At 38.6% G+C, this 60,948-nt stretch overlaps 3 protein-coding genes across 3 annotated transcripts; 2 read left to right on the top strand and 1 right to left on the bottom strand.

The window, feature by feature from the left end:
• The first annotated feature begins 899 nt into the window (after window positions 1-899).
• Window positions 900-24,303, top strand: LOC140748485 (uncharacterized). The gene is made up of 5 exons (XM_073081297.1): window positions 900-999; window positions 2,901-3,001; window positions 17,028-17,087; window positions 17,702-17,995; window positions 23,746-24,303. Exons 1-5 carry the CDS (start codon window positions 900-902, stop codon window positions 23,950-23,952), a joined length of 762 nt encoding a protein of 253 aa, XP_072937398.1. The 3' UTR covers window positions 23,953-24,303.
• A 7,262-nt stretch (window positions 24,304-31,565) lies between these two features.
• Bap55 (Brahma associated protein 55kD) lies at window positions 31,566-43,470 on the top strand. The gene is made up of 8 exons (XM_073081617.1): window positions 31,566-31,857; window positions 33,034-33,185; window positions 34,136-34,362; window positions 35,369-35,486; window positions 35,938-36,069; window positions 37,278-37,428; window positions 39,439-39,639; window positions 43,344-43,470. The coding sequence occupies exons 1-8, from the start codon at window positions 31,656-31,658 to the stop codon at window positions 43,445-43,447; spliced, it is 1,287 nt and encodes a 428-aa protein (XP_072937718.1). The 5' UTR covers window positions 31,566-31,655; the 3' UTR covers window positions 43,448-43,470.
• Window positions 43,471-48,877: 5,407 nt separating this feature from the next.
• LOC140748477 (uncharacterized) lies at window positions 48,878-60,196 on the bottom strand. Its single transcript, XM_073081290.1, has 10 exons — window positions 60,056-60,196; window positions 58,305-58,379; window positions 57,763-57,809; window positions 57,012-57,130; window positions 56,033-56,139; window positions 54,753-54,874; window positions 53,621-53,676; window positions 52,440-52,632; window positions 50,456-50,498; window positions 48,878-49,047 (listed from the first exon to the last, which is right to left on the bottom strand). The coding sequence occupies exons 2-10, from the start codon at window positions 58,372-58,374 to the stop codon at window positions 48,908-48,910; spliced, it is 897 nt and encodes a 298-aa protein (XP_072937391.1). The 5' UTR covers window positions 58,375-58,379; window positions 60,056-60,196; the 3' UTR covers window positions 48,878-48,907.
• Between the last annotated feature and the right edge of the window lie 752 nt (window positions 60,197-60,948).

Genomic DNA, 60,948 nt, shown 5'->3' with positions numbered 1-60,948 from the left:
ACTTTTGTAACAGAGACATTTTATGTAAAAGACGTTTTACTACTTTATGAGAAGATATTATAAGCATTTTTATATATTTTATATATAGAAGTAGCAGACGAGCATGCAAACCACGTGATGGTAAGTGGCTACTGCCGCCCATGAACATCTATAATCAACACCAGATAGGATCAGATATTCCAACCTGAGGTCGGCCACAGATGCGCCGCTATCCCTGAAGACTGAGTTTGAACGCCTCAAAGTATGTCTCTCTTACCACACCCTTCAAACCAGAACACAGCAGCGCTTAACAATGTTGTTATGAGGCAGGAATAGGTGTGACGGTGCTACCGGAGTCGATCCACAAATGGTTCAATCACCTTCAATACCTGAAGCCGATTACAGATGTGTTGCGTTATGAGGTAGAAATAGGTGTGGCGGTGGTGCCGCCGGAGTCGAACCACAAAGGTTTCTACCACCATTCTCTATTCCTATTATATTTATATAATTAAGATATTTTAGGAAAGATACGTTCTGACATTGAGACTATCGTAAAAAAACGGTTTTCGATTGAGTTTTATGGAGATAACTTTTGCGATAAACATTTTACGAAATTTACGTTTCATGACTTTAAGTAAAGAGAAGTTAAGAGAATTAAAACATGTTAGAAAGATATACTTTGCAACTGAGACAGTCGTAAAAAGACGTTTTGCGATAAAGACATTTTACAAAAAAGACGTTCTGCTATTTCGCGACTTTTGTCCTTCTCTTGTATTTTTTGATACATTTATTTTTGAAATGAGAAACTCATAAAAAATACGTTTTGCGATTCAGAAATTTCATGAAAAAGACGTACTGCGATTTCGCGACTTTTCTCACCCTCGTGTATGTTTTTTTAACTTTAGAATTTTTCTACAGATATGGCCCCATCTAAGTTTGGGTTGTTCAAGGCGCGGAGCCGAGAGCATGGGGATCAACCCTCAACTGAAAACCTGCTTCAGGGAACCAGCACTGAAAAAGGTACATGAGAACCTTTATTTATTTCACATACACACGATAAAGACAAAAAAGAACTTTAGAACTTTACATAAAGAAATTGCTGATTTTTACAAGAAATTTTCCTTGAAAATGGTCTAGTATTGAAGTAGCAGACGAGCATACAGTCCTGATGGTAAGTGGCTACTGCCGCCAATGAAAACCTACCTCCTACATGAGGTCGCAGTTTTTGAAAAAATATTTTGAAAATTTCACTTCCGGTTTTGGACGTGTATTTTTATTTATTTTTCAAAATAGATTTTTCTATTAAAAAGTTCAATCAATTTTCTATACAAACCGCTTAATTAAACAACAACAGATAAGATTAGATTCCTACATGAGATCGGTCACTCTACCTCTACTCCGCTACCTCTGAGGACTAAGCTAGAACGCCTTGGACAGGTATGTCTCCTACCACACCCTTCAAACCAGAACACAGCAGCGCTACACTGCTGTTATAACAGAAATAGGTGTAGGCGGTAGTACCTTTAATATTTAACGAAAGTAATCAATATTTCCCTATCAACCTTACGTAATTTAAGATCAATTTCTTAATTATCTTCGAGAAGCTTCCAACGAAACCAATTGACGTAATCGGGGCGGCCATCTTCCCTTATCTACAAGGGTTGAGTTAACCTTTTAATTGAAAGATAAATGTATTAATATACCTTTATTACATTTTTAATTCTACAGAAAAGTAATGAAACATTGTAATAAGTGATAATTAATTTCTAATACGCACATAACTTTGAAAAATTAGAGGCCTGGTATTTGAACCTCGGACCCCTCGATTGAGAGGCCGAGTTTCTTAACCACTAGGCTATCACTGCAAAATACTACAAAATAATAATAATCTTGTAATTGAAATTTTAATTGGCAAAACATTAGATAGATTGATTATTAATAAATCAATCTAATAATCCACAAATCTATCTCTTGTAAAGTGCACACACAAGGTACATTCCGTGAAATTAGTCTAAATAATAAATCTAGCTACGCGTTCTATTACCTTCCAAACTTGGCTGAGATCCAAATGGGCTACCTGTAGAGTCTACATCTGGCTGTTTGACCTCTGTGACCTATCGTAAATAAGATTCGTTCTATCCTAGGTTACCGTCTGAAGACTTACAAATTTTTCATATTCTGAAGGTGGTAGAACCCTGTATGGTTCACTCTGGCGACACCACCGCCACACCTATTTCTACCTAATAACAGCAGTGTAGCGCTGATGTGTTCTGGTTTCAAGGGTGTGGTAAGGGAGACATACTTTTTCGAGGCATTCCAGCTTAGTCCTCAAGGGTAGCGGCGCATCTGCAGCCGACTTCAGATAAGGTCTAATCTTTTCTACTTACCATCAGGTGGACTGTATGCTCGTCTGCTACTCCTATATTATAAAAAAAATATATTACGTTCGAAAGTTGGTTAGGAGCCAAATGGGCTACCTGTGGAGTCTATATCTGGAGCTATTTGTCTGAAGACTAAGTAAGAATTCTTCGTCTTCAACCCATTAGTGTCTCAATGCCGGCACGGCTCTCTCAGAGTGAGAAACGTTAGGCCATAGTCCACCGCGCTGACCAAGTGCGAATTGATAGACTTCACATCTTTAAGATCTTCTTTGCAAGATCTCTCAGGTGAGCAGGTGTCTTCACGATTTTCTTCTCCATAAAACTTTGTAAAAGTATGTCTCACTTACCACACCCTTCAAACCAGAACTCATGACCGCTTAACACTGATGTCACTAGGTAGAAATAAGTGAAGCGGTGGTGCCGCTGGAGTCGAACCACTACAGTTCCGACATACCGGTTATATCACCTTCCTTACCTTTTCTGATAAGAGACCCAGACCATGGGACAATATATATATGTTGATAATGATTTGCCCAACAGTGGACAAGCCGCCGTCTCCGATTCCATCAACCAGCCGAGGGTTCACCGAGTCACCCCCTGACTTCTCCATGCTGGCACTCTTTGACAGCGAGGATGAAGATGTAAGTATACTTTAATTGTTTAAAACGCTCTATACTCAATGCTAGTAGTAATAGCCTTTTTTATTATATTTTTTTACGAAGGGGAATCTTTCGAAAAGTACCCGGTGATACCGCACTAAACCCTTCCCTGTGGCCGTCCTCGACGTTGCGTAAAAGATTTCGGGATCTCCAAAGGAACGCAACCGGAGTCCTCTTAGCGCGTTGCCCCGTCGGGCTGCCCCCAGGTGAGCTGGACGCTCGCCACACCGTCTGGTGCGTACGACGGTATGCGACCACACATACCGTCGTCCTTCCCGGGGCCGCTGGCCGGGCGGTTCGAGCTCCCACTTTTGCCGTCCGCAACCCGGGAAGCCCCTTTTAGTCGCCTCTTACGACAGGCAGGGGATACCGTAGCTCTATTCTGGTCCCTGAACTACAGGGACAGGGACTAAGCAGTGATAGCCTAGTGGTTAAGAAACTCGGCCTCTTGATCGAAGGTTCAATCCCAGGCACGCATCTCTTGTTTTTCTAAGTTGTGTGCGTTTAAGAATTTAATTCCCACTTGCTTTAACGATAAAGGAAAACCTCTTACCTCTTAACCAGAACCCAGCAACGCTTAACTATTTTAAATCAGAAATAGGTGTGTCGGAGGTGCCTCGCGACAAGGACCATTGCATCAACTTTTACGTATCTACCGTGTTGGTCCAGGTTCGATTTTCCGGACCAAAGGACAGAGTAATAATTTTATCAGCGTCGCTAAGCTTTTAAAAGCATAGGTACTGTTCTACCCCCTCGGAAACCACCCTCCGATCGCCCTGAAACTTCATTACTATAAACCTTAAACTATAAAATATGTAGAAGACGTATAGGTATCTTTTTACACTACTTTTTTATAATATAGAAGTAGCAGACGAGCATGCAGTTCACCTGATGGTAAGTGGCTACTGCCGCCCATGGACATCTGCAATCAACCCCAGATAGGATTAGATATTCCTATCTGAGGTCGGTCACAGATGCGCTGCTACCCTTAAAGACTAAGCTGGAACGCCTCGGAAAAGTATGTCTCCCTTACCACACCCTACGAACCAGAACACAGCAGCGCTTAACACTGCTGTTATTAGGTAGAAATAGGTGTGGCGGTGGTGCCGCCGGAGTCGAACCTCAGTTCTACTTGTGGAGGGTAATGTTTTCCGAGCGTATGTATTGTATGTATGTATGTCTCACAAGCCTGAAACTACACAATATGTTAAAGACACAAAGGTCTTTTTACACGACCTTGGAGGGTAATGTTTTTATATTACATGTACATTTACATTACATTATTCATAAAAAACATATTTACAATATATACATTCATACTATATACCTGTAGTCTAGTTATGTTTTTATTAAAAGTTATCTATACTAATATTATAAAGAGGAAAACTTTGTTTGTTTGTTTGATTGTAATGAATAGGCTAAAAAACTACTGGACCGATTTTGAAAATTCTTTCACCATTAGAAAGCTAATTTATCCACGAGTAACATAGGCTATATTTTATATGAAATATATTTGATAAATAGATTTTGAGGCGGTACAAAGTTTGCCGGGTCAGCTAGTACATATATAAAGTAAGTATATAAAAAGAAGCCGAAACATCATTATATTACAGCGAGCCTTCCACAACGCGTTCTAATCAATTTCCTACTCTACATTACCACAACTCCAACCATACCTGTACACACATACACACCGTGTAATTACACTGTCCATCTGTGTTTGTGTATTCGGAGTCTGGGAATGTTGTAGTGCAACGCTGAATATGGGCGTTTTGTGAATCTGTTTTTAAAACTTTCCAAGAATTCATTATTAATTAATTAATTAAATGAGAAGATATATTAGATTTGGTGTATAAGGGACATACTTATCTGATGCATTCCAGCTTAGTCCTCAGGGTTAGTGGGGGTGTGGACGACCTCGGGTAGGAATCTAATCTTATCAGGGGTTGATTGCATATGTCTATGTGCGACAGTAGCCACTTACAATCAGGTGGAAACAAAAAAAAACAACTTTGTATTCCATTTTAAGCGTATATTGCTCGCACGGAATTGTGTGATTTGACATTAGTAAATTTCAGCTATACAAATATTATAAAGAGGAAAACTTTGTTTCTTTGTTTGATTGTAATGAATAGACTCAAAAACTACTAGACCGATTTTAAAAATTCTTTCACCATTCGAAAGCTACATTATCCACGAGTAACATAGGCTATATTTTATATGAAATATATTTGATAAATAGATTTTGAGGCGGTACAAAGTTTGCCAGGTCAGCTAGTATATTATAATCGTCACACCTATTTCTGTTATAACAGCAGTGCTAAGCGCTGCTGTGTTCAGTTTTGAAAAGTGTAAGAGAGACATACTTATCCAACACGTTCCAACTTAGTCCTAAAGAGTAATAACGCTTTTTTGGTCGACCTCAGGTAAGAATCTAATCTTATCTGAGGTTGATTAAAGATGCTCATGCAGCAATAGCCATTTACCATCAAGTAAACTGAATGCTATTTCGCAGTAGCCATTTACCATCAAATAAATTATGTTATAAAAAAATAGATAAAAAAAAGATTTTCAATTTTATGATTTGTGATTTAGTATTAGTCATACTTGGTATATTTTTCTAGATACTTCACAAAAATCCTGGTTTACCACTTTTGTTATAACACCCCACCCCTCGGCAGCGTAGCCATGGCACCGTCAGAGCAGACAGGAACTATACGTATTATACGTATTGATTTATGTATATCGAGTTTCAATACCTTCGTGATAGACATGTTGTGATCAAACCCCAACAAAATTATTTTATACAGCAACACACACAATACATTATATAGTACTTAGAAGTACACTTTAGTAGTATTAATAATAAGGCTCGTATGAGAGCCAATTATAGGCATGAACAACGTTTATATAAAAGTTTATATTTTTAATTTGTAAGGAACAATACGAACCATACGCAACCATTATAATGCTGACTGAGCATGGTAATACTGAAACAACCGCAACTGTTGCCCACTAGTTCCGATCTGTGCCAATTAACTATGATATAAGTGCTACTGATATAAGCAGAGAGACAGTCATCATCATCATCATCAACCCATTACTGTCCCACTGCTGGGCACGGGTCTCCTCTCAGAATGAGAAGGATTAGGCCATAGTCCACCGCACTGGACAAGTGCGTATTGGTAGACTTCACATACCTTAGAGTTTTTTTTTCTTTTTTTAAATCTCGCAGGTATACAGGTTTCCTCATGATGTTTTCCTTCACCGTTTAGCAAGTGATAATTAATTTCTAATACGCACATAACTTTGAAAAAACAGAGGTGCGTGCCTGGGATTTGAACCTCGGACCCTTCGATCGAGAGGCCGAGTTTCTTAACCACTAGGCTATCACTGCTTTAACTTGTGCCCAGCAGTGGGACAATTCTCATTAATGATAACTAGCAAAACAAATTAGTAACAACACAAAACATAAAATTTACAATAAAAAATTCCATGAATATTTTTTTGACAATTTTACATTACTTCATATCAGTGCATAGTATCCTAGACACTTGCCTAATGCCCTGGTTTTCCGCTTGTAATGCCACACCCCACCCCTCGCGACAACGTAGCCGTGGTACCGTGGACCAGACATGATCTATATTATACATATAATATATTGATTTACCTATCTCGATGTCAATACCTTCGATACAGATATGTTGTTATTAAATAGGTACTTAATAGATCATATATAATTAAAGCAGTGATAGCCTAGTAAAAGCAGTGATAGCCTAGTGGTTAAGAAACGCGGCCTTCGATCGAGGGGTCCGAGGTTCAAATCCAGGGCTCAAATACCTCTGATTTTCAAATTTATATGCGTATTAGAATTTAATAATCACTTGCTTAAACGGTGAAGGAAAACATCGTGAGGAAACCTGCATATCTGAGAGATTTATAAAAAAAAAATCTTAAAGGTCTATTTATTGAAGTCTACCAATACGCACTTGGCCAGCGCGGTGGACTATGGCCTAATCCTTCTCATTCTGAGAGGAGACCCGTGCCCAGCAGTGGGACAGTAATGGGTTGATGATGATATAATTAAAAATCATTCGTGGTTCAACTGCAATACGCGTGGTTCTACTCATAATATAATAAGGGTAGTATTTAAACGAGTGACTGCAAATAAAAGTTTTGAATGACAAAAATAATGAATTTTGGTTATAGTATTACTAAGTGAGCGACTGGCTGCGAGTGACGAGAAATCAACAGAACAGCAACTTACAAACATTAATGTGAGTTACTTAAAATACGAAATGAGAAGCTTCATTATATTTGAGCGACCTAATATTTGTCTAAGTGTAGACATTACGTCTGCGTTTTATTCAATATTTAGCAAATGTTTTTTTTTAATACTGAGCAGCATTTTATTTTAAATGAAGTGTTTGGAATACAAAAACCACTTTGAAAAATACTATAATAAGTAGAATATTGTGTGCTCGTGTCATTGATCATGAATAATGGTAAGGTCGGAATTCATATAGATTGGGCCCACCAGCTCGCAGGGCGCTACCGCGCCCTGCTCACTTATTTTTATATTGTCTTATATGTTCCAACCTAACCTAACCAATTCAATATGAAAAAACCTAATCTATCTTAATACTAAAGTTGTCTCTCTATATTTCCAGTCGCTCACTTAGTAATGTAGTCGCACAAGTTATTAAAACAGTATGTCATTATCAGTCGCTAAGTTTTTTTTTATTCAATCGTTTTATAATTTCCCATATAATAATATACTTAGTACATTTTTTTAGCCCAAATACACATTTGCTAAGAACACTCTTAGCCTCTTACGGTCTTATTCATAAAAAATGCTTATAGAAGGTTTTAAGCACTTATTAGTTAAAGTGTTCAATAAGCTTATAAAACGTTCTATAAAATTGCTTATTCATAAACGTTCCATAAACCTTCTATAACTAATGTGTCGCTAAAGTCAACTATAAATGAAAATGTTGCCATTATAGTGAAGTTCGGCGAACAAATTGACGAATACCCATAGATAAACATCATTAAATGACATTATTTCGTACTAAAAAATATTCTGTCTTGACATTCTTGTCAATGGGTTGTCGATAAAACCAAATCACATGTCAGTGTCATTGCATTTTTAAATACCGCGAATTTAAAAATATTTTATTTGTTAAAATGGGATGTGAAGCAAAAGTTGTTAAAAGATAAAGGAGTGAAAATTGGTTGGATATTAATGTTTTATGTAATATTGATATAATTAAATAAAGTTAAATTCAATTAAGTTTCGTTTTGTAAACATTCGCAATATCTTATGGCAGTAGACCCTGTATTTCAGAAGGTGTACCAGGACCTCTGCGATCTAATTTACGATCATTACGTACGAGATCAATTATAAAATTTACTGTCGATTTATTAAAGCGATAACGCTTCCTATAGTCTAATGAAAACAGATCACTCTTTGGTGCAATGTTCTTCGAAGTGGACGGTTTTCTAGATTTTTAATAATCCAAGCTTTGTAAAATTTGCATTGTAATTTAAAATAGTGATATAATAATGTTATATATCGGATATTAAAATAAATTATTTCAAGTTTGTATACAAAATGGACATTGACATAATTGATTAAAAACGTATTGTCAAATTAGGTTAGTAATCACGAATCAGCTGTTGAGTGTCGGCCATCTTTGCCTTATAGCACTGTTATAGTAGGGTTCTGGCCTCTATAAGTTATAGAAGGTTTATAGAACGGTTTAGTGCCTAAAATGCGTTTATGAATAACAATTTTTGACAATCGTACTATAGCAACGTTATAAGTGTGCTATAACTTTTTATGAATAAGACCGTTAGGATTTAGCAAAAAACGGTAAAATAGGTTTTTCATGATTTCTAACCAGAAAGCCAAAAAGTGAGATAGAGCTTGCTTCAAAATTGGCGGACACTCAAACGAATTTTTTACCCCGATAAGAGCCCCTTAAAGGTCGAATATCAAAAATCCTTCCTTAGTGCTTACCGCACAAACCGGTCCATCACGCCTCTACTTTAGGAGTTTAGGCTTGGCCATGACGAATCAGCAGCTTCAAACCGGAACACAGCAGGGCCTAACACTGCTGTTATACAGAAATAGGTGTGGCGGTGGTGCCGCCAGAGTCTAACCACAAACGGTTCAACCGCCTTTAAAAGTTAGTCACAAGTCTGTAGACATTACTATATTTCAGTGTATACAAACTAGACATTCAAGTTACCTGGCTGCCTATGAATGCTATGCTAATATCGCAAAGCTGTGATAGCCTAGTGGTTAAGAAACTCGGCCTCTCGATCGAGGGGTCCGAGGTTCAAATCCCAGGCACGCACCTCTGATTTGTCAAAGTTATGTGCATATTAGAAATTAATGATCACTCGCTTAAACGGTGAAGGAAAACATCATGAGGAAACCTGCACACCTAAGAGATTTATAGAAAAAATCTCAAAGGTATGTCAAGTCTACCAATACGCACTTGGCCAGCATGGACTACGGCTTAATCCTTCTCATTCTGAGAGGAGACCCGTGCCCAGCAGTAGGACAGTAACGGGTTGATGATGATTATCGACAAACATTTACTTGCATATCGTATTTGCCGTAAACCGTAGTATTAAATAGGCACTACACAAAATACCTCGTTTTTCACTTATGACGTAACACCCCACCCTTCCCAGTGTAGCCATGGCACCGTGGATCAGACATGATCTATACTTACCTATCTCGATGTCAATACCTTTATTATAAGGCTGAGTCTATTAATACGGTTACCGTACGAATAATTTATAATTATTAATACGGGTACTGGACAAACAATTTATTATTATCCGATTCGAACCGGTAGATTTTGAGAAATCTCAAAAAAAACTAAAAAAAAAATTTTTTTGAAATGTTTTTTTTTAATAACTTTTAAACGGCTCTACCGATCGATTTTAGAAACTAAGCTCTTAACATCAAAAAATGACGTCGATCGCCATCAGCCCGTTCGAAATCAATTAAAAAAAAAATACTAACCTAACCTAACCAATTGAATAAATGTACGAATAAATATATTTAAAAAAAAAATTGAATTTGTCACATTGTTTAAAGAAAAAAAAATTAAATAAATGTACGAATAAATATATTTAAAAAAAAAATTGAATAAATGTACGAATAAATATAATTTATTAGTCCAGTACCTGTACAAATAGTCACATTGTTATTATAAATGGTCTGACTGAGAAGCTGTTACTTATTAACGGTTTATTAGATGATATTTACCAAAAAACTGTTTTAACACTATTAGGGTTCCGTATTTTTATTAGCCTTATAAACCGCTATGTACTTTTTTTTTATAATGTAAGAGTAGCAGACGAGCATGAAGTCCACCTGATGGTAAGTGGCTACTGGCGCCCATGGACATCTGTAATCAACCCCAGATAGGATTAGATATTCCTACTTGAGGTCGGCCACAGATGCGCCGCTACCCCTGAGGACTAAGCTGGAACGCCTCGGAAAAGTCTGTCTCCCTTACCACACCTTTCAAACCGGAACACAGCAGCGGCTAACACTGCTGTTACTAGGTAGAAATAGGTGTGGCGGTGGTGCCGCCGGAGTCGAACCACAAAGTGTTCTACCACCTTCAAATTCTCAAGGATAGCGGCACATCTGTGGCTGACCTCGGGTATGAATCTAATCTTCTCTGAAGTTGATTACAGATGTCCATGGGCGGCAGCTACTAGATACTTTACAAATTCCCTGACTTTCCGCCTGTGACGTAACACCCCACCCTTCCTAGCGTAGCCATGGCACCGTGGACGAGACATGATCTATACGTATATTGATTTCTCGCGATGTCTATACCTTTGATACAGTCATTGGGATTAAATAGGTACCTATTAGGGGATGGTTAATTAAATGAGTCTATCGCTATTAAAATATATTTTTATTTCCATTTTATTGATACATTTTTAATTACTAACATACATTAAATGTTAAATATAAACTAAAAATGGACTTATTTACAAAATATATACAAAAAAATTATAAATAAAATAAGCCATCTAAAATTGCCGTGCGAGGCATGGTTCCCAAAACGCTGGCGGCGTTTCCTTGCTGCACGGCAAGACTTAATCTATCGCTTATTTATATTCAATTTCTCCAATGTTTCGCATCAGATTGACTACATGCTACATTGAAGGTGGTAGAACGTTTTGTGGTTCGACTCTCGCGGCATCACCTCACTCTTTCTGCTAATTAACAGCACTGTTGAACGCTGCTGTGTTCTGGTTAGAAGGGTGTGGTAAAGAAATGAAATGAAAATTATTTATTGCCAGAATGTAGTTATGGTAAATGATGACAAATTTTTCATATATTCTTACATTCTACTATGAAAATAGTGTGCAATATAAAGTTCATAATACAAGTAATATACAATATTATTATATACAAGTAATACAAGTAAAATTAATAAAAAAAGGGTAGAAGATTTTTTTCATTTTTTTTCTCCCGTTTACAACACTTGGCACGATGTATACTGCACAGCCTTCCGAGCAACGTTCACATACGGTCCGGGCTGAAAATCAGTTGCCGAGATCCAATCTCGTTTTTTTTCTGAGCTCCGGAACCTTTTTCACAGACTTTAGCTGCAACACTCGATTATGTATTTTGTTTGTTTTTATTTTTTAATTTACTTTATTATTTTCAGTTTTTTTTTATATTTTGTGTAATTTTATTTCTTAAGAAAATTTAGTCAATAAGTTCATAATTAAGTTTGTGTTTCCATATGTGTATTTTTGGATTTCATTGTTTATTATGTGTTATAATTTGTTGTTGTTGCTTAAGTTCTTGAAATAAATAATCTATCTATCTAATAATTTTTAGTTATTTTAGTCAATTATGTATATTAATGTCAAATATGTTTAATTTAATTAAATTTATTTCAATAACATGAAAAAAATATGTATGTCAATATAGCAGCTGATTATTTTCCTTATATGCAAAGTATTCGCCCATACCAGTAGCACAGTATAATATATCCTTATACTGTGCCAGTAGTTATGTATCGCATATCTCACCCTTCATTCACACACAGATAAGTATATCTGAGGGGTTCTAACTTAGTCCTCAGGGGTAGCAACGGATCTGTGGTCGACTTCAAGTGGGATTTTTATCTTATCTGGAGTTGTAAAGCCTTGTAAAAAACTCTACCTAAATATGTTTCACAATAAAAATAATAATGACTTGATAGCAGATGCCCATGGGCGGCAGTAGCCACTTACCACCAGGTGGAGCATCATTTGCTACTTCTACACTAATATTATAAAGAGGAAAACTTTGTTTGTTTGGTTGTAATGAATAGGCTCAAAACTACTGGACCGATTTCAAAAATTCTTTCACCATTCGAATGCTACATTATCTACTAGTAACATAGGCTATATTTTATATGAAATATATTTGATAAATAGATTTTGAGGCGGTACAAAGTTTGCCGGGTCAGCTAGTCATACATAAAAACGAAAAGAACGAAACCTTTTTAACATTAACATTTAACAATAAATGTTAGAGAAGTTCCTCATATTACGTAGACAAGTTTCATTTAGTTCTGTCACTATATTAGAAGTCTAATCGCTTCGCAGTCAACGGTTCCATTTCCGTAACTTTGAAGGCTTTACGGGAGCCCTCCTGTGCCCGCCCACCGTTCATAATACCATTCAGGCTGCCTTATCGATCGGTACTGCACTTTGAGATTACTAACGTTTACAATTTCAATGATTTGTCTATTAGGCTTGGTATAGATTATCAACCTTTTACTATCCCACTGCTGGGCACGGGTCTCATGATAATTAGTAATTAATGCTAAAAAAACAGGTACCTACATAAAATGATGGTGTTTACAATGGTAGTGGATTCTCTGTGTATACCCTAAGGGCGTGCAATTTTTAATAAATTTTAGTATCATTCTAAAGTTATTTAAGTTAATCATATACTTAAGGAGGATTTTATGAGGTAAGGGAGAAATAGGTACGTTTCTGAGGCATTCCAGCTTAGACGTGAGACGGTCTTAGGTACGATTTTTATCGCACTAAAAACATGCAATCCTGATGATAAATGGCTACTGCCGCCCATGGACATCTATAATCAACCCCAGATAGGATTAGCATTCCTACCTGAGTTCGGCCACAGATACGCTGCTACCCTTTAGGACTAAGCAGGGACGGCTCGGAAAAATAAGTCTTCCTTACCACTCCCTTCAAACCAGAATACAACAGCGCTTGACACTGCTGTTATAACAGAAATAGGTGTAGGGGGTACCACCGGAGTCGAACCACAAAACGTTCTAGCACCTTCATTACAGGATAAATATATTTTACCTAGCCTGGCTCGATCGATGCTCTCCCCGACACAAAAAACAAAAATCAAGCAGTCCGTCTATCTCGGAGTGAAGCAAATAATAAAAAAATCCTGCATTTTCCAAAGGGAAATGAAATTTTCCGGAATTTTTGTGCTGTGTTTACTGTGCTGCATCGATTTACACTGAACTTGTTATTTTATATTTATTTCGTAGCAAAGGTTCTCTTTGTTGATAGAATTTATATGGCTCTTCAATAAATGTATTTTTCTTTCTGTTGAAATAAAGTAGGTATGATTAAATTTTATGTTTTTGCAGTGATAGCCTAGTGGTTAAGAAACTCGGTCTCTTGATCGAGGGGTTCGAGGTTCAAATCGCAGGCACACACCTCTGATTTTTCAAAGTTATGTGCGTATTAGAAATTAATTATCACTTACTTAAACGGTAAAGGAAAACATCGTAAGGAAATCTGCATGCGTGTGCCTGGGATTTGAACCTCGGACCCCTCGATCGAGAGACCGAGTTTCTTAACCACTAGGCTATCCCTGTATGCTATGTAAGTATATTATAAAATTACTAGTATTTTTATATCTATGACTTTACGGATAATGTAATGTGTAATGTGTATCTATTTATAATATGTATCTTTACCTGTATGTACACATATTTTAAATTTCAGTTCTTTATAAATTGTAATGCTTTTGTCTAAAAAGAAACCATACCGCTAGTTTTCTTCGTTTCATAACAATTTTTCGCTTCTGTCAAGGTTAGCTAGTAAAATGCCATTAGCCATTAAGGGTGTACAATAAGGGATGAAAGTTTGAATGAAAAGTCGCTTTTTGGGTCAGGGTTGATTTAAAAATCAACTGAGAAACATCTGAATTTATAGTGGGTACAATTATTATATTAAGTCGTCGTCAATTCATTACTGTCCCACTGCTGGGCACGGGTCTCTCAGAATCAGAAGGATTAGGCCATAGTCCACCGCGCTGGCCAAGTGCGTATTGGTAGACTTTACTTACCTTTTGAGAACTTTTTTTATGAACAAAGTACCTACATAATAAACACTAATAGGAAAGTTATATTTTTAGTAACGCAAAAACAGAATGCTTTGTGTTTCGACTCTGGAGACACTACTACCACGCCTATTTGTGCCTTATAACAGCAGTGTTAGGCGCTGCTGTGTTCCGGTTTGAAGGGTGTGGTAAGGGAGACAGACTTTTCTGAGGCGTTCCAGCTTAGTCCTCAGGGGTAGCGGCGCATCTGTGGCCGACCTCAGGTAGGAATATCTAATCCTATCTGGGGTTGATTACAGATGTCCATGGGCGGCAGTAGCCACTTACCATCAGGTGGACTGCATGCTCGTCTGCTACTCTTATATTATAAAAAAAAAAAAAAAGTTATAACAGTAGTGCAGCGCTGCTGGGTTCTGGTTTGAAGGGTGAGGCATGGGAGACATACTTTTCCGAGGCGTTTTAACTTAAGCCCTAAGGGTTGCGACGTATCTGTGACCAACATCAGGTAGGATTTTAATCTTATTTGGGGTTGACACATGTCCATGGGCGACAGTAGCCACTTACCATCAGGTGGACTGCATGCTCGTCTGCTACTCCAATATTAAATGTGACGTCACTAAAAGCCTTTTCAAAACTTTTTTAAATATAGATTTATTTAAATCTATTGCGTTGCTAAAATGAATATAAAATGTCAAAGGTTGTACCCGTGCAAAATAACAAGCGAAATCCTAGATGCCTAGATTACCCCGGAACCACCCTCCACCCCCGGGGGTGGTCCCTGCACCCGCTGCATCGATTAAATGGAGTTATCAACGTCCTTACAAATACGAGATGAAAGTTATGTGCGCTATATTGGTAACGGAACTAAATTTATATTACACGACTCTACAAAAAAATTTTCGTTCTTTGTCCTAAAGTTTATACTATTATTTTCCAGTTAGTTATGCACAAAACGAAAAGAAAATACCTTTTTTCGGTATAAAGTTTGCTTTTGTGATAGTTATAATAATAATACTCATTTTTCAATTTTTTCATAAATTTTAATTGATTTTAATATTTTTAAAAAGACCGCGCGGTGAGAGTGGGCTATTAACGTTTACACTGTGCCGCTAGATGGCACCCGAGTGATAAACAACCATCAGGTGTTATTTACAAGCCCAGAATAACTTAAAATGTCGTCACGAAAGCTTTTGGATACTTAAAAAAAAAATTTCCGAAGTTATCGGAAGCAAAGATTAAAGCTGGGGTTTTTGTTGGTCCGCAAATAAGACAGATTTTCGCCGATGAAAAATTTCCAACGTTGCTGAATCGTACTCAAAAAGCAAGTTGGAACAGTTTTAAAGCAGTAGTTTCTGGATTTTTAGGAAATAATAAAGCTGAAAACTACGAAAAGTTGGTTGAGGATATGCTTACAAATTTTAAGGCCATGGGCTGCAGGATGTCATTAAAAGTACATATGCTGCATGCTCATTTGGATAAATTTAAAAACAATATGGGAGCCTATTTCGAAGAGTAAGGAGAACGTTTCCATCAGGACATCATGAATTTTGAACTACGCTATCAAGGCCAATACAATGAAAACATGATGGGTGACTATATTTGGGGTTTATTGAGAGAAAGTAGCTATGAACATAAAAGAAAAAGTAAAAGTGTGCACTTTTAAGTTATTTTCCACTTTTCTGTAAGCTAATTTGATAGTAAAACTTAATAAAAATAATAAACATTTTTATTTCAATAGTTTTATTTTCAATCAAAAATTAAAATCCGAGATTTTTAAAAATTTCGTTCAATCAGTCTTCTAAGCACAAAAGCAAAGTTTTTCATGCCATATATTTTTTTTCCGTCTTATTACGACCTAAAATACCGAAATTTAATGCTTTGCAATCAAAGTCAAATTTCATGTTGACCCGTGTTATTTATGTTTCTATATAACATTATTGCAATGAATATTGTATTAATATGTTGTTTATTTATTTATTTCGTTTTGTTTACTTGTTTATCTACACTAATATTATAAAGAGGAAAACTTTGTTTGCTTGTTTGGTTGTTTGGTTGTAATGAATAGGCCCAAAAACTACTGGACCAATTTTAAACATTCTTTCACCATTCGAAAGCTACATTATCCACGAGTAACATAGGCTATATTTTGTATGAAATATATTTGATAAATAGATTTTGAGGCGGTAAAAAGTTTGCTTGGTCAGCTAGTTTATTATAAAAGTGGTATAATCGTCTATGGTTCGACTCCAGCGGCACCGCCGGCGTGCCGCTGGAGGTGCCGCTGGACACCTATTTCTGCCTAATAACAGCAGTGTTAAGCGCTGCTGTGTTCTGGTTTGAAGGGTGTGGTTAGAGAGACATACTTCCGAGCAATTTCAACTTAGTTCTCAAGGGCCCCTGCATCTGTGGCCAGCCTCAAGTAGTTATCTAATTTTATCTAGAGTTAATTACAAATATCGACGTACGGAAATAGCCACTTACTATCAGTTAAACTACATACTCGTCTGCTACTCCTATATTATATAAAACTTTAGAAATGCAATCTAATCAGCTTGTAACCGCTATAACTAATTCTGTGATATTTTAATTTATTAAATGTTTGTTATTTTTACTTAAAGTTATGTATTGTTACAGTTCGGTCCTGAGAGGGACACTGTTGAGAGACGCGACAGCACGGGCAGTGGACACTCTCAGGTATTTATCTAGCGTAGCGTAGAGTTATGCCGCCCGGGGCGAAGGATAAAATTGCCGCCCAGAGCGTAAAATAAAAGCCGCCCGGGCCTTGCAATAAAACAGCCAACGAGGCGTATATAGAATCAGCCGCCTTGAGCATAAAATAAATTAGCCGTCCGGGACATTAGTTGAATATGCTGTCCGGGATATAGGATGAGTCTGCCGCCCGGGGCGTAGGATGATTTTGCCGTGCATGACATTAGCTGACTTTTCTGGCCCGTGATTAAAATAAGATTAATACGTTATAACGTGTTGTTAAGTCTTAATACATGAATGTTAATGTTGGTATTAATGCATGCCGTTTGTGCCTATAATTGAGGTGACACTTAGTTTGTAACTTATTTAGTCAAGCCTGTATTGGAGGAGATGGTGTACACTTTGTTAGTGCAACTAATAAAAATTAATAAAATAACATGGGAAAGGAATAAAATGATTTTGCTGTAGATATTAATTTTAAAATGTGTATTTTAAAATATTGCCGCTTCAAAAATTGCCGCCCGCAGAGTAGATACTACATATCTGAATTATTTATTTCTATGTTTCTTCATAGCATTTATGGTAAATATTCTCCACAGCAGCTCGTAGATTACCACCGCCTGAAGAACCAGAGCTCTTTGGTGAACTCGGCGTCAACTCTCCAGGAAGACCTGGATCAGATTCATCACTACGACTCGGAGCCGGACCCCGACGACTACGACGCCTCGACGTCGTACGACGCGAACTCATTGCAATTCGACGAGTCGTCGATCGCGAGTGAGGACTGGTCGGTGTACTGTGCGATGCTGAAGAAGCCCAAGAAGACCAGGTCGAAGGACCAGCAGCTCAGTGATACTGATATGTGGAAGGCCAGCAACCTGGAGGTCATGCAAGTGAGTATCTTTGAGTTGAATAATAATTAGTTTTTTCTGATATTTTAAAATTTATTTCCTAAACATATTTACATTTAGTAAAACTTATATATACAAACTAGCTGATCCGGTAAACGTTGTGTTGTCATATAAATAAAAAAAATTAAGGGTGAACAACCCTTATCACTTAGGGATATGAAAAATAGATAGTAGCTGATTCTCAGACCTACTGAATATGCATATAAAATTTGGTGAAAATCGGTAAAGCCGTTTCGGAGCAGTACGGTTACTAACATCGTGACATGAGAATTTTATATATAAGATAATATACTAGTTTCATTATTTATTTTTGATGTAATTCTTCTTTGGGAAGTCAGGGAAAAAAGATGATAGTGATTATTTACAAAATTGACAGTTACGTGAATAATAATAACTTGTTTCATCATTTTTGATGTTATTTCTTCTTTGGGCGTTTGGGCAAATGATGAGAGTGATACAAAAATGATAGTTATAAAAAAATATATCATGACTTTGGCTAGTAAAAATTGCAAGTTTTGCAGAAAAATATATTTTTGGATACACATATAATATGATACGTTACGTTGCGTTACGTGACGTTGTGTTGCGTTACGTTACGTTCCGTTCCGCTACGGTACGTCACGTTCCGTTACAATACCTATCAATCTATTTGTAAAATATTTTTGTTTTGTAAAAGTTTTATTTATTTTATTTAAAATACGTTTATGCATTTGTTTTTTGTTAAACGCCAAAAAGTATAACTAGGTACACACACTTTTTTTTATTTACATTTACTAGCGCTAGTGCTAGTTCAAATGGTGTAGTAAGGGAGATACGAGGCGTTCCAACTTAGTCACCAGGGGTAGCTGATCTGTGGCCGACTTCAGGTGTGACCTGATGTCGGGTGCAACATAATTCCACTTCATTGTGTATTACTATCAGTTATATAATGTATATAAATATTTTTAAAATTGTAAATATAATTATTATAAGGCCTGAAATAAGTAGTATGTACCTTAACGTTATCTGAGGTTGTTATAGATGTCTATGTGCAGCAGTAGCCACTTACCATCAGGTGGACTGTAGACTAATCTTTTTTTATATTAATTTGTCTTTGATACAATTTTTCCGACAAAATAAAGACATTTTGGAACTCTTGCGACAAATTAATAATTAAATAAATAATTCAGGACAATAGATTTAATTTCATTGCGATTTACACCTTATACAATAATATTATCTTTTTTACAATTTAATATATGTACCTTTACTAACCATTTTATTTAATTTTATAAAGCTTGCGAATAATCTAGTTGCGTAACCAACCTCAAGAAAGACTAAATACGTACTTAAGGCCATAACTTCTTTTTTAGGACTTAGTTTAGTCTTTCTTTAAGGTTGACTACTAAGGGCTAACTTGACACTATACTAACATGCCTTATAAGCCACCCATGCAAAGAAAATAATAGTTATACCCAAATTTTAAGCTTTTTAAATTAGCCAAATTTGTATAATCCCGTTTGTGATACATTATTGCTCCCATACTTTGTATATATTGTATATATTATAGTAAATTGTAGGGATACCATTGGCACTCGTCTCAAAATTGTATTGGTAGTGTTTGCGTCAGTAGTGCTTTTTAGATTAGCACTAGATTTCTCCACTTTTTAGATCTAGATCTAGATATTCTCCAAGTCACCTCCATTATCTTTGAAAGAATAACAAAAAAAAACTTGTCGTACATTTATTGACTTGACTCATTTGATAACACATTTCCGACAAAAGTTCAAATAGTCCGACAAACGGATAGAATTTTTCCGACAAATTATTATTTAATACAAATACAATTTTACGACAAATTTAGAATGCAGTCTATAAAAATGTCGTCAGTGTTTTACCGGCCTTACCCTTATATCGATGCAAGCCCGAGTATTTTTGTAGAAGACCGGGCTCATTCGAATAGAAAGCCCTAACGGTCTTAAGACCCTCGAGAGTCCGATGAAGCGGCCCCAGATTCAGATGCCAACCATCCCTGAGGAGTCTTCGAAGGGCACGAGAGGGCTGAAAGGGCGACGCTGGAAGACCTATGGACACTAAGCTTGTCGTGTGAATAGAAATTTAACCTGTAAGTGATGGATTTTATTCTACAGTTTTCGATTTCTAAAGTAAAGTGTTTACTTTTGAAATCTGTCTATAAATGTTTTGAGTTGGACATCACGTTGAAGGTAGATTGAGTGAAGAATGAAATGTAAATGAGAAATCTGTCATCTCATATCGTAGCAATTCACTTGTCGCTTTCATTGTCCGTCCGTCATTCCATATGTAACTAGAAAATAAAAAAAAATAGACTGCTTTAAAATATAGACTAGTCATTTCCATAATTTAGACGAATCTAACGACACCTAATATGTTAAAATCCATTAAGCTGTGTGGGCTGGAATCAAACAACGAGAAATACATACATGTAATAACAAAAATACGCTTATATGCCAACATAAAAGTAAATTTAATAATTGTGTCTGTACTAAAACGACTTTTTTGAAAATTTTATCTAAACTGTAATTTTAAGACAGAGGAAGTAATCGGGTAGTTTTCGAGTCTCGAATGTTCCTATGGCCGTTTTTACGAGTATGTAACACTACCTATTGTCAATCTTGTTATAAATTTTTTGACTAGTTTTTTGGAGTTCGCTAAAGTCTCCGAAATTTCTTTATCATCAATTATAGTCATCAAATTTGGTTGAAACATTTAATTTGTCGAAATGTTTGAACTAAATTCATCTTGATTTATTCATCTTGAATTCATCTTCAATTTGTCATTACTTAGTAGTTAATGTTAGTTATGTAATTAAACATGAAGGATAAGCTACGGATTTAGCTTATACACGTTTGGATGCCAATGGAGTCAAGAATCATTAGTGAAATTCGCATTAAATACGTAGAATTTACATGAATGGTGTAGCAAGCTTTATGATGTTATATATGTTGAGATTATGGCGGACTACACATTATAATATGATTATGCGTAAATAAATCTTAAAAATCTTTAAGTTATGGAAGGTGGTAGAAACCTTTTGGTTCAACTCGGGGAGCACAAATGTCGCACTTATTTCTGCCTTCTAACAGCAATGTTAAGCGCTGCCGTGTTTCACTTTAAAAGGAAAACAAAATGATAAATAAACAGAATTTTGTTTTCATTTGTCACTTGTTTATGGCCATTGCGTATATGCGGGTAAATAGTCATATTTCTCTAAATATTTTCCAATGAAAGATAATGTGTAGCCAGCCGAAGGTTAGAACAAAACCACACTTCGCTTTTGCAACTGCGTTTTTATGTTTATGGTTTTATATTTGCCACTACTAGTGCAAATAGTGAATACTTAGTGCACGTGTCATTTTACGTTAAGTTTTAGGGTGGGTTGCACCTAAGGCCCATTTAAAGTTTGCGTTAAAGTTAAATATAACAGTAGCTTTGACGGTAGCGATAGAATGTAACAATTCTGTGTTGCACCAATTTATTTGCCATTAACGTAATTTGTGTCTTTGTTACCACAATTTTAGGTGGCGTTAAATATATATGGAAGTTGCCAAAATAATACAATTCTCTGTTCCACCAAGTTATTTGTCATTAAGGTCATTTATGTCGCTGTCACCACAATATTTAGTCGATGTTGAAGTATACCGTAGTTGCAAAAATAACCGAAATCGACCGGTTAACGTTAAATGTTAATTATGACGTCATATTAACCGTAATCTAAGCAGTTATAATAATGGTTAAGAAACTCGGCCTCTTAATCGAGGGGGCATTCCCTCATTCGTCGAAGGTTCAAATCCCAGGCACGCACCTCTGATTTTCCAAAGTTATGTGTTATTTTTTTTTTTTTTAATATAGTTGTACCGCCTTCAATTTTTCTGCACATCCCTAAGGTTGACTGGGAGATAATGGTATTTAGCATTAAGTCCGCCTTTTGTACCACACTGTTTTTAACATGGTCAATAAAGAGTAAATAAATAAATAAATAAATGTGCGCATTATAATTTAATTATCACTTGCTTTAACGATGAAGAAAAACTGTACACCACAAAAATCTATAAAAAAAAAGATTTACAAGGTATGTGATGTCTATCAGTTCGCACTTGGCCAGCGCGGTGAACTATGGCCTTTTCCTTCTCAGCCTGAGAAGAGACCCGTGCCCAGTAGTGGGACAGTAACGGGTTGTTGAAGATAACCCGTAACTAAGTTGGTCTTCTTCTTAAAGTGCCTCTCCAACTAGTGAAGGTTGGTTATCAGCTTCTTACTCTCCTCCTTGCTTTAAGTTCTGCGGAATAGCTCAGCGCCGCTGGCTATTCTGGTCCACTCTCGGATGTTACGTAACTACGACTACTTTCTCTGCCAACCTTTCTTCTTCCAGCCTTTTCCATCATTCCCATCATTAATTAAGTTGGTGCAACACATAAAAGCTTTTGTAAACGTTAAAGTTACATGGTGCAACCCACCCTTCATCATCATCATCATCAACCCATTAACGTCCCACTGCTGGGCACGGGTCTCCTCTCAGAATGAGAAGGATTAGGCCATAGTCCACCGCGCTGGCCAAGTGCGTATTGGTAGACTTCGCATACCTTTGAGATTTTTTATAAATCTCTCAGGTATGCAGGTTTCCTCACGATGTTTTCCTTCACCGTTTAAGCAAGTGATAATTGATTTCTAATACGCACATAATTTTGAAAAATCAGAGGTGCGAGCCTGGGATTTGAACCTCGGACCCCTCGATCGAGAAGCCGCGTTTCTTAACCACTAGGCTATCACTGCTTTAACCCACCCTTATATATATTTATTTTGTCGGATGCATTGGATTTTGCTTGTTGCTTTTCATACAAAAAAAATAAACACAGTCATATTATTATGTATATACCTGTATATGTATCATGTGTGGCTGGCGACTTCATAATGTGTCATATGTGTCATACATAACTTTAGGCCACATTCCATAGATTAGTAAAGATACTTCGCCGCCTTGAAATTGAATGAAGCCACAAACGGCTTATTAGTAAGTTCTTTTTTTGAATTCTTGACAAATAAAAACGTTTTTAGCGAAAATTATAATACTTTAGTTAGTATTATACTAATACTGCGTAATTTACATAATAATTAAATAATTATTTCAAATATTTTAGGGACATTTTAGCACGGAGACGTTGCAAAACTTTTTTACGCAACTATTTCAATTCTCTAAACTGGGTACATTTTCTTGTTAGGAGTGAGTAATCTTTACTAAACTATGGTGTCATACATAACTTTAGTCCACATTCTAATAATATCAAAAGATAACACAGAATTATTTAAAAAAAGCATATATTCATCTTTGTGTTGTGTTTCATTGTTATGTTAGAGAATTAATTAATGAACATTAAAGTGTATTATCGATCATTAATCAATTTAATAATAATTAAAATCAACAACTCACTAGAGTAAGGCCAGTTAATCTTTAAAAAGACTCGTTTAAAAATATTTTATGTTTTTTTTTTGTCTTTTAACGTCCAAACTCATTTAGCAATTGAATTATTTACTACAAAACCACCCGTTATTAATAACCAATCTATCCATTACCAACCAAAGATCAAAAAACCAAAAAAAAACTAATACACAAAAATTGACAAATGTCAGCAAGCGTTCAACTGCAAATTAGCGAAAAGTCAAAAGTCAAACGTTGGATAGATTGATTATTAATACGCAAAAACCAAACTTTCCAGAACCTTCTAGACCGAACCGGAACCTTGGATGAACAGATCAAATGGGAAGCGATCGCCACCGCCCGTGGACTCTGCACCTTAACTGACAGTTGTAACTGCGCTGACTGCGTCTCTGCCATCTATCGTACAGATGTCGCTGACGGCGATGCCGGCCTCGGCGTCACTCCACTGATCAGCGCTATAAACGCTGGCTGTCAAATCCAATAGTCTTTTTCTTAACAAATGTGGAAATACCGATGTACAGTCCGCGTAAAACTAGTCCGCTCTGAATATAGAAATGAATCGCGTCGCCATAGCAAATTGTATGACTACACCTGCTCGCAACAACTTCAGAGCGGACTAGCTTTGGCGATAACTATACTGTTAGTGCTGATCAATCTTTTATCAGTCACTAACGTCGTTTCTCCATCATTGATGTGTTTAAGCCATCACTTATGTATTTTAGCCATTATTAATGGCTAACATGACATGTCAAACATATGTCAAAATACTGAAGTACTATTAATACTGATCAATATTTTATCAGTCACTAACGTCATTTATCCATGATTGACGTATTTTAGCCGTTATTTATGTATTTTAGCCATCTTTGGTATATTTAAGCCATCATTAACGGCTTTTATCCATCATTGATGTATTTTAGCCATCATTAACTACTTTTATCCATTACTGATGTATGTTTGCTATTGTTAAGGACTTTTACTCGTCACTAATGTCTTTTAGCCATCATTAACGGCATTTATCCATCACTAATGTATTTTAGCCATTATTATAAGCGTTTAAACATCACTGATGTATTTTAGCCATCAATAATCATCACTAATGTGATTTAGCCATTGTTAACGGCTTTATTCATTGATATCTTTATATATCATTGATATCTTTATATCATTGATATCATTGATATCTTTTATCAACATCACTGATGGTAAGCGTGATCTTCAAAGGAAGTACAGTTCAGGTGTCAGTAAGAGGCAGTAGAGATAAGGCTTATTTCATATTACTGTAGACCAACAATTGGTTTGATGTTTTAAGAATAAGGTTATTTCGTATTAGCGATTTGCAATGATATTTTAGTAATAAAATCGCTGCGTAATCGCTAGTATGAAATAGCCAATAATAATCATATTTCGTGTCTATTTATCAATACGTATCTTATGTGTAAATATTATATACAAAAGCCTATGTAATCATTATTGTTAATTAAGCTCTTATGCACTGCGGTTTAAATAAATCATTATTTACTTACTACTTACTTACGCGGGCAAACGCCCGCGGCTTCGCCCGCGTTTAAAAGAAAATAATATGACATACTAACATACATAAAAATGAAAATTCGTACCTTCATTGGAATGACAGTGGCGCTATCTGGCGAAAATTGGTCGTACCAACTCTGAAACCTTCATGGGCTCATGGACAACAACTTTGCTAAAGATCATCACTTAATCAAATGAATAGTTTACGATTCTTCCTCATATCGATTGAAATAATCGATTGGTCCAAACGATCGATTCTCCGATTAATCGATCTTAGATCGCCATCCCTAGTTCCCGTGAGATTTCCGGGATAAAAATTGTCCTATGTACTTTATCGGGTCTCAGACTAACATTGTACAAAATTTCATTAAAATCGGTTCAGTGGTTTAGGCGTGAAGACGAGACAAACAGACAGACAGATTTATAATATTACTTTCGGATTTATAATATTAGTAAGGATTTATAATCATACATTCATACTCATAGATGATGAGAAATAGTTTTACTGCACTCTTTTTTTCATGGAAATCTTTAACTCACAATTATTTGAAGAAAAACGCTCCTAAAAACCGCAGTGCGAGGTACTTTTATACAGGAAATCTTAGAATAGAATGGGCGTGGTTTGGTTTCACGAATAAGTATTTGTTATTAATAATGTTTCAATATTATCAGTAATAGATCTTGTGGTAAAAGTATCTCACTTACTACTCCTATTAAGGGTTTGGTAAGGGAGACATACTTTTCCGAGGCCTTCCAGTTTAGTCCTCAGGGGTAGCGGCGCATCTGTGGCCTCAGGTAGGAACCTAATCTTACCTGGGGTTGATTGCAGATGTACATGGGCAGCAGTAGCCACTTACCATCAGGTGGGCTGCATGCTCGTCTGCTACTCCTATATTATAAAAAAAAATGAAGAACGCCATTCTGTTTTATTGTTTCCATCATGGCGTCCAACCGACGCCATTTTAGATTTTAATGAAAATATCAATCGATGTGTATTTATGAAAAATTTGAATGGTATTTAATGTTCAATTACCCTGAGCTTATAACTAAGAAGGATCGATAAATTTTAGTTCCTATTTCTAATTCTTTTAATGATACTTTGCATATGCCTTGAGAATTACAATGACGAAGTGGAAATACCATGCACTCGAGAGAAATGCATTAGCCTTAGCATGAGTTTTTACGTTTAAAAAAAATGACTGTTTTTGTATTTGTTTACGTTTTCCCATACATTTCCAATCAGTTCTGATACAGTCCGCTGGGGGCGCTGATTGGAAATATATGGGCATAAAAGACATTTTTATAGAATATTTAAGTATAAATAACTATTACTACGTAATTTACGTAATAAATAAATAAGTATGTCCAATATTTTAGACACATTTTAGAACGGAGACGTCGCAAAACTTTTACGCAACAATTTCAAGTGTCAAAACTGGTTACACTTTCTTGTTAGGAGTCAATCTATGTATTTTACTGATCTAAGGGTCATTGGATAATTTGACAACTTTTTGAACTAGCGTCATTGTAATTCTAAAAGTAATATATATTTTGTCTCTATCACATTTCATGTTTTAAATAGAGACAGATAATAGAGTGGCATTGCTATACTATTTATTATACCGTCTTCTTCTGTTTATGATGAATACCTCTGCGATGCTTTAAAGGAATCTCATTTTTCAAAGAATTTAATTTTAGTATGTTCCAAACGATTAATTTTAAATTTTATACGTTATTTTCTACTTTTTTTGTGATATTAAATAGTTGGTAAAAGGATGATCTGATCCCTAGTTTTATTTTCAGTTATTAGACTAAGATCGCACTACTGTTTTTAAATGACGCGTTTTGTTTGCATAAAAATGTTTCTTGTATTTCGAACTAAATATCGTTTTCTGTATAGAATATGTAAAGACATCCGTACTACGGTGAACGCCGCTCGATTTTTAATTCAAATTATACATTTCTCTTCGGAAGTATTTTTTTAAAGCTGTCAGAACGCTTATGCATAACAAAACGTTGCGACCTTAGTCCAATTTTGATAATAAACTACTCATTTTTATTTTATTAATAATTAAAACATCTAATATTGTTTACATATTACTAGTATTACATATAGATTATGTAGTGTTCAAATTGTTTCTTGCATAACCTTGGTTTTCGAGATGCAAGAAGCGGTTTCAAGTTCTCATAATGTTTTGTGTAAATGTAGCCGTTTAAATAAGTGTATGTTAGTCATAAGGTTGTCTTTTCTACTTCAAGTTATAGATTTTTATTGCTCAATTAATTTTATTGTAATGGTTAATTTCGCCATGTTGTCATGTAAAATATAAAAGTTTAAATGATTTTAAATCGCCTCAATTTGAAAATTTGTTTTTTATATCATTCTTTAAGTATCCCCTTTTTTAATGAGTTTTAAATCTTCAAATTGATACTTAATGTGATGGCCTCTGTTCCGTAAGACTGATATGGAGATTAACGTTTTCTAATGAATATGAGTAAGTTAATGAGAGAGTGAAAAGTAACTTGTAAGAATATTCCTTACATACGCAACTGTTTACAACGTTGTGCCATGTGCTTTGAATTGGCAATTTGACAATTGGCAATTTGCAAGGTTTTTGAACTTTATGTTGATATTAATAATAACTTAATATTGACTTTTCAATCATGATATTAATCATTACCCTTGGGAAATTCTGAACTCAAAGCATATTTTTAATTTGGGAGGTTTTCTTTTAACATTAAATCAAAATATGATTACTTACTTTCTAATACTTAAGTTACCACTAAAAGTAAAACTGAGATCATAAAAAATATTTTCTATTTCAATTATTATATTTAAATATTTGAATGTTTAATTTCTACGAAATAACTAATTTATTAAAATTGTGTAAAAAGAGCTCGAATTTAATAAGTTCTTTTTTAAAACGATTATAAATGTGTAGTTATCATAGTGTTTTACGTATTGACAGTACACCAGATAGGACTTTCTATGTACCAAAAGGGAATCATAACTAGTTTCGTACTTACAAGTAAGTAGTTGTGTGTGTAAGGATAAATAAGAATAAGGGGTAAGATCAGGGACAGTTCCACAGGATTGATTTCAAAATCAAATTTTACTAAACTTCCCTTAAATTAGAGGGAAACAAAATTGATTGGTTAAGGTTACGCCGTGATGTCATTAAAATACGGATCATAAAACCTTTTTCCCTTGAGTTTTACCTTAATATCCAAAATTGAATGGCGGATATGTTGTGCCAAGTTCATCCTTTAAAGTTGAGTAAGCTTAAAAAGCGTGATTAGAACAGAGAGACTAAAATTCAATTAGAAATTAGACTAAGACTTTGCGGATTTTGGAGTGTAAATAGGGGCTTTAGTGTCAAAAACCTGTTTTGTAAACTTGAAGTTATACTTCTTTTGGCGTTTTAAAATAGATTGGAGTGTAATTTAAGCGACGGAGTTACGCGCATGTAACACATATTTTTACCGTATCCACGTTGCGCGTGATGTAACACATAATTTATTTTCTTTTGTTTTCTTATTTTTGTTTACGGTTTCGTTTTCTGTCTTCTTAGTTTTCTTCTGTTTTCTTAGTGAAAATTTGTTCAGTGCTTAAACATATTTTATTACTGAATTCTATGCTATTCTCAATTTTCTTCCAAACTTTATTACTTTACTCTCGTTTTTAAAACTGTACCTACTCTTATTTGCACCTAACATATTTTTAATTCATTCCAACTTTAAATCCACATTTTAATCCATTCCAACCCTGGAATGAATCACTGTTTAGCGATAAGGCCGATTGTGTTGTAAATTTGTATTTTTCTTTGTTATTTCATTTTATGGGTACAAAATTATTTTTATTAATTATTAATTACGCCAAAGAAGTATAACTTCTCACGTGTGCACATCACACACTTCCTTTTTATCTTAAAAAGACTTAACCTTCCTACGATATCATTTTTACGATATTTTTATTTATTTTAAGTATATTTTATCGCACATATAAACGTATTATTTATGTCTTCTACTCTTTATATACTCTAAATCCTATATTTTAGTTACGTCTTTACCTATACACTTTTGAAATTATATGTAAAATTTTCTTAACCGTATTATTAAATTAGATTAATAAATAATCTTACTAACTTGTATGTACGTAGATGATAGTTAGTGATACAACTGTGTTAATAAATGTTATTACTGAAAAAAGGTTCATATATGTCATATTGAAAGCAATTTTCCTATTACTTGAAGGTAACACCTATTTCTGACTAATAATAGCAGTGTTAAGCCTTGCTGTTTTCTGGTTTGAAGGGTGTGGCAAGAGTCATATTTATTGGAAGCGAACCTATTCCTACAGGGTCTCAACGAATTTTTGACTAACCTCAGATAGCTACTTTCCATCAGTACCCCTACCAGGAGATTTTACGTTTCGACAAATATGACTGTTTTGGTATTTGTTTACGTATTTGCCCATACAAATTCCAATCAGCGCCCCTAGCGGATTGTGTCAGAACTAGGAAATCGTATTGGCCCATACGTAAACAAATACCAAAACAGTCATATTTGTCGAAACGTAAAAACTCCTGGTAAGGGTACAGGTAGCATTTTCATAGTGTGGAATAACCTTACAGGTCTCAGGCTAAAACATTGGTTAGATATAAAATTGCCTAAATGATGTATTTAGATCTCTTTTCTTAGTCTGGGTGTACTAACTAACCTGTATTTTGTGTGTCTACACCCTTGACGAAATCCTAGTGTAAGTTACTGTAAAAAGCATCGCTTCTAAATTACGATATTCTGAGCCATTTTCAGTAATATATTTATTGCCACAGTGCAAATAAACGTGTAGAGAATTATACAAATACCGTAAGAGGTATAATAATTTCATACTGGGTGTTTTACACTAGCGTAAATGTTTTATAAAATGAAACTTGTAATATGTATGCAGCCTTCTTATGGTTCCTATGCTATTTTAACTTGCAACATTTTGGTACTCGCGAAGAATTCGTCGAATAACTTGCCGAACAATGACGAGTGTGTAAACACCGCGCACGAATAGAGACGCATAGACTATTTAATCGCGTTGAAAACTGATACTGCGTACGTACGATTATTTTTAGCGAGTACCAAATACACCCGACTAAGGGATTTACATATTCGTATTACTTTGTGAGTATCTTAATGTTGCATTTACCTTTGAGAAAGATATGACTGTTTTAAAAAAAGATTTTGTGTAATATTTTTTGCAACTAATTTCAATAGCAACTATATGCTAGAAATTGAACTGTTATTTTGCTAAATGCTCAAAAACTACTAATGTAATAACGCACATGTTTCAAATAAGTGTAATAGGTACAAGTTTTTGTGTATTGTGTGTTCTACTATACATTCGCCGATACATTGTTTTTTGTCACTAAATGTACTACAATTTGCATCGCATTGAATTTGTAACAAAATCTAAAATAAATCTAATCTAAATCTAACAGTAGGCGGATGTGTAGACCAATCAGCATATTTTAAATACACGTGTCGATAAATATTAGATATATGTTTTGTGTATATTGGTGTCTGTAGCTATTTTATTGTCAATGACGAAATAAATTGATGTGCTATAATAAAGTATTACATCACATTCATTTGTTTTAATTATAAATCCCATCAAAACAAACAAGATCGTAATAATATCTTTTTAATTTTACAGCCATTGTTCTTATTAGTGATCGAAGCATTTTTAACTTTTTTATTTCTCTGAACACACTCCGGTTCTATTAACATGATTTTGGTTGCTAAGATCAAATAAATATTAAATACATATCATTTGAAAATAATCCTCTCTAATATAGATGCTATTATATTTATTTTTATAAAATAGCGGTTTAGTTAGCGTTTAAAAACACAGTACGGGTTAAACCTAATATCATTCACCTATAATTTTCAACGTTCCTTTATAACTACTTTCATTACCGTCTTACTTGCTATTATTTATCATTAATATTATTAAAATGTAATTACCCATTACTTAATTTATGTGACGGCGCATCCCTAGCGCCATCTATTAAGCTGTGACGAAACAAGATTGTCAGCTGGCAGTCTAGCGGAGCGTCTTGTCGATGGAGCGCCGCCACTATTATTTTAGAGGAGTATAAAAAAGGCGGGAAGAAGGGGGCGCACCACGTCTTAGACGAATCGCTATTGTTTCGCTTAATTTTTCAATTATCTTTGTTTTCTAATACAATTGTTTGTGTGTGTGTTTGTGTATGTGTGTGATGTGTGATATTTTCAATAATTGGGAACTGATCTTGCTAATTTAACGTGCATAACTTTATTGGAATAAATTAACTTTTAGTTTTGTGATCTTGCTTGCAAATAATTTTAATCGCCCAAACACCCACGTAAGCCGCTATGGCCAACCCTGATGTAGGCGGGCAACCGTCTATATATGTATAAACTTTTAAATAAATTATTTATTTTCACGCTACAATTTGGTATAGAATTTGACCGTTATCTGTGCTTACAAGAATCAAAACCACAGACAACAAAGCCAAAGAGAACGAATCAAAGTCAAACTGTCAAACAGAATTGTCATGATGCATTATTGACAAAACATCGAAAACACAATTTATCTTTTATAATTCCTAAATTAACACAAAAATGAGTGGTCCGAACGGCATGTTGTACGGCGGTGATGAGATAGGAGCTCTAGTGTTCGATCCAGGCCACCATTCATTACGAGTTGGTTACGCGCAAGAGGATACCCCGAAAGCCGATATCCCCGCCGTTATTGGTGTTGGACCGGCGACACACATCCCTGACGCGGAGGAGAAGGTTCCTGATGGAAATGTTACGCAGAGTGGTGAGTATTAAGCCTTTACTGCCACATTTAAAGGTGGTAGAACCCTTTGTGGTTCGACTCCGGCAGCACCACCGCCACACCTATTTCTACCTAATAACGGCAGTGTTAGGCGCTGCTGTGTTCCGGTTTGAAGGGTGTGGTAAGGGATACAGACTTTTCCGAAGCGTTCCAGCTTAGTCCTCAGGGGTAGTGGCGCATCTGTGGCCGACCTTAGGTAGGAATATCTAATCCTATCTGGGGTTGATTACAGATGTCCATGGGCGGCAGTAGCCACTTACCATCAGGTGGACTGCATGCTCGTCCGCTACTCCTATATTATAAAAAAAAAAAAAAAACATTACTGGGCACTGGTTTCCTCTCAGAATGGTAAAGATTGGGCCTTACTACCACGCTGGTTAAGTGCGGATTGATAGACTTTACACACCTTGAGATCGTTCTAAAGATCTCCGAGGCGTGTAGGGTTTCTAACGATGTTTTCCTTGACCATCATACAAGTAATATTTATTTTCTAATACGCGCATAACTTCTAGAAATGGGAAAAGTATGTCGGTGATTTAAACGCTAGAATGACAGTGTGAGACGCGGAAAGATTGACTAGTGTGCTAGAACTTTATCACTATGGTGGTATGTGGTCAACTACCTCATCAATGTCTCACTCAGAATGGTTTGTTAGCTAATTCAGAAAGCAGAAACTAAAGCAGAATTGATGGAAATCTGTTATCAACTATACTAAGCAATTATGATCAGTTTGTCTTATAAGATAGAAGTTCTAAATGAGCATGCTGTCCACCTGATGATAAGTGGTCATTCTTGGATGAATGTTGCTCCCCACTGCTGGGCACAGGTCTCCTCTCATAATGAGAAGGATTAGCCCATAGTCCATCATGCTGGCCACACCCTGGCTTTCACATACCTTTGAGATTTTTTTTGATAAATCTCTCGGGTATGCAGTTTCCTCACGATGTTTTCCTTCACTGTTTAAGGAAGTGATAATTAATTTTGTATACGCACATAATTTTGAGATATCAGAGGTGCCTGGGATTTTAACCTTGGACCCCTCGATCGTAAGGCCGAGTTTCTTAACTACTAGGCTATCACAAATGCTGTATGCTTATTTGCTATTTCTATAAAACAAAAAGTCAACAGTAAATTTATAACCACATTAAATCTTTTCAGGTGCGAAAACAGGTGGCGATCTCCGTTACTACATCGACGTTACAGAGATCCACGTGCCCCGACCGCACATGGAAATACAGACGTACATGAAAGATGGGCAAGTGGACAACTGGGATCTGTTTGAGAAGATGCTGGATTACTGCTACTCTAAGGTAACCAATATTGCTAATAGAACAAATATTGTCTCTCTAGTTCTGGGAGCAGAATAGGGTGATGGTATTCCCTGCCTGTCGTAAGAGGCGGCTAAAAGATGGCTTCCGGGGTTGCGGCAAGAGTGGAAGCTTGAATCGTCCAGTAAGCGACCCCTGGTAGGACAGTGGGACGAGTGGCGGCATACTGTCATAAATACTGGACGGTGTGGTAAGCAAGTTTACCTGGGTGGAGCTTGATAGGGCAATGCGCTCAGAGGACTCCAGTTGCGTTTCATTGGAGAGCCCAGAGTCCTCCACACAACGCCGAGGATGGCAGATGGGAAGAATTATGGTTTGATCAGGGAAGTGTATCCCTGCCACAATTGCTTGTAAAATGGAGCAGTTCTGTGTTTTGATATAAGGGGTGTGAATGCCAACTAATTTAAATATATTTTTTTCAGGTGGTTATTTGTGGTTATGGTATTTTGTCGTTGTTTCTACCACTTTTTCAAATGTCAATAAGATCTGATATTTTTAATATTGCAATTGGGAGACATAATTGTAACATAAATCATTTAATTTATGATGCTTTATGACTATTTTCTTCTGTTTTTTATGTATGCAACTGTCATGAAGGCAAAGGCCTTAAGATATCATCATCAACCGATTACTGTCCCACTGCTGGGCTCGGGTCTCCTCCCTGAAAGAAGAATTAGGCCATAGTCCACCGCGCTGGACAAGTGCATATTGGTAGACTTCACATGCCTTTAAAAACTTTTTATGATTTCTCAGGTATACAGGTTTCCTCGCGATATTTTCCTTCACCATTATGCAAGTTTTAATTAATTTCCTCAAGATCATTTATTTATTGTTTAGTGTCAACCAGAATAGTTAGGCAGAACCAATTATAACTGTTTTAATATAATTTTATTCATACATTTTTTCAATTAAAAAAATATTACCATTTTCAGGTAATCCGCTCCCCATCAGAACACCACCCGGCGCTCTTCACAGAGGCAGTATGGACTAGTCGCTCAGCCCGGGAGAAGTTAGCCGAACTCCTCTTCGAGAAGTACCAAGCACCAGCGTTCTTCCTCGTCAAGAATGCGGTGTTAGCTGCCTTTGCGAATGGCAAGTCTACTGCGTTGGTGCTAGATGCTGGGGCTAGCCAGACCTCAGCTGTGCCGGTTATTGATGGGTAAGTTTAGTATAGGGTTTAGAATGCATAGTAGAGTCCGCGCCAAACTTCTAGTCCGCTCTAAAGTTGCACGCAGGTTTAGTCAGCATATACTCAGTAACGTAAGGGCAAACTAAGCTAGGTTTTGGAGAATATATGGTAGAATCCGCGCCAAACTTCTAGTCCGCTCTGAAGTTGTTGAGCGTAGGTTTAGTTAGCATATACTCAGTAACGTAAGGGCAAACTAAGCTAGGATTTGGAGAATATATGGTAGATCCGCGCCAAACTTCTAGTCCGCTCTGAAGTTGTTTCCGTAAAGTAAGGGCAAACTGAGCTATGAACCCGCGGGCGAGAGTATGCAGCGAAGGGTGCAGAGGGGTCCTGCGTTGTCTTAGTCGTGTTAATATCTACAATTTGCTATTGCGACTCGTTTCTATATTCGGAGCGGACTAGCGGCTTAGCGCGGACTATACCACTAAAGTGTATAAAACGTGAAGTAAACTAAAAGTAACTAAAAATAGTTATATCAAATGTATATTTATACACTCGACAAGTAGTAAATGGCATATATATTATTGCCTAATAATAGAAGCGTTAAGCGCTGCAGCGTTCTGTTCTGAAGGGTAAGGTAATCTTTATCATAGGAGGTAGAATCCTTTGCGGTTCGACTCCGGCGGCACCACGGCCACACCTGTTTCTACCTAATAACAGCAGAGTTAGGCGCTGCTGTGTTTTGGTTTGAAGCGTGTGGTAAGGGAGACGTCCTTATCCGATGTGTTTTACGTAGTCTTCAGTGGTAGCGGCGCATCTGTGGCTGATCTCAGATAAGAATATCAAACCTATCTGGAGTTGATTACAGATGTCCATGGCAGTAGCTACTTACCATCAGGTGGACTGCGTGTTCGTCTGCTACTAAAGTTATATATTATAAAGTAAAGTAACATCAGCTGATTGGCCGCTTGTTTGCTATCATAAACACATACATTATCTTTTATCTTTTTAAAGTATCTTTATCTATCTTTTACAGATATGCCCTAGCCAGCGCAGCGGTCAGATCCCCTATCGGTGGCGACCACCTCGCTGCTCAGGCGAAGCATATGCTGAACAGCCTGCATATACAGATGCTACCGGTTTATAGCATACAGGTAATATTTACAGATTTCTTCATTAGTATAAATAAATAAATACATACATAAATACATAAATAAGTACAGTATATAAATAAATTAATACAGCATGCATATACTGATGCTATTGTTGTATACCATACAGGTAATATTCAGATGTCTTTATGGGTTTCCTCACAGGTTTTAGTAATATGGAATAAATTTTAAAAGTGTGTGTGAAAAACCACATCTCATTATAAGAAATAAAGAAAAGTGCTCAAAGGGGTTATGGGGTAAATTTTGATGGAAACTAAATCTGCATAATTCGATATTTAATATAAATTACATACTTATTAACATAATTTCAGAGTCAAATAAGTTTTCAAAGGTTTGTGAAGTCGAGAGGAGGTCCCATGCCCAGCAGTGGGACAGTGATGGGTTGATGATGATGATACTGTGATTAATTATATTTCTATTAACTATCTTTCAGAGTAAAGAGGTGATAAGAGAACGCGAGCGCGCCCGTTACACGTTGAAGACTCTACCCGCCGGTCTCACACATTCGTGGCAGCAATACATGCTCAAAAGACAGTACGAGGACTTCGTACACTGCGTCGCACAGGTTTGTATTATTTGTATGTATGAGTGTATGAGTGTGTATTGTGTGTATGAGAATATGTAAATACATTGAAAGAAAGAAAGAAAGAAAATATTTTATTTAGGAACACACAGTAAATGGTTAATATTGTATGAAAATATGTAAATACATTGAAAGAAAGAAACAAAGAAAATATTTTATGTAGGAAAATTGCAACACAAAGTAAACGGTACTTGGTTGGATGTTAATATTGTATGGAAATATGTAAATAAATTGAAAGAAAGAAAATATTTTATTTAGGAAAATTGCAACACACAGTAAATGATACTTGGTTGGCTGTTAATATTGTATGGAAATATGTAAATACATTGACAGAAAGAAAATATTTTATTTAGGAAAATTGCAACACACAGTAAACGGTACTTGGTTGGATGTTAATATTGTAAGAAAATATGTAAATACATTGAAAGAAAGAAAAGAATATACTTTATTCAATAAAATTGCAACAGCAGTCGCTAGTAGGTAAAATAAATAATTTAATTTCTTTCAATCCTTTACCTTCCTTAGCGTGTTTCTTTTTCTTTTATTAGTTTCCTTCCTTCTATTTGTCTTTTTTTTCTTTCTCTCTTTTTTCTTTTGTTTTAACATTTTTCTCTCTCTCCATTTTTATTATTGTTTTCTCCCTTTATCATCTTAACTTTCTTTCTTAATTTCTTCCTCTCAGTAATTTTGTTTTATTTTAATTTTTTCTTTCTTTTCAATTTCTTTTTTTATAATTTTTCCTTTTTTTAACATCTTTAATCTGTCATTTTTGCTGTCTGTCTGTTGTTTTTTCATCTGACTATTATTTCGTTCTTTGTTAATTCCTTACTCCCCATGTTCTCTTTTCTTTCTTATTTTCATCTTACTTCTTTTGCCTTTCTTTTCCTTTCTTCATTTCTTTATTTTATCTTTTTAAAATGTATTTATTCCTTTTTTTCTCACTTTCTTTTTACTTTCTTCATTTATTTACTTGTACTTTTTAAAATTTCTTTGTTCCTTTTCTCCTTTCTTAATTTCTATCTCTACTTTACGTTCCTTAATTTCTTTCTTTTTTTTCTATTTTTATATCTATATCTCTATCGTATCTTTCCGCAGATATCCGAGTTCCCTCTTAATTTCTATCTGTCCTTTACTTTTCTTATTTTCTTTTTTCTCTATCTCTCTCTATATCTGTCTTATATCTCCCCCAGATATCCGAGTCCCCGTACGACGAGCGCACCGTGGCGGCCGTTCCCGGCGTGCACTACGAGTTCCCGGGGGGCTACCACCAGGACTTCGGCCCCGAGAGGTTCAAGCTCACCGAGTGTCTGTTCGAACAGACGCTGGGGGCTCCGCATCTTGGTTAGTGTTTAGATCTATAGATTTTTCAGTAGGAAAGTATGTAGAACAACTTTTTATGGGCTCGAACACAAAACTGCGATGCGACGCGATGCGAATTCGCAACGCAGAAAATTGCGATGCGAATTGCTGCGATGCGATATTGTGCGGCGTAGCGTCTCTCAGGGTGACCAACAAAAACAACCACTGTGCGATGCGAATCAATTCGCAAGTTCTTGCGATGCGTCGAGGGAGCTCGCAGATTTTTGCGATGCGACGTCGCATCGCAGTTTTGTGTACGAACCCTTAATTAGGACTTGTCAATTTTTTATTACCACGCTTTTATTAACTTGACCTGTATGTATCTAGTAGAAGGTGGTAGAACCCTTTGTGGTTCGACTCCGGCGGCACCACCGCCACATCTATTTCTACTTAATAACAGCAGTGTTACGCGCTGCTGTGTTTTGGTTTGAAGGGTGTGGTAAGGGAGACAGACTTTTCCGAGGCGTTCCAGCTTAGTCCTCAGGGGTAGCGGCGCATCAGTGGCCGACCTCAGGTAGGAATATCTAATACTGAATAATCTGGGTTTGATTACAAATGTCTATGGGCGACAGTAGTCACTTATGATCAGGTGGACTGCATGCTCGTTGCTTATTCTATATTTATTAAAAATTATAAAAAATATATTTACAGATTTTTATGTGGGAATATATATCTTAAAAAAATGTTAGGTCAGGAATTGTTACTTATTCCTTTTCAACAATACGAAACCTCTCATATATTATATACCAAAACAAAAAATAACTAATATAAAAAGAAAACGGTCATCGGGGAATGGTTTGTTGTTTTTCGGGATGTAAACTGACTTTGTCACTCGACGTGTAACAGGACTTTGTCACTCGGCGTATAGTATGACTTTGTTACTCGGGGTGCAGACTGACTTTGTCACTCACGGTGTAGAACGACTTTGTCACTCACGGTGTAGACTGACTTTGTCACTCACGGTGTAGAACGACTTTGTCACTCACGGTGTAGACTGACTTTGTCACTCGACGTGTAACAGAACTTTGTCACCCGGCGTATAGTATAACTTTGTTACTCGGGGTGTAGACTGGCTTTGTCACTCACGGTGTAGACTGACTGTGTCACTCACGGTGTAGACTGGCTTTGTCACTCACGGTGTAGACTGACTTTGTCACCCGGCGTATAGTATGAAACGCGCGGTCCGAATCGTCAACGACCCGGTGATCTCCGATCGGTTAGAACCTTTGAGTTTGCGGAGGGACATAGGTTCCCTCTGTGTGTTCTACCGGCTTTACAATGGCGGGTGTTCCGAGGAACTATTTGACCTGGTGCCTACGTCACCATTCCTCCATCGCACCACTCGCCGAAGGATGAAGTTCCATCCACACCAACTGGACTCGTGGCGGTCCTCCACGGTTCGGTTTGCACGGACGTTCTTGCCGCGGACGTGTAAGATGTGGAATGAACTTCCTCCTGAGGTATTCCCGGAGCGCTATGACATGGGGCTCTTCAAAAAAGGTGCAAAAAGAGCTCTCATACAAAGCCGGCGATGCATTGGCGACTCCTCTGGTGTTGCAAATGTCCATAGGCGGCGTTGACTACTTTCCATCAGGTAGCACGTCTGCCTAATCGTTAGGTTAAACGATAAAAAAAAAAAAAATAAAAATAAAAAAAAAAAAGTATGACTTTGTTACTCGGGGTGTAGACTGGCTTTGTCACTCACGGTGTAGACTGACTGTGTCACTCACGGTGTAGACTGACTTTGTCACTCGTGGTATAGGTTGACTTTTTCGCTCTAGGTTATTACTTTATCCTTTGAAATGTTTAAGAAAATATTGTAACTGACAATTTGTAAGTGCCGCCGTTGGCCTATACAAAATAAATATATTTCATTTCATTTCATTTCATTTCCTCGGTCCGACTAACTTCGCTTCTAGTATATTACTCTATGCTTTTAACCGGTTAGCTGTAATTAGTTACAGCGGTTACATGTCGGTTTCTATGTTCCAGCGTGCGCTGCCGTCGGCGCTTGCGACGCGGACGCCCGTCCGGCGCTGTGGGGCTGCGTGGTCGCGTGCGGAGGAGCCGCGGCCGCTGGCGGCTGGCTGGAGCGGGTCGCCCGGGAGCTGGCCGCGCGGGCTCCCTCCAGCCACCGCATCAAGACCCACGCGCCGCCCGCGCCCGCCGAGCGCCGCTTCGCCGCGTGGATCGGTGAGTGCGCGTGACGTCACGCGGGTGACGTCACACAGTTAGCCCTCCAGCCACCGCATCAAGACCCACGCGCCGCCCGCGCCCGCCGAGCGCCGCTTCGCCGCGTGGATCGGTGAGTGCGCGTGACGTCACGCGGGTGACGTCACACAGTTAGCCCTCCAGCCACCGCATCAAGACCCACGCGCCGCCCGCGCCCGCCGAGCGCCGCTTCGCCGCGTGGATCGGTGAGTGCGCGTGACGTCACGCGGGTGACGTCACACAGTTAGCCCTCCAGCCACCGCATCAAGACCCACGCGCCGCCCGCGCCCGCCGAGCGCCGCTTCGCCGCGTGGATCGGTGAGTGCGCGTGACGTCACGCGGGTGACGTCACACAGTTAGCCCTCCAGCCACCGCATCAAGACCCACGCGCCGCCCGCGCCCGCCGAGCGCCGCTTCGCCGCGTGGATCGGTGAGTGCGCGTGACGTCACGCGGGTGACGTCACACAGTTAGCCCTCCAGCCACCGCATCAAGACCCACGCGCCGCCCGCGCCCGCCGAGCGCCGCTTCGCCGCGTGGATCGGTGAGTGCGCGTGACGTCACGCGGGTGACGTCACACAGTTAGCCCTCCAGCCACCGCATCAAGACCCACGCGCCGCCCGCGCCCGCCGAGCGCCGCTTCGCCGCGTGGATCGGTGAGTGCGCGTGACGTCACGCGGGTGACGTCACACAGTTAGCCCTCCAGCCACCGCATCAAGACCCACGCGCCGCCCGCGCCCGCCGAGCGCCGCTTCGCCGCGTGGATCGGTGAGTGCGCGTGACGTCACGCGGGTGACGTCACACAGTTAGCCCTCCAGCCACCGCATCAAGACCCACGCGCCGCCCGCGCCCGCCGAGCGCCGCTTCGCCGCGTGGATCGGTGAGTGCGCGTGACGTCACGCGGGTGACGTCACACAGTTAGCCCTCCAGCCACCGCATCAAGACCCACGCGCCGCCCGCGCCCGCCGAGCGCCGCTTCGCCGCGTGGATCGGTGAGTGCGCGTGACGTCACGCGGGTGACGTCACACAGTTAGCCCTCCAGCCACCGCATCAAGACCCACGCGCCGCCCGCGCCCGCCGAGCGCCGCTTCGCCGCGTGGATCGGTGAGTGCGCGTGACGTCACGCGGGTGACGTCACACAGTTAGCCCTCCAGCCACCGCATCAAGACCCACGCGCCGCCCGCGCCCGCCGAGCGCCGCTTCGCCGCGTGGATCGGTGAGTGCGCGTGACGTCACGCGGGTGACGTCACACAGTTAGCCCTCCAGCCACCGCATCAAGACCCACGCGCCGCCCGCGCCCGCCGAGCGCCGCTTCGCCGCGTGGATCGGTGAGTGCGCGTGACGTCACGCGGGTGACGTCACACAGTTAGCCCTCCAGCCACCGCATCAAGACCCACGCGCCGCCCGCGCCCGCCGAGCGCCGCTTCGCCGCGTGGATCGGTGAGTGCGCGTGACGTCACGCGGGTGACGTCACACAGTTAGCCCTCCAGCCACCGCATCAAGACCCACGCGCCGCCCGCGCCCGCCGAGCGCCGCTTCGCCGCGTGGATCGGTGAGTGCGCGTGACGTCACGCGGGTGACGTCACACAGTTAGCCCTCCAGCCACCGCATCAAGACCCACGCGCCGCCCGCGCCCGCCGAGCGCCGCTTCGCCGCGTGGATCGGTGAGTGCGCGTGACGTCACGCGGGTGACGTCACACAGTTAGCCCTCCAGCCACCGCATCAAGACCCACGCGCCGCCCGCGCCCGCCGAGCGCCGCTTCGCCGCGTGGATCGGTGAGTGCGCGTGACGTCACGCGGGTGACGTCACACAGTTAGCCCTCCAGCCACCGCATCAAGACCCACGCGCCGCCCGCGCCCGCCGAGCGCCGCTTCGCCGCGTGGATCGGTGAGTGCGCGTGACGTCACGCGGGTGACGTCACACAGTTAGCCCTCCAGCCACCGCATCAAGACCCACGCGCCGCCCGCGCCCGCCGAGCGCCGCTTCGCCGCGTGGATCGGTGAGTGCGCGTGACGTCACGCGGGTGACGTCACACAGTTAGCCCTCCAGCCACCGCATCAAGACCCACGCGCCGCCCGCGCCCGCCGAGCGCCGCTTCGCCGCGTGGATCGGTGAGTGCGCGTGACGTCACGCGGGTGACGTCACACAGTTAGCCCTCCAGCCACCGCATCAAGACCCACGCGCCGCCCGCGCCCGCCGAGCGCCGCTTCGCCGCGTGGATCGGTGAGTGCGCGTGACGTCACGCGGGTGACGTCACACAGTTAGCCCTCCAGCCACCGCATCAAGACCCACGCGCCGCCCGCGCCCGCCGAGCGCCGCTTCGCCGCGTGGATCGGTGAGTGCGCGTGACGTCACGCGGGTGACGTCACACAGTTAGCCCTCCAGCCACCGCATCAAGACCCACGCGCCGCCCGCGCCCGCCGAGCGCCGCTTCGCCGCGTGGATCGGTGAGTGCGCGTGACGTCACGCGGGTGACGTCACACAGTTAGCCCTCCAGCCACCGCATCAAGACCCACGCGCCGCCCGCGCCCGCCGAGCGCCGCTTCGCCGCGTGGATCGGTGAGTGCGCGTGACGTCACGCGGGTGACGTCACACAGTTAGCCCTCCAGCCACCGCATCAAGACCCACGCGCCGCCCGCGCCCGCCGAGCGCCGCTTCGCCGCGTGGATCGGTGAGTGCGCGTGACGTCACGCGGGTGACGTCACACAGTTAGCCCTCCAGCCACCGCATCAAGACCCACGCGCCGCCCGCGCCCGCCGAGCGCCGCTTCGCCGCGTGGATCGGTGAGTGCGCGTGACGTCACGCGGGTGACGTCACACAGTTAGCCCTCCAGCCACCGCATCAAGACCCACGCGCCGCCCGCGCCCGCCGAGCGCCGCTTCGCCGCGTGGATCGGTGAGTGCGCGTGACGTCACGCGGGTGACGTCACACAGTTAGCCCTCCAGCCACCGCATCAAGACCCACGCGCCGCCCGCGCCCGCCGAGCGCCGCTTCGCCGCGTGGATCGGTGAGTGCGCGTGACGTCACGCGGGTGACGTCACACTGCGACGAAACGCGGATGACGTCACAAGGCGGCGTGCGGCCCGCGTGTCTTCCAGAAGCCAGATAACGTAGCGCTAGTGACGTCACGTTGAAGCACACGGCTCGTGCGTGTCGTGAAGACGGGTGACGTCACGCAGCTGGCCGCGCATCGACACGTGGGTGACGTCACGCGATGGTGCGCGACCCGCGTGTCTTCCAAGAGCCTAAGAATGTCACGTGGGTGACGTCACATTGTGGCGCACGGCTAGTGCGTGTCGTGGAGCCTGATAACGTTACACAAGTGACGTCACATTGTGGCGCACGACACGTGCGTGTCCGAGAGCCGGATGACGTCACGCGTGGGCGGAGACGCGATACACGGATCGTTACACGGATGCGGTAATTGTGACGTCACATAACAGCGGCTCATGTAACACCACGTTGTTTCTTGTCACGCAGGAATGGAATTATGGAATAATTTTACGTCATTCTTATGACGTCACGTGACTGAATTCTCCGTAATATAAAACAGTACTTTAAAGTAATAGGCACATCATATTTTAATAGGAATATATTTTCCCACTTCTGTTAGTAAGTAAAACTTCTAACTTTCTAAGTAACGTAAATACACACGTGTTATTATTAATTATGTTAATTTATTTCCAGGTGGATCTATCCTGGCATCGATTGGCTCCTTCCAGCAGATGTGGATATCCTCGCAGGAGTACGGGGAAGGGGGCAAAGGTCAACTCGAGAGGAAGTGTCCCTAGTGTACTGGTTTTTGTTTTGAAGATTTTGTGTCTAGATGAGATAGGGCTTGGAGAATATAGATCGAAATTAAGACTAATAAATGGCTGACTGAAATTACGGTTTCGGTTAAAATAAATTTGAGTTTCGACTGAAAGATCGTTTTCGGCTTTACTATATTTAATGCACTTGATTGTTTTATATAAATAATGAGATTGTTAGTCTTGAAGAGTGGCAACATATGATCGGCTTCAGGTAAAACCTGTTCTATATGGAGCTTTTTTTTTTTAATGTAAGAGTAGCAGACGAGCATGCAGTCCACCTGATGGTAAGTGGCTACTGCCGCCCATGGACATCTGTAATCAACTAGAAATAGGATAAGTCCTACCTGAGGTCGGCCACAGATGCGCCGCTACCCCTGAGGACTAAGCTGGATCGCCTCGGAAGAGTTTGTCTCCCTTATCACACCCTTCACACCGGAACACAGCAGCGCCTAACACTGCTGTTATTAGGTAGAAATAGGTGTGGCGGTGGTACCGTCGGAGTCGAACCGCAAGGCGTTCTACCACCTTAGTTGGTTACAGATGTCCGTACGACAGTTACCATCAGGTGGACTGTATGTTGGCTATTTCAATTTCGTAAATATGGTGAGTACCATTTGATATGGTTACTAAAATTGGAAAAAAAAAATATTTTACTAGCTGACTCGGCAAACGTTGTGTTGCCATATAAATAAGAAAATGTTAAGCGTGAACAACCCTTATCACTTAGGGGTATGAAAAATAGATAGTAGCCGATTCTCAGACCTACTGAATATGCATATGAAATTTGGTGAAAATCGGTAAAGCCGTTTCGGAGGAGTACGGTAACTAACGTGACACGACAATTTTATATATAAGATTTAATGCCCAACAAGTAATCTAGACATACATAATCTTTGTATACCTTATAGTAGCAGTGTAGTGTTGAGTAAGGTCCATTATTAATAATAAAATCAATTTATGCAACATTTAGTTTACCAAAAATCGACATTTGATAATGTCTCTGTACATGAAATTTGCAAATTTAGCAAAATATGGATAGATTGTTTATTGATAACGGGTAAAGATCGTCAATCTATGGATTGACTTTCAAAAGACGATCCACTGCTACTATAAGGCTCTCCTCTAAATATAAGATACTATGTAAAATAAGTGTAATATCAATTAAATATTAAAACTCTTTAATCAACATTTGTTTCTCTAACTCATTACTGTCCCACTGCTGGGCTCCTGTTAAAGAAATGGGTTTGCGCCATATAAAAGATGTTATTAATAATTTATATTTAAACTAGTTTATGCCTGCGGCTTCGTCCGCGTTTAAAAGAAAATAATATAATATACTAACCTACATAAAACTGTAAATTCGTACCTTCAACTTTACTAAAGCACATCACTTAATCAAATACATTGTTTACGATTCAATCCTTACTAATATCGATTAAAATAATCGATGTTTTGAGTCCAAGAGATCGATTCTCCGATTAATCGATCTTAGATCTCCATCCCTAGTTCCCGTGGGATTTCCGGGATAAAAACTATCCTATGTCCTTTCTCGGGTCTCAAACTATCTTTGTACAAAATTTTATAAAAATCGGTTCAGTGGTTTAGGCGTGAAGAAGAGACAACCAGACAGACAGTTACTTTCGGATTTATAATATTAGTAAGGATATAAACGCTGTCTACACTCACAGCCCCACACTAGGATTCCCTGTATCGTGGGTGCCATGGACACACACATAGACAAATACACAAACACCCAGAACCGGAAACCTAAATTCATCATTTAGATGTGTCTGGCCGGGGATCGAACCCAGGACCATCTGCGCGTCAGACCTGTACGGTGACCGCTTGCTTACAAAAGATTGAAATTTAACAATTTCGTCCTACTAAAGATACTTAAATTTCGATCTTCGATATACACATGGATAGATAGATTATCAATAACGGGTTGAAATAAATAAAACTCGTGTAATACTAATAAAGTTTAATTAACATAATACTGTACTAGTCTTACAAATAAATATCAGTTCATAATCAACACATACATTATGCTAGGAACAAACATTATATTACAATTGTAGACCGCGTTAAACTGCTAGTCCGCTCTGAATATAGAAATGAATTGCGTCGGTATAGCAAGTTATATGACTACATCTGCCCGCAACAACTTCAGAGCGGACTAGCAGTTTGGCGCGGACTATACCTTTAAAGGAATTAAGTTATTCTACTTAAATGAGGATTGGCTACTACGCTAAGGGCACAGGACCCCGTGCCCAGGACATTCGATATAAGGGGCCCTTAAAAACCAATACATTCGCTTTACACCAAATAACCATAGATTAGTAAAGATTACTCACTCCTAACAAGAAAATGTACCCAGTTTTGATAATTGAAATAGTTGCGTAAAAAAGTTTTGCCACGTCTCCGTGCTAAAATGTCCCTAAAATATTGAAATACTATATTATGTAAATTACGCAGTATTAGTTATTTATTCGTAAATTTTCTCTAAAAATGTTTTTATTTCAAGAATTCAAAAAAAGAACTTACTAATAAGCCGTTTGGGGCTTCATTCAATTTAAAGGCGGCGAAGTATCTTTACTAATCTATGCAAATAACAAAAAAAAAAAAACACAATAACATGTGTTTTTTTTTTTTTGTGGTTTAGACTTACGTTCAACACGTCTTATTTGAACTGCCGATCATTCACTAAACTATTTATTTATTTAATTAATTAGCTACTTATATAATTAACTAGTTTTAGTTTGACTTTCTAAGTCGGGACTTTTCCTTAACTTACTTTTACCGCCCAGTCCTCGTACCCCCCAATTCGGCTCTTGGGGCCCCGGCACTTAAGCTACTGACGATTTGTTGCTAGTGCGACCGACGAGCGATGTTTGATTTGTTTTTCAAAAAAAATGACATGATTTCAAAAAAAATTTGATTTGTTTTTCAAAAACAGTCCATTGTTTAAGAATCTGTATATAGTCTGATTCATAATTAGGTATCCAAAATGTAAACAAAGGTGTTGACCTATCAAGAAAATATGTGTCAAATGGCAGTTTCTTATTTTTGACAATATTAAATTAATACATCGATAATAAAATAATAATCTAAATAAATTACAATCAATTCACATTTTACAATATTTATATTAACTCAATTTCATTTCAACCGTAATAATAATAAAAAACAAGATTTATGAGAGAAAATTAAATTGTGATAATGGTCACACAATCGGCATCCAAAACATTTTTTGTGCCGCCATTTTTAAGTTTTGAATCAGACTATAGTCTGATTCATAATTAGGTGTCCAAAATGTAAACAAACAAATGTCACTGTCAAAATTAACAAGAAACAAATCAGCTACGAAACTTAAAAATGACGGCACAAGAAATGTTCTGGGTTCCGATTGTGTTACCATTATCACATTTTAATTTTCTTGTTACCTTGTTTTTTATTATTATTACTGTATGGAACGAAATTGAGGTAATATAAATTTTAGAAAATGTGAATTGATCTTAATATTTTTAGATTATTATTTTATTATTGTTGTATTAATTTAATATTGTCAAAAATAAGAAACTACCATTTGAAACGTATTTTCCTGATAGGTCAACACCTTTGTTTACATTTTGGACACCTAATTATGAATCATACTATAGATACATAATCTTAATAGTAGGGATGTGAGCAAAAGAAGATAATTAATTAGTAATCGAATTTCAAAACTGTATTTTCAATTGGCCGGGGGAAAATAAGCGTCAATAGTTCCTGAAATTTTACGACAATAAAACATTGAAATTGATATGATATGAAATTTGCTCGTTCATTATATTCAATTTAATTCAATTCATTTATTTATTGCAGGGTAAGGTGAAATACATTATATATGGAATACATTAGTTTTGTGCTCCTCTCCTAACCCAACGGGTATGCAAATATGTCATAGGTAATAATTCTAATTAAAATTAAATTAAAATAATAATATTGAACTAAAAAGGATAAAAATAATCGATTATTACAATTATTTTATCACTTCCCTACTATATTTCCAGTAGTTAATCTAGCAACAAATCGGTAAAGCTACCAGTTGTTCAAACGACACGATAGGCAATAAGCGGTCAGCCCTACTATCGGGGTGTTTTCCTGTCACGCGGGTACGTCTTACGGATCTGGTCTGTTTCATTACCACTTGTATGTAATGTATCACTAGCACTTCATCATCAACCCATTACTGTCCCACTGCTGGGCACGGGTCTCCTCTCAGAATGAGCAGGATTAGGCCATAGTCCACCGCGCTGGACAAGTGCGTATTGGTAGACTTCACATACTTTTGAACTTTTTTTAGTTTTCTCAGGTTTGCAGATTTCCTCGCATTATTTTCCTTCACCGTTTAAGCAAAATTCTAATACACACATAACTTTGCAAAATCAGAGGTGCTTGCGTGGGATTTGAACTTCGGACCCCACGATCGAGAGGCCGAGTTTCTTAACCACTAGGCTATCACTGCTTATTATTACCACATACATCCTATCATTTCATACATACTTTTCCTTTCATGCATACACACGTTCGAGCGTAAACCCGCGTGACAAGAAAAACATCCTTATGAATTTTAATTTGAACACGATTAATATACATGATTTTGAGAATACCAACATTTTAAGTGGAAGAACCCTATTTGGAATATTACAAAGAATTTAAGGTGGTAGAACCGTCTGTGGTTCGTCTCCGGCGGCACCACCGCCACACCTATTTCTGTTATAACACAGTTTAGCGCTGCTGTGTTCCGGTTTGAAGGGTGTGGTAATGGAGACATACTTTTCCGAGGCGTTGTAGCTTAGTCCTCAGGGGTAGCGGCGCATCTGTGGCCGGCCTCAGGTAGGAATATCTAATCCTATCTGGGGTTGATTACGGATGTCCATGTGCGGCAGTAGCCACTTACCATCAGGTGGACTGCATGCTCGTCTGCTACTACTATATTATAAAAGAAAATGTTAAAAACATTCAATTTTTTCATTCTGGCAGTGTTATTTATGCATGTTTTTATTATACAATACAACATTTCACTATTGGTCTTTTAACCCTATTTATCTAGATAGAAAGATATTTTGGAAATTCCACCCCTAAGGGGGTTGAAATTTTGTTTGAAGTATTGAAGAAAACACTATGAATTTTGTATTTGGCTTTCTACATAGAAACAATACAATATCTATTTTGCCTTCATTGGAAAATTAAATTTTTGGGGAAGCAGAGCCCTAGTATAGTCCGCGTAAAACTAGTCCGCTCTGAATATAGAAATGAATCGCGTCGCCATAGCAAATTGTGTGAGTACACCTGATGCAACAACTTCAGAGCGGACTAGCAGTTTGGCGCTAACTATAATAGGGTACCGTTTTACCAATTTTAATACGGAATCCTAAAAAGAGATAAGCCGTCGTTCTAGCAAGCTGTAGCGCCGTGTTCCTCCTCAATGTGTTGTTTGAAGCTGTCCCTCGACCCGGACTCGAACCCGCACGCTCCGCACACGAGCACGTCGGCCGCTTCCACCTCGGCGCTGTCTAGATACACTTTGGCTGAAAAAAATAATTTAAGAAATCCTTTAAAAAAAACACATTTAAATAAGACTTTAAAACTGATACTTATTTTTTTTATAACATCGGAGTAGCAGACGAGCATGCAGTCCACCTGATGGTAAGTGGCTACTGCCGCCCATGGACAAATGTAATCAACCCCAGATAGGATAAGATATTCGTACCTGAAGACAGCCACAGGTGCACGGCTACCCTGAGGATTAAGCTGGAACGCCTCGGAAAAGTATGTCTCCCTTACGACACCAAATGAAGTAAATTGAATTACTATAAAAACAAAAAATTAACTGTTTAAATATAGCCTATGTTACTCTCACGATTCAAACGGAAAACAAATTATTACTTGCTTAAACGGTGACTTAAAATATCGTGAGGAAACCATACCCTAGGAGTTCTTAAGTAAAAGTTTTCAAAGATGTCTATCAATCCGCATGTGGCGAGCGTGATGAACTATGACCTAAACCAGGGGTCGGCAACCATTTTTTTTTTTGTTTACGAGGGGGAAACCTTCAAAAGGTACCCGACGACATGGAAGGACGCCGGGTTATGTGGGATTTTTACCGCACTAAAACCCCCCCGGTGGCCGTCCTCAACGCTTGTTGGAGAACTCCGGGATCTCCGGTGGAACACAACCGGAGTCCTCCGAGCGCGATGCCCCAATCGGGCTCTGCCCTGGGGGAGCAGTTTACGCTCCTCCCACACACCTAGTGTTTACAACGGTATGCGGCCACACACACCGCCGTCCTTCCCGGGGTCGCGTGCTGGACGGTTCGAGTTCCCACTCTTGCCGTCCGCAACCCCGGAATCCCCCTTTTAGTCGCCTCTTACGACAGGCAGGGGATACCGTAGCCCTATTCTAGTTCCGAGACTACAGGGACAAGGGGTAGGCAACCTGCGGCTCTTTAGTTCCATGCGCAAATATGATTTAATTTATTAAAAAAAAAATTGTTCGTTCAAGTTACATTGTATAGTAAACTTTAAATTTTCTATTTTTAATAGCTATGCAGAGACATGGCATTGTTTATCATTGAAATTTGTTGCTCAATTGTTTTTTTTTTAAGTACAAGTTACTGTTGTAAGAAAATGTTAAATTGTTTTAATTTTTTACTGAAATAAAAAGTGATTATTTAATAATGTCATATGCATAATATCTATTTTTTTTTGTTTGTTAAAAAAATCTTTATTTATGCAAGTACTATTTATTGTTGGAGAGAAAAAAATTTGTGACTCTTTAAAAACTTTCAAATTTTGTAAATTGTAATTGTTGGCTCTTCGGATTGAAAAGGTTGCCGACCCCTGACGAGAACCATGCCATTTTGATTTTCAACGATTTTTATCAATGAGTAGTAATAATCAATAAATAATCACGATAATGACAATATTTTTTAAATATACTCACTTGTAACTGCTTCAATATGATTATCTTGTACATGTTTCATTAGCTGAAAAGAAAATTATATTTTTGTTTATTATAACATTCATATAATCATTACACAAAATATATGTATAGTGATGTAACATGAGTTAAGTCCCCTAAATCTAAAAGCTTGGGGGTTCAAATTGAGTTTCAAAGCTCTTTGTATATAAAATAAACGTTTTATAATACGGAAGACCTAATTTTTACACAAACCCTTTGCCTTCGGCAAACGAATCTGATTTTATGATTTTGTGTGTGTATTTGTATGTTTGTCAGTTTCTCCCTGTGCCTGTCTCTAATGTATCTATCTAATCTAATATAGACATATCTCTTTGTAAGAATACAGACACAAACAACAGGCACCGTTCTGTTTCTCTCTTTGTGTATTTTTTACTATCTCTGTGTCTCTCCCTCTGTATGTGTGCCCTTTTATCCTTTCTTCCTCATAACATATTTCCTTCTTATGTTTCCCTTCTTACCTACGCCATTGACACGGGATCTTTCTGCTATGTATTTATGTATATACTTTCTTACTGTATGTGTACACCCTACCTTCTTACGATCTCATATTTCTTTAACTCTATCCCAAAGGTAGTGTGGAACAAACGCTTTCTTTTTTTTTTTAAACATACGCTTTCTACACTCACAGCGCCACACTAGGATTCCCTGTGTCGTGGATGCCATGGACACACACATAGACAAATACACAAACACTCAGACCCAGAAACAGAAATCTAAATTCATAATTTAGATATCTGTCTGGCCGGGGATCGAACCCGGGACCCTTTGCGCGTCAGACCGGTACGGTGACCGCTCCGCCACGCGGGTCGTCAAGTGTATTAATGTGTGTGTACCTGTGTGTGTGTGTGTGTCAGTGTGTCTTTGTAGTATATGTGTCTGTGTATGTCTTTGCAATGTGTCTTTTATGTGTATGTCTGTCTGTGTTAGTGTGTGTGTCAGTGTATGTGTGTGTGTGTGTGTGTCAGTGTGTGTGTGTGAGTACCTGCGAGTGCGTGGCGGCTCTAAAGGGGCATCTAGCGCACTGCAGCGCCGCGGCGGCGGGCCGGGCTCGCCTACGAGCCATACCACCGTGGTACAACGCCTGTAACACATAACACAACATCGTTGTAGCCCGTAACCATAGATAAGTGTAGATATCTCACCGCCTAGTAACTGAAGGAAGCCATTATTTAATGACTTAAACGGCTGACAAATGTGTCAGTAATTTAATGGCCGACGTGGTGTAATTTACGCGGAATAATGCCGACATGCGCAGTAGTTAAGACACGAAATCTATGAAAAAGTGCGGAGAAATACCGTTTCATTCGTAAACGATCTAAAAACTACATTTTTTATATATTTCTCAAACACGAATAGATAGATAGATGACACTGTCAATTTCAATTGTCAAACCTGATTACATTTTCTTGTTAGGACTGAATAACCTTCGATCACTAATAAGAACTAGTAGCGACAAAAGAACGGTGCGACGAAAAGAGCACCCAAATAAACATTTGGGTGCACAAACCTGTCAAAGTGATAGCTTATGACAGCTAGCTTATGTCGTAAAAATTTATTGCTTTTGGTAAGCAGTTTTTAACACCTTTAAATAATAGTGATAAGGTTGATTTTGCATTAATTTTAGATTCTGTCGCTTAGAATTTTATAAACACGTTTGACGCCACTTTTGAAGTTCATTTTTGTATGGGATTGCGTATCTAGTTCTTATTTGTGATCGAAGCCTGTAACACATAAATCACAAAATTATTAATTAATTAATATATGTATTATATACCTTGTGCTCGGTGAGCTCCTTCACAGCGTTGCACTTGAACCGGCACAGCTTACAGCAGTACAGGAACAGCTTGAAGCAGCAGACCCAGAGCGGACTCAGAGACCCACTCACACACACACACACACGTCTGTTACTCTTATATTATATATAAAAAAAATGTGTATTATATACCTTATGTTCGGTGAGTTCCTTAACAGCGTTGCACTTGAACCGGCACAGCTTACAACAATACAGGAATAGTTTGAAGCTAGGCGAGGCGAGCAGCTCGTGTGTTGGGGGTAGTTCGCCCTTGCGCCGCTTGGAGTGCTGCGGCGACTTCGCCCGGGACTGAACCCGGATCTTCGACTGAGCCGCCAACAGCGCTCTGTGGGTTGGGAAGCGGATCATTAGTATTTTTTTTTAAGGTGGCAGACCTAAAAACTAAAAAATGGTGATAGTCTAGGGGTTCAGAAACTCGGGTTTCTAATCGAAAGGTCCGGGGTTCAAATCTTCTGGTTTTTCAAAGTTATGTGCGTATTACAAATTAATTATCAATTACTTAAACGGTGAAGGAAAACATCATGAAGAATCCTGCATACCTGAGAAATCTAAAAAAGAATATTAAAAGTATGTGAAGTCTACCAATACGCACTTGGCCAGCGCGGTGGACTATGGCCTAATCCTTCTCATTCTGAGAGACCCGTGCCCAGCAGTGGGACAGTAAAGGGTTGATGATGATGATGAGACTTAAAAACAGAGGGCTGAAATTCAATATTTTGGATAACATTGAAGTAGCTAATGAGCATGCAATCCACCTGATGATAAGTGGCTACTGCCCCACATGGACATCTATAATCAACCTCCGATATCATTAGATTCGTACCAGAAATTGCCTACAACGATGCAACCCCAAGACTAATCTGGAACACCTCAGAAAAGTATGTCTTCCTTTTTCTTATAATATAAGAGTAGCAGACGAGCATGCAGTCCACCTGATGGTAAGTGGCTACTGCCGCCCATGGACAACTGTAATCAACCCCAGATAGGATTAGATATTCCTACCTGAGGTCGGCCACAGATGCGCCGCTACACCTGAGGACTAAGCTGGAACGCCTCGGAAAAGTATGTCTCCCTTACCACACCCTTCAAACCGGAACACAGCAGTGCCTAACACTGCTGTTATTAGGCCGAGAAATAGGTTACACATCACATTATAACAGCAGCGCCTAACACTGCTGTTGTAACAGAAATAGGTGTGGCGGTGGTGCCGCCGGAGTCGAACCACAACGTGGTAGAACACCTTCAAAAAACCTTTTATTCTACCACTTTGCACCTAACTAAGAGACTTGTTTTTAAATAAAATAAATCCTTACCTAGCCTTTTGTAATGCTTTGGTCCTCTCCAATATCTCGATCGGTGTAATTTGTTTCTGAAAATAAAAAAAGTATGGTATGGTGAAAAACATTGTTTTTTTTAAATTGAAATGGCAAAATGAGCATTTAGTTTACCCGACGCCCATGAATATCGTAAATCAATCCCAGATAGGATTAGTGTCCTATCTGAGATCCATCACAATTACTGTTGCTGACCATAAGGACTAAGTTAGAACGTCCAGCATAAGTGTCTCTACCATATCACTCTTCAAACCAGAACACATCAGCACTACACTACTGTTATAATACAAATAGGTGTGACAGTGGTGCCATACTCATCTAAACATTCCAACTTTGTCCTCAGGGCTAGCAACGCATCTATAGACAATCTCAAGTGGACCTCTTACCTTATCCGGGGTTGATTACAGATGTGCACGGGCGGCAGTAGCCACTTACCATCAGATGGACTCCATGCTTTTGCTACTTATATAATGTAAAAAATCCTTTGACTACCTTTAGACGACCCGCGTGGCGGAGCGGTCACCATATCAGTCTGACGCGCAAAGGGTTCCGGGTTCGATCCCCGGCCAGACAGACATCTGAATGATGAATTTGAATATCTGTTCTGGGTCTGGGTGTCTGTGTGCGTCTTTGTGTGTAATGGCACCCACATCACAGGGAATCCTAATGTGGGTCTGTAGTGTACCTCCGGTAGGAATATCTAATCCTATCTGAGGTTGATTACAGATGTCCATGGGCGACAGTAGCAACTTACCATTAGGTGGAAGCATGCTCGTCTGCTACACCTATATTTTAAGAAAAAAAAAAACAATGTGAGCCGTCACGGGACGCCTGGCAGATGTGAAACATCGACATTATTTTGTAAATGTAATATGCAGAAAAGAACATATTGTGATAGGAACTAAATATGTCATAATGATAAAATAAAATATTACGATTTTTGCGCATGGCGACGCGTCGCCACACCGTACACACTACTGCATATAGACTGTATATATATACCATCGTATAGCGTGGCGACGCCACGGCATGCGTCGCCACGCCAGAAATCGGTTTTACGTGCGGCTATAGATGTTTCACATCAAAAAGTACCTTGTCTTTGTCTACATACCTTGGGTTCAACTCTCTTCGGTGGAAGCTCCACCACCTGTCTCTCCTGAGTGGTGGACGGTAGAAACACCAAGGGCTCGCCCTGATCACCCTCAACCATCACGTACTCTTGGGTTTCTTGCTCTGAAAACAATCGACATTAATGTAAAGCCCGCACCACATTCTCGCGAGAACGCGAGAAGAGCACGAGAATGTGATACCCATACGAATCGGTTTTTTCTCGCGTTCGCACGAGATTCTCGCGAGAATGTGGAGCGGGCTTAACACTTGAACAACAATGTTAACTTTTTTTTTTATTTTTTATTTTAATTTTTGTGTTTGTTTGTTTCCTTTTTTTCAATGTATATTTTGATTTTCATCTTTGTATATATTTAGTTTTAAAATTGTACTGTGTGCCGCAATTGTCTTGAATAAATGATATAATTATTATTATTAAATTAATTTTGAAGGTTACACACCGCTTAACCTATTCCTGCCTAATAACAACAGTGTAACGCTGCTGTGTTCTGGTTTGAAGGGTGTGGTAAGGGAGACAGACTTTTCCGAGGCGTTCCAGCTTAGTCCTCAGGGGTAGCGGCGCATCTGTGGCCGATCTCAAGTAGGAATATCTAATCCTATCTGGGGTTGATTACAGATGTCCATGGGCGGCAGTAGCCACTTACCATCAGGTGGACTGCATGCTCATTTGATACTTCTATATTATAAAAATATTTTTTTTAATTATCTAAATTAACAAAATAACATACATAAGATGTGTGTGTTTATGTATACATGTTCACTTTGTACATGTGTTTTACTTTTAAGGAAATTCATCAACCCATTACTGTCCCACTGCTGGGCACGGGTCTCCTCTCAGAATGAGAAGGATTAGGCCATAGTCCACCGCGCTGGACAAGTGCGTATTGGTAGACTTTGACATACCTTTGAGATTTTTTTTTATAAATCTCAGGTATGCAGGTTTCCTCACGATGTTTTCCTTCACCGTTTAAGCAAGTGATAATTAATTTGTAATACGCACATAACTTTGCCATAACGCTAGAGAATGAGATTCAAACCTCGGATCCCTAGATAGAGGTCAAATTTCAACCACTAACATAACTAATGACCTCTTTGCTAAAGGAGATGAGCATTTTTCTATATTTTTCTTAATTTTTGGCGGTCATTAGTTGGTCATTCGCCACACCTATGAGCTCTTTGCTAAAGAAGATCAGCATTTTTCTGTATTTTTCTAAATTTTCGCGACTTGGTCTTTCACACTTGAAAAAATCAACAGCAACTCACCATCACCATCTTCATTGGACAGCACGCAGGTGACCGTCGCGTCACTCTCGCCGCAGTCAACATCACTATTACTGACCAATCTGAACGACTCCTCACCGTCTTCACCCCTGGGGATTTGAAATTATTTATACTATATCGTCGAGATTTTAGGTAATATACATAATACCAAGTTGGTATTATTCTCACTAATATAATAAATGCAAATGTTAGACTGTTCGTTACACTTTCACGCCTTTTTTTTTTTATAATATAAGGGTAGCAGACGAGCATGCAGTCCACCTGATGGTAAGTGGCTACTGCCGCCCATGGACATCTGTAATCAACCCCAGATAGGATTAGATATTCCTACCTGAGGTCGGCCACAGATGCGCCGCTACCCCTGAGGACTAAGCTGGAACGCCTCGGAACAGTCTGTCTCCCTTACCACACCCTTCAAACCGGAACCCAGCAGCGCCTAACACTGTGTTATTAGGTAGAAATAGGTGTGGCGGTGGTGCCGCCGGAGTCGAACCACAAAGGGTTCTACCACCTTTACTACATAACCAATTATTATGAACACATGTTTAACAGTTCAGCAAAGGACATAAGGTAGTTTTTATATATGGTAGAGGGGGAGAGCGACAGATAAAAATCTCTGGCCACGAAAGCCGCCTGTAGAAACTCGTTGTATAAAACATATAATTGCTGTGAAATTGAAGAATTTATTCAACAATTTTGAATTAAAAGCTATCTTATAGGGACTTATAAAGACACTTTGTGATTCAAGTCTGACGGCACCAACGTCACACCTATGTCTGCCTTATCATAGCAATGTAGCAATGTTGTTTCCTTGAAATTGTAGTAAAGATTACACTATGAGGTGTTTCAACTCAGTCTTCAGGGCAATGCATCTGTGGCCCACTTTAAGTTGATAAAAATCCATAAGCAACAGCAAAATCCTTCTAATAATAGTTTCTTAAACCACAATAGTATAACATACCTGACCAAAGTGAAGTTGAGTAGGTCAACCACCATATTCTTGCCAGATTCAGTGTCTAGCACCTGCATATACTTATGTTCTTCATTACCATTCGAACTCTCATCCGATATTTCCAGTTGCTGTAAAATAGAAAAAAAATATATCATTTGTGTATAGAACTTGTATCACAAAGGAGGTAACCACTGTCACATCTTTTTATAGTGCAAAGCAGATCTTGAATTTCGGTGGAAGTATATGAAAGTTAAAGGTGGTAGAACTCTTTGTGGTTCGACTCCGGCGGCACCACCGCCACACCTATTTCTGCCTAATAACAGCAGTGTTAGGCGCTGCTGTGTTCCGGTTTGAAGGGTGTGGTAAGGGAGACAAACTTTTCCGAGGCGTTCCAGCTTAGTCCTCAGGGGTAGCGGCGCACCTGTGGCTGACCTCAGGTAGGAATATCTAATCCTATCTGGGGTTGATTACAGATGTCCATGGGCGGCAGTAGCCACTTACCATCAGGTGGACTGCATGCTCGTCTGCTACTCTCATATTATAAAAAAAAAAAAAAAAAAAAAAAAAATACATAAGACAACAGACTCATTTAAGTGTAGACTATATATTCATGTGATACTTCAATCTTGTCGTGTTGTGTAATTTTTGTGAAAAATATGCTAAAAAAGTATATTTGTTTAATAAGTATACATATAAGTATACGTTTTTTAAACAGATTTCTTTTTATTAGAAAAAATTTGGATTCAAAATGAACACTCACCTTGCCATCCTTGCTATAGTGTGCCACCTCTACTATCTCAAGTTTACCTGAAATTAGTAAAAATGATCAATAACATATAACATAGAATTTAAAACAATAATTATTATATTTATTCTCGAAAAGCAATCCTTGATAAGTGACATTGAGTAACATTTATAGGTAAATTATTTGACATGCAGAAAATTTTACTTATAGAAAATAATATAAATTCACATATATCACATATTGGATTGAAAATGATTATCAGTTATTATTTTAACAGAACTTTGAAAGGTGTAGTGAGACACACACTTATCCAATACAATCTAACTTAGTCCTCTGGGCTATCAATGCACTTATGGCTGATCTCAGTTAGGACTCTAAGGTTATCTGGGGTTGATTACAGATGCCCACGGGTGGCAGTAGCCATACTACTTCTATGTTATGAAAAAAAAGTCAAATTTGATTTTTGCTACTTTCATTTATCATATTTAAATCAAATAATTCAAAATATATATCTATTGAAGTTATTTTTTTTTAATTTATATTGGACATTATCTTACCATCTTTGAACTCCGCAGTTAACAGCTGCTGGCTGCTCGAGGGCTCACCAACCTGCTCCTCATCAGACATGGCTCCTGCAATACCAATTAAGACTTTTGTTAAAAAATTTTTGGGATAATTTTTGGGATTAAAGAGTTGTGTTTACAAAATGATAGTTTCGAGAAAAACTCATTTATATTAAGGATTACTATCTAATCTAGCATAAATACTGCATTTTTGGTTACAATCAACGCAACTTAATTTAAAAAAAACATTTTTTTTCCTCCTATCAGTCTTCTGATACCATTTCTGCAAAAAACTGTATTAAGCGAAAATGGTTATTACTGTTTTTTTGAAGATGGTTGAATAGTATTAGTATGTGTTCATTACTCTGTTTTGTTCTGTATATATTTTCTTTGGTCCGGAAATCAGTTAATTAATGTATTTATATGACTTGAAATTGTATACTAATTATTATTTTTTGATTATTTACTAATAATGTTTGGCCAGATGTGATCTTAATAACAATCATCTTCAATCTTAATAACATCTTAAAATATTCAACAATTTAACAATGCTATTTAATTGTGAACCCTATGTTAGAGACCAATAAGCAATAAATAAACCCTTATGGTTTAACTCCGGAGGCATCACCACCACACATATTTCTGCCTTATAAAGAAAGAAAGAAAGAAAGAAAGAAAGAAGAAAGAAAGAAAACAGTTTATTCGGCAAAAAAATATACAATGAACACAAATAGAAAATTGCATACAAAAAAAATATTGTAATTATTTTTAACCGAAAAGGTCTCCACTCAGTTTTAATGTTTCAGATAAGCTTAGTCATCTGAAACGCTGGTATTCTGTGGAGCCTGTAAAACACTGTGTGTTGCGCGCACTGCGTATCAGTCGCGCGCGAGTGATACGTGTATGCATATGCGTATGTGTGTGTGTGAGTGTGAACATATGTGTGGCAGAATGAGTGTGAATATGAATGAAACAGTCGAAGGCAAGGCAAAGATAAGTGTTAGGTGTGTTTTGGCTTGAAGGGTAGGCAAGGCATATACATTCCAACTTGGTTCCCTGGTAGCAATGTATCTGTGACTGACCAAAGACAGGTCTCTAATCCTATTTGAAGTTAATTATGGTCCATGGGTGGCAGTGATCCCTTACCAAGTAAATGGTCATTTACTACCACCATATAAAAATGCAATGATCACTAAAATTGAGTTACATATATTGAATTTCGGAGGTACACTACTGGATGTAGGGCTCCAAATAGGGCCAAAAATTAGAAAATAGCAACAGTTAAAATCGATCGCATTCTAAGAACTTTTTATAAGTCATAAAGTAAATAAACACACGATTTTATAATCAATTGAAACATTATTTTTTTACTTAAGGACGTTTGTCTACTTGCAACTAAAGAATTTACTTTAAAACTTACGCTTACGGTAGGAATAGTATAACTTTATCAATACTGTTGTGATTTTATTTATACACTACTATTTATTCACAATATGCGCAGTTGCGTCTTTTTCTGTACCGCGCATGATAACACCTTTTCTCCATTTTAACCAAATTTAAGTTCATATTATTATGTTAAATCATTTGATTTTTGTATTTAAAATGTATTTACTATTTAATACAATGTAATATCGTAAAAGTTGTCAGTTGAAATCAATTTATTGCAACACCATATAGTCGGTGTTTCTAGTTTCTATAGGTCATTTCTTAATAATTTTATTATTATTGCAACAATTGTAACTCACTTCAATGGCAACAATACACGATTATATTTATTGCACAATAACACAGCCCGAACCGACACTAAACTGCTGAATTAGATAAATAACGGAGCAAAACCGAATTCTTCGATTCTACAATATACGAAGCAATACCGCCATCTTACATTTTAAGCGCATTTATGTTTTTCCAAGTGTAGCAAAACTGAAAAGGGCAATGATTACAGTCATTATGCCAAAGTTACCATGTACAAAAAGGGGCGTTGATAAAAAAAGATTTCTTATTATACACACATAGAAGTTAAGTTTTAACAACTAAAACATTGTTGCAAGTTAAATTTAATTTTAATTTTCAACCAAGGTAATTACTACACAAAAAATAATTTATCTCATCTACATATCTATATATTTAAGTGCCACAAATGATTAAAAACAGTAGTAGAGTTGTTTTTTTTGTACATGTTAATCTTATTTGCGTAGGAAGAGACAAAACAAATTCCTAAATCAGCGTAATGTAGCCGTACCGTAATGTATATTTACTAACTCTACCAAGAGTACTCGGTAATATCTATTCGTCTCTTTTTTATGTATGGAGTTGCTCTGTACAAGAAATGTAGAGTAGGTCTAAGAAAGACGCAAATGAATAAACTTTGCGCATGTTTACTGCGCTGTGCGTCACGTCGCCTACTTCATCGCTTCAAGAATTTACACGTAGGATTATGCTATCTCTTTTCCTCTTACGGAAACGCCGTAAGAACTGTCAAAAAATGTTATTTATAATTTATTCTTTTTTACGCACAATTTATGTAATAAATACTGGCTGAAAAAATACGATATACTTTTACTAACATTTCCCGCCACTTTTGATAAAGGAACTCGTTGTACTTTACGAGAAATTTGCGTTTGAAAATGGAATTCTG

The sequence above is a fragment of the Epargyreus clarus genome, unplaced genomic scaffold (assembly GCF_041222505.1).
Source record: "Epargyreus clarus isolate Ecla_fem2 unplaced genomic scaffold, WU_Ecla_fem_2.2 ptg000016l, whole genome shotgun sequence".
NCBI classification, from domain to species: Eukaryota; Metazoa; Arthropoda; class Insecta; order Lepidoptera; family Hesperiidae; genus Epargyreus; species Epargyreus clarus.
The sequence above is the reverse complement of the archived record's forward strand: the minus strand, read 5'-3'. Positions and strand labels throughout refer to the sequence as shown.

Excerpts from the sequence above, each read along its gene's own strand:
- LOC140748485 (XM_073081297.1), top strand. The coding sequence starts at position 900 with ATGGCCCCATCTAAGTTTGGGTTGTTCAAGGCGCGGAGCCGAGAGCAT. Across the intron at positions 1,000-2,900 it reads GGGAACCAGCACTGAAAAAG|TGGACAAGCCGCCGTCTCCG; the intron begins GTACATGAGAAC and ends TTTGCCCAACAG. Across the intron at positions 17,088-17,701 it reads CGGGCAGTGGACACTCTCAG|CAGCTCGTAGATTACCACCG; the intron begins GTATTTATCTAG and ends TATTCTCCACAG.
- Bap55 (XM_073081617.1), top strand. The coding sequence starts at position 31,656 with ATGAGTGGTCCGAACGGCATGTTGTACGGCGGTGATGAGATAGGAGCT. Across the intron at positions 36,070-37,277 it reads TCGTACACTGCGTCGCACAG|ATATCCGAGTCCCCGTACGA; the intron begins GTTTGTATTATT and ends TATCTCCCCCAG. Across the intron at positions 37,429-39,438 it reads GCTGGGGGCTCCGCATCTTG|CGTGCGCTGCCGTCGGCGCT; the intron begins GTTAGTGTTTAG and ends TCTATGTTCCAG.
- LOC140748477 (XM_073081290.1), bottom strand. The coding sequence starts at position 58,374 with ATGTCTGATGAGGAGCAGGTTGGTGAGCCCTCGAGCAGCCAGCAGCTG. Across the intron at positions 57,131-57,762 it reads ACTATAGCAAGGATGGCAAG|CAACTGGAAATATCGGATGA; the intron begins GTGAGTGTTCAT and ends TCTATTTTACAG. Across the intron at positions 53,677-54,752 it reads CGAAGAGAGTTGAACCCAAG|AAACAAATTACACCGATCGA; the intron begins GTATGTAGACAA and ends TTTTATTTTCAG.